Source organism: Toxorhynchites rutilus, chromosome 3 (assembly GCF_029784135.1).
Source record: "Toxorhynchites rutilus septentrionalis strain SRP chromosome 3, ASM2978413v1, whole genome shotgun sequence".
Lineage (NCBI taxonomy): Eukaryota > Metazoa > Arthropoda > Insecta > Diptera > Culicidae > Toxorhynchites > Toxorhynchites rutilus.
Window position 1 is genome coordinate 36,416,817 of NC_073746.1, and position 69,518 is coordinate 36,486,334.

General features: G+C 37.9%; 1 protein-coding gene across 6 annotated transcripts; it reads right to left on the minus strand.

Moving 5' to 3' along the window:
* Positions 1-1,117: 1,117 nt before the first annotated feature.
* On the minus strand, positions 1,118-56,334 carry LOC129779835 (synaptotagmin 1). Of its 6 annotated transcripts, none has more exons than XM_055787569.1 (9): positions 56,000-56,334; positions 55,521-55,704; positions 38,951-39,234; positions 38,554-38,652; positions 38,291-38,485; positions 37,624-37,800; positions 14,052-14,169; positions 13,751-13,884; positions 1,118-5,195 (listed from the first exon to the last, which is right to left on the minus strand). In XM_055787569.1, exons 2-9 carry the CDS (start codon positions 55,672-55,674, stop codon positions 5,004-5,006), a joined length of 1,353 nt encoding a protein of 450 aa, XP_055643544.1. In that variant the 5' UTR covers positions 55,675-55,704; positions 56,000-56,334; the 3' UTR covers positions 1,118-5,003. The 6 variants fall into 6 exon arrangements, with proteins under 6 accessions (XP_055643544.1, XP_055643547.1, XP_055643543.1 ...); XM_055787572.1 differs by having other exon boundaries at positions 14,052-14,160; positions 55,521-55,688; positions 56,000-56,333; XM_055787568.1 differs by having other exon boundaries at positions 55,521-55,688; positions 56,000-56,333.
* Between the last annotated feature and the right edge of the window lie 13,184 nt (positions 56,335-69,518).

A 69,518-nucleotide genomic window follows, 5' to 3' on the forward strand; every position in this document is an offset into this window, starting at 1 on the left:
ATTCGATTGGCATCCACTTCCAAATCCATGCTGAACTATGTCGTGCAGAAATCCAGCCGCTCAGAAAATTTGGGTTACAGAAGAAGTTGTTGCGCTTTATACCCGTGGCTTGTACTTCGGTGCTATTGCACTTGATGTTTGATGACTCTGAAACCGTCAAAAATCTCCTGTGTTCGTAAAAAGACAGAAGCCATCATCTCCGGAGTGATTTCACCGCAATAAATAAATACATTTCACGTGTTTTTATTTATTTATATCTCAAAGAATCACAATGGTTTGGGCACAATCGTAACTGTGACAGGTGTCCTAATTTTCAACTCCTACCAGATGTTATCCCTATGGAGGCGGCATTGAAAATAGATTAATGTCAGGGTAGTTGCAGTACTCCAACTTGTCACCTACTGCACATAACCTCTGCGAGGTTACCTAACCTGTTTATAGAACATCTGCGTACCATTGGCTTGAAAGGGCCGTGGGTAGCGCCAATCCTAGTTGCTGCGTATAGTCCTCCATAGTTTGAAGATACTGTAATTGTTTAGTGTTGTTTCGTGGTGTTCGGATCTGTTACGTCCATTATACGGTCCACTGAATTGTGTCTGCTTTTGGGGAGGTGCGTAAGTTGATTATTTCTGAGAAAAACAGACATTTTGTCAATTTTGTTCCAATGTGGCCACGTGAATTGTGAAAATTGCGTAGAAATATATTGCCACTTATAGATTTTTTGTAAAGCTCCTCCAACACCAAATCGAACTTTTAGCCGCAAAATCAAATTCCAAGTAAAGCTCAACTGGAGTACTCTTACTACAATGAGTGTTGCGTCATTACCAAGAACTGCATTATGAGCAGTAATTGCCACTTCAAATAAAACTCTCGTCCCATGTAGTTATTATTTTCACCAGAGTTTTTATTATTATAATACTTTATTATTTATTTTTGGTTTTGATTTACAATAGCTTAAATATACATATTCTTATTATTTCACAATATTTTTTTACTTGTTTGATGATTAAAGGTCATTCCTTTGTATATGTCTAATTATTGTAATATTTTGTTTTTTTTTTATATTTCATTTAACTGTAACTGTTTTTTTCTCCATTTCAATATTTATAAATTACAATTAAATGTTTGCCTTTTTTCTGGTTTCCGCATGAAAGCATGGTAAGAAGTCTCCGGTCGGGTTTCTTGGTCTTCCTTTCTAGTATTCAGTCCGTTCAGTTCTCACTATCGCTAGTTATTTGCTGTCCGAAAGGGTTTATTGTTGTCACCGTCGTTTGCCTATTGCAAATTAAAAGTATCTCTCGGCCGTTCTGTACAAACAATTACGTTGAGATGTTTTTTGTTTGTGTTACAGCTTTAAAATCGCTTTGCCTCTGCCATATGTATTCAGGATTGCAATTCGTTAGGGTTCCATTTGTTTTATTCATATCTCGCGGAAGGGTAAAACACTCTGGGAGAGGTTATGAATCATCTACCTTTTTACTTATTGTTAAAAGCAGCTGAACGCTTTTCATTTCACCACAAAGTGAGGAATGTAGATTACTTCCCAAATGCTACCAATTAGATTTCGAATAGCAGTCGTTATCATACTTGCGTTTCTTCGCTAGAGGTGCAGTTCAGAACTAACTCGTCTACGAGGTGCATTGCGCTATAACAAGAATCGCTGTTCTCTTATTTATTGCCTGATTAACCCTTACGTTTTGCTGTTGCTGATTCGTTCGTTCGCTATCAAATGGAAGGATCAAAATAAGTTGCTTTCGTTTGGATTAGATTATTTTCAATTATATACAGAGCAACTACTTTTGTTTCTAGTTTGCCTTTTCCCAGCTTGCAGTAATTCATCTGCCACAGATATAAGTATAGCAAACGGTGACCAGCGTCTCGTCGTTCAGCTGAAGAATGTTATAGTAGATTTTCCTGGATCAGATCCCGTTGGCAGACTCCAACAAAGCGTAATACAACAACATAAAGAGTGTTTGGTTTTAGTGGCTTAGAACAGGCTTACATTGAAAGGTTGAGTCTTAACAGTGAAAGTACTTGATATACTACTTCAAGTAGGTATGATATTAAGTTGATCACTAGTAAATCGCGTTTATATTTGTGTCTTAAAAAGAGATAGTTTAGGACGTTGGGGGCCTCCGGGGCATTGTTTCGTGACGTTTTCTGTACTGGAAAAAAAAGCTTCATTTTCGACGGTACAAAACCGATCCAACACCCGGAGGTCCCAGATAAACAGCTCCTTCTCGACATGTCTATAAATACAAATTTCTTTCAGTTTCTGTTGTGAGATTTTCATACAGATTTTTCATCGCTGCTAATCTTATTAGAATTTCTGAACTGATATAGCTGAGTGTACAAATACTGTATCTTATGGGGATATTCGTATTTAAATTTGATCAACTTTATAATATGTATATATAATTCAATAGATAGATCATCTTATTTAACGGTAAATAGCATTTTTTATAACTTTTTTCGTTTTCTTTTTTGTTTCAACAAGAAGTACAGTTTTTAATAATATTCCTCAAACTGATTAATAGTAATCTATGGAATTTGTGAACCTATTTACTTCCGACGGAAAAAATACCTCAATAACAGTGGTTTCGTTCTTCACTTATGTCTGTTTTGTGTGGGTGTTTCTTGAATGCTATTATCGTGATAAACAACAAAACGGCTACTCGTGAAAATCTGTCTATATGTGAGCCTTATCATGTTCGTTCGGTGAGGTGTCAAAAAAGTCTAAAGCTCCTGTTTTTTTATCGTATTCTATGTTTACATTAATATGCCTGTGGTCGCTTAGGAAGCAGAGCTCAGCAATTCTGACGATCCAATGTAGACCTGGGGTCTCAATGAGGATTGAATTTATGTCCGAAGGCTTCATTTTCGATATTAACATCTAGGAATCATCCCTTCTATCGATACACATAGGCTGCAAAAAGTAAAAACATGCGCTAAAAGTATTTGAATGCCCTTTTTACCTAACTTCCACCATATTGTCCGAATTGGAAAAACGTTCATAGTAAGTAATAAATGCAACTTTTAAAAACGGCTAACGAGATCGCGGTCCAGCTCTTTGCCATTGCCATTCACGATATTCACTCGAAACCGACCACGGAAGCCAATCTCACCTAGTTACGATTTTCTAATACACACCTATTTACTGTGTTACATTGGTAAGAATGCCAAATCATCCACTAATATAACCTACGAGGCGTTGTCGCGCTAAGCCGAACACTGCGTGCTCTTTCATGCCGTCACGCTGTGATACTTTTACCTCTGCAATGGTTAATATTGTTCTCCCTAACTTATCGAAATGCTACGCACAAGTAAACTGAGCCGATGGTGCTCCTCAGACCGCCATTATATGACAAATGCTCGTGTACTCTGAGTATACCAGTTGATACGTTGGATCATACTGCATTTCTGACCAAAATTTGCAAGAAAAAACCCGTAGGAACCTTTTTTTGAGTTACGCCATTTTGAAATCTTAAATGCTAGAATTTTTAGAAAATAATAGTGAAATCCATAGCAAAGGATTGTCCTACGCCAACAAAGTTCTGGAATAATGTTTACGATAAGACATTCTAAATAAGTTTCAATTCTAATGGAAACCACGGAACGGAATTAAAAATAATTAAAGGCTAAAATTTGAAGCGAATTAAAATAGAAACCTTCAAGGCTTCAACGCTACCCTCAGCAGGCGACACTTTTCTCTTAGTTAGCAAAGTAGGCGCCGATTTTTTCAGTGCTTTAAACCAGCCGGGTGCTATGATTGATGCTTAGATCGCTAGGAAAATTTCAAGCAGAACTGTCAAAGGGGAACCCAATTCAAAGCAAAACAAAGGGAAAATGTCAGTGGGGAACCCGATATGTTGGCTTCTGTCAGTTGAATAGAGGTTCAATTTGGACGTCACCGACGTGCTTTAAACCATGAAATTTTCTCATGTGAGTTGCAAGATGTTTTACTTTATGCTTCAAGCCATGTAAGATTTATTCGCGGATATACTCGGAAAAAGTGTTCATATTTTACCTTTCGAATAGAAAAAGGCAGAAGACTAATCTCTGTTACAATACGGAAAGTGACAAGAGATCATTATTGAATGTTCGCCAGTGATTTTACGTGCCGTATTTCCTGTTCCACTACTACAGACACAAGCAGTAAAACGGTATTTCCGCGTTCGTACGCCGATATTATTTTAAAATAAGTACGAAGACGAATGCAAAAACATTCCTGAAGTGTCTGGGAAAGCTCAGACATTATTTGGAAAGAAACCTACCTGCTAATGGAAGAGAAGGTAGGTTATTCCAAAACAAACCACTTCTGGAATTTAAACTTTTTTTTTAAATTTTCAACATGTAGTATTCCAACCGAGCGTAGCTCAATAATGGTTCTTACGTTGTATTTCAAATTTCGGCCAGAGAATCACAATGATCCATCGAATGGACCGGTACACTTAAATTTCATCAATATTTTTTAAAGAAACATTCTGGGAAGCACCGTGAAATTATTTATGGAAATTCAATCAAAATCTGTTTGCACAATAAAGAGCTCATAACATATTCCCGAGAAATAAACCGAGCACATAATGGCCATTCCGACATATATATATCCCTGTGTTTGTTTGTCTGCTTGCCTTTATTATGCTCAAATTACTTTCCGTCAAACGATTCGGTAAAAAAAACAAACCACCTACTTCGTATTTTTTTAACCGTATGGTTTCAATCCTCGAAAAGCTTGGTTTTATATCTTGTGTTTTATGCTAATTCTCGTTTTTCTTCTTTTTCTTTGCTCTATTATATTTTTCAATGTTTTCACCTTTCGAGAGTTCATTCGATCCCCATTTTCCGTCTACATTAGCTCTGTTTTTTTTTTGCTTTACTTGACTTAAATTGTGTCTAGTCTCACGGGTTTTCGATTTTCGTTATTTTTTTTCTTCTTATTTTGTCACTCCTCATCGTCCACATGCCTCATGCTGTGGTCCGTTGGTCGTCACACCCCAACCACCTTAATCCTTCTTGTCATCCTCCGGATCCTTTAGCGTGTGCCATTGTGCGATCGGGCGCCTAGGCGAGGCGAGCATATCGGACCAGTGGCGCAACTCGGTGCCGCTTGCATTGTAGCCGAGGACGACCTTGCCAATGGGTTCCGACGTGCCGATGCGATCGTAATCCACCACGGTAACCACTAGATTCACTTTCTGCGAATTGGAGTTGTTTTTGTTTGGTAAATGACGAAATAGAAAAATAACACGTATGAAACGAAAGAAAGGAAATGGGGTTAGTTAGGGCACTTGGACGCTTCCGGCGTCGGGTTGATGGTAGAACACATTCAGCAGTGATGTTATTGCTTTCTTATACATATACGGCCAACAACGATTACACCATTGAAGAAAAAGAAACTACGCTACAGGCATCGGTTTTTTAGTCCACACGCGGTGGAAGATTCTCTCTTTGTACTAAGTTACGGTTATTGACAATATTAGATCAATTTAATAGCGAATTCGTTTTTGTTCAGTTTCAACCCCAGTGCCGCACTAACTGCTGTCAAAACGTTTTTTTATTCACTCAGTTTCGCACTCAGTGTCGCACTAGTTCGCCCCGAAAACTGTTAGTTTCGCACTGAGATGTTTAACGGGTTGGCACTCGGGTTCACCAATACAACTATACTGAACTGTCAAGTTCCGAATATTATTTTGGAAAATCTAAAAATAAAGACTATGAAAATGGAAAACCTGCTGCTTTTGCTTTTGTATTATTGGAAGCGTAATCCAATTCGGATTCTGATTTTGAAGAGTATATTCGAGTAGACGGCATTAAGCTACGTGTGCTTTCATTGGGAGGTGAAAATAATGATGGATATTCAGGTGGAATAAATTTCAAAATCAAAATTATGAATGAAAATTTACTTTAACGTATCGAATATTTATTTTATGTGATATCGCAGAAACATATTGAATGAAAACTGTGTCTAATGATGATTTTATATTATAATAGTAATTATTTGTGGAACAAACAGGAAATGCATCGACAAATGGTTAAGTGAGTGTCAGAACTACATGTGTTAGGTAATCGAACAATATGAAGTACAAATTTTCATTCAAACTTTTATATGTTTACACTGCACTTGGCCCTTCTGATCTGATGGAGAACAATTTACCTCCCAAGCACTAATATCACCACCAGACGTCGACACTGTACATTTGCCGTCGTAAATATAAACAAATCAGACTATATAACGTACACCAACAAACCAACGCATTCGTGAAACTGAAAACGTTTTTTTATTACAGAGTCAGTTTGGCACTGACTCAGTTTTAAAAACGAATTCGCTATAACTTAATAATCACTAGCAGCACAGATTATAGTTTCGAATAACACCCGTAACATATCTGTAACTGTTGAATAATGCGAAAGATTAAAAAGATGTACAGAATTTTGAAACAGAAATTTAGAAGTTCATCTACATGTTAAACATCATTTTTCTTCAAACTATTAGAGTCTATGTAATGTACCATCAATTAACGTATGAGGAAAAAAATCCGAACAATTATCCAAATTGTTCTGTGCTTGGTTGTCTCTAAACTGGCAACACTTCTAGTCAAAGCCAGTGTCAAGTGACAATTGGTTTGGAGAATATTATTGTCGAAAGAATATCGTCATAAAAAAAGTTACTATTACAATGACTATTTCAGAAGTGTCCAACAGTTCTGAGTTAGTCTGCGCCTTACATACATTCCGTGTCTTGAAAATGTCCATGTGCGAAACAATATACGCTACGGAGTGACTGTCAAAAAATAAATGATGTACCGCGAATATATGTAGATCGCGTACAGAAGAATAATTTCTGTTGAAACTTGAGTGTTCGAAATTATATCAAGCGGATTTCCCGCTTAACACGTTCGTTGCCCAAATCGACTTTTCTTAGTTTCTTGCGAAGCCCAACTTGCGGATAAATTATTAAATGAAGATCAAACCTAGTTTGTAGACAACTTTTACACAATCTAGCCATATTTTATTTAATTTGAAGATGCATTGACAACAATAACACATGTCAAAGTAATGTTATATTGGTTTTGCAAAAAGCTACAGTACAAACCATCCGCACTATAAATTAATAAAAAGTATAGTATAAACATTATAATAATATGGTTACAATTTTATTATATGTCTACATATCCTATAGTTACACTTAGGTGCCTATTATATCAAATTCCTTTTTTAATCCTATGATTTTTGAAAGACGAAAGTGTCACCCATATCTGGGTGACGGGGCGACGAAAATGTTAAGGAATGAAAACGGTGGTGAATACTGTAGAAAGCGTTTTAGGCGATATTGCAGGTCAAAAGGGATCCAGCAAGAATTCACTGTGCTGTATACTCCGAAGCAAAAAGGCGTGAGGGAGCGAATGAACCGAATTCTTATTGAGAAAGCGAGAGCGATGCTCCATGATTCGGGGATAAGTAAGACATTCTGGGGTCAGGTGGTTCAGACGGCCGCGTATTTGATTACAAAAGTCCGGCTAGTGCGTTAGATTCGAATAAAACTCCGTTTGAATTATGGGAGTCGCGAGGGCCGGATATTTCAAAAATTCGAGTTTTTGTGTGCCGAGTGTTTACTCACATTCCAAAGGAACTGCGAAAGAAATTAGATCCCGTGACAAGGCGTGGTTGTTGGCTACTCTCGGAATGGCTATAGGATATGGGATTCGAAGAAAGCAGAAATCATCGTTACTCGTGACGCGGTGTTTGTGGAAATCGAAGCACCATAGAATATTGTTGATAGAGCAAACTGTGAGGATAATTTCCAATCTATACCCAGAAACTCACATGGATCGGATCGGATGACCGGTATGCTGAACCGCAGGAGGATAATTCTGATGAAGAATATGGAAGCTTTTTGGAAGATTTGGCCGTGGAAGATCCGATCGTTGGTGGTATCGGCCAGAATCGTATGCAGCAGACTAGCTGAGAATGGATTCAAAAGCAGATTCACAAAAAAGTCCGTTTATCAGCAAGAAAAATAAATTGAAACGGTTTTGTCCGGAAACATGTTAACAAACACAAAGACTTTTGGAAAAAAGCCCTTTGGACTGACGAATCGAGATTTGAGCTTTACAATAAGAAGCGGCGCGAAAGAGTGTGGCGGAAGGATGATGAAGGATTGCAGGAATCTCATCTGCAGGCTACAGTCAAGCACAGAGGAGGCAATGTAATGGTGTAGGATGCTTTTCCTGGGCTGGTGTCGGTTCGAATTCTCGGAATTATGACAGCAGATGCCTACATTGACATCCTTAAGGACAACCTGAAGGAATCGCTTCGAAAAACTGGCCTACGAAACAGCATCGAAATCGACCCTCAGTACCTCCACATGATTGATAGTATGCGTCTTCAATAGGTCACTGAAGCTTCAGGGGGCCACATTAAATAATGATCCATTAAATTTCTTTGCTTTTATTGTGTGATTCGTTATTTCTCGAACTCGGGCTTTCATACTTGTTTTGGTTCAAGTTTTATTAATTGAATCCAACTAAATATGATGTAAATGCAAAGAAATATGTTGTTTTTATAATGAACACTCATGAAATTGCTATTTTTATTCAACAAAATTGTTCAAAAATATTCAAAATATGATTCAAAAATAATTGATTCAAAAATAATTGAGAAAATCGTTATCTAATGCTGTTTTTGATACAATGTAAACAACACTTTGTTTATATTGTTTCAGTACCGAATGCTAACAATACCGCACAGCTCTTACTACCATAACATGAAGAAACGAGGGGATACTCAGAGGTTTTGAATGATTTTAATATTATTTTTGGGAGTGAGCTTTCATTTTTGTCAACGCATATTTGCACACATTAAAGAAGTCATGTAAGCGAGTTGTTAATTATTTAAAAGTGTAATAATTAACAAACAATTCTATAAAATAACGATAGTAGTTTTGATAAAATAGTCCAGAAATTGAGAAAAGTTTCTAAACATCCAAGGTGGGATTTTTCATGCCTATCACTGTAGAACAATGATCAATCCATCACCGATCATATGCTGGACATTTTCAAAGCATATGTTCGATTTTCGAACAGCTTGCCGGTAATAAGTCAAGTAGTTGTTGACTTTGCATTTCTGTTTCAAAAAGTATTTGTGTCAGGAAGCTGATGATTTTGACAATTGACAATTTTCTTTTCGAACTATACGAGGTCTGTTCAACAAGGATCGCGAGATTAGAATTTTCAGCGGATTACGTATATTCGAATTTTAATGTTTTTTAAGGTGTCAGGTTGGTCTTATACTTGTGCTGATAAGTCCGGCCATCTTCAATGTTCAGTTGATTTTTCTCAACTGCTTTGCATACACTTGTTTTGGCTCGTCTTCGATTTTTGCCTAATCCATTTTAGAAGCTTCCATAGGGACGATTGAGTATTGGTTTCCAAGTCATAACCATAAACACATAGCTCGTCACCATTATGACCCTCTAAAAAAAGCAATGTTAATGCTATGCTGTTTTAAGCCGAAATTGATCAATTTTGGTCCGTTTTTTATTTTTTTTAATCTATTTTTTGGAATAGGCAAAACTCGAAAACGAACAGGACTTTCCTGAAAGTAGCACATTATGGTGACGCGATCGATTGATGACAATAAAATTTCTAAAGAATTAGAAGTCAAAGTATTTCAACATTAGTGACAATATATTCGCTGCTACAATGCGAAAACGAATGTAACGAATGTTTTCCGAAGCTGGTTGTTGTCCTAAAATAATGGCCAACACAAAATTTGCAATCAAAGTTCGATTGCTGCAATTGAATTTCTGCAATTGTACAGGGTTTCGCCTTTAATTGGACATCTAGCTAATTGGACAAACCTACAGTGCGACTCGAACAATTGGTCATTTGATCATCTAATTTGACATTTTTGTAAACATCCTTTGTGCTAGTTTCTACAACATGATAGATTTTTAGGAATAGTATTAACCTACATTATGTATTTTGCAAACTTTTCAAATGTTTATTTGTTATATTTTCGATGGTTTTTCCTGTTCTAACTTGTTTTTCTCATTGTGTTTGTTGATATGTCCAATTACAGGAAACAATCGCCGCTAATGCGACACTTAGTGGTGCCTCGGTGTGTTTGCAATTTAGTGGAATTGAATTTCGGCAAACTGCAATCGACTTCAACTGAATATTATCATAACTAGATGGTAACCTGAGTTTTCAGTACATAATTCGCAGCGGTTCGAATATATTGGATATATATTGGTCTCCGATACAGTGATATGTCAATATCGGTTCCCGGAATAAATCGCCACAGAAAACGACTGCAACAGAAACCACCGCTTATAAAATGTGTAGTAGGCTATAAATATTGTGGCGCGGTATTGTATTTCAAAACAAGAATTAACCGGGCAAACGTATCGCCCCAGGCAAACGTAACGCCCCGGGCAGACGTATACCGTCCGACGCTCGCTAGAGCTCGGTCGGACATTGCTAAAGGATCGTATCCTATGTTTCAAACTAACCGGGCAATCAGTGGATCCCAGGTTTGCGTGCGAGACACCGCCGCTTCCGACGGCGGGTCGGCGGTGGACTCGGATTGCGTCATCTTGGCGGCATGGGCCGCCTCGATTCCTTATCCTCGCCAAATGGGGACTTCGTCCCCATTACATTGTCCTCAGAATAAATTTCGAAAAACGAGAACAAGAGAATAAATTTATAATAGAAATGTGAGGCACATGATGTTTTTCCCGCGCCAAATATTTCTAGCCTACTACACTTTTTCTAAGCGGTTGTTTCTGTTGCAGTTGTTTACTGTGGCGATTTATTCCGGTCACCGTCAATATCATCGGTCTGTTTTATCAAGGCCATATGCCCTTCATTCCCCTACCGATTGGCGGAAAAACAAATGATGGATTCTACAGATGGCGATAATGCATCATCTCATATTGCACTTTTTCTGAGTAAGTTCAATGCCAAACATATTGCGAACACCATTAAATACTTTTTTTTTCTAATAAAAAATGTATATTTTTCATTTTGGAAAAGTCCTGTTTAACTTGGAACAAACTTTGAAACATATATATTTATATCAAATGAAAACTCTATTCGAAGATTATTTTCAGTAAGAGAGAAAAGAAATAATAGATATTGTTAGAGTCTTAAAACTAATGATCATGCTGAACATGTAAGGTATTACTATATATTCACAGTGTCCAAAGCGATCGACAATGAGCGGTACACACATAGAAAACATTCGTTCCGACAATACCTAGACATTCATGCAAGTAACACTTCGCGTACGCGACAAAGTCCAAGGTCCAAGTTCTACTTAAAGCATGCCGTTTTGTTCAACCTGCGCACTACCGAATCAATCGAGAGTGAATCTTCCACCGCGCAAAACGTACGAGAACCAATCAGGCGGCTACAAATCTGTGTAGTGCCTACTTGGATTGGTATAGTTCTATTGTTTTTTAAAATTATTTTTAGTTGGGGGACAATAGAAAGTCGAATAGAGAGATAGAGAGATAGAGAGATAGAGAGAGAGGTTACCTTTGGTGAGAAGGAATTTTATGGTCTATTACATGTGCATGTGAAAAGTGTTTTCATCAACGTGTTATCTTTTGCTTGTTTATGTTGTTGTTTCTTGTTGGGAAGGGGAAGATATTTGTTAATGGAAACACTTTTGACGTTCGATTAATAATTTTTCGCACTAATCGTGTAAAGTATTTCTCTTCTCAGTGTTATCAGTTTAGTACATCGTTTTCTTTTGTTTTTCGGTTGTTTCTAGAAATACTTGTAAACGGAAATGTATTGATACTCGATCAAAACTGTGTTATTTGATAGTTGTTGGAAAAAAATACTGGATATATATTTTTCTTGTATATTTCTGGCTAGTTTGATACTTCTCGGTGATAGTTTTGGTATATTGTTTCCAGTCCAAATGACGAAATATTCAAATATTTTGCGTCGTAAGTTCTACTTCAGGATGATCGACACAACAAGAGAGATGGAACGGTAGGATTCGGACGTTTGTTGAATTAGTAAAAAAACACTTTAGGGTAGAAATGGAGGTAAATGAAGCGACAAAACGAACAAGGTAGTACAAATTACGTTACACTGCTAGAGAGAGAGGTAGAGTATATATGTGGAGTGAAATGATAGGAACAACAAAACTTTCGATGCAACAACACACTCTCCGGTAACGCTGTAAACGTTCTCTGTGGTTAGACATGAAGCTTGTTTGAATATTTTAGTAAAAAAGAGAGGAAGAAAATGCATATGAAAAGGTTGTTTTTTTTCTTAGTGTAAGAAAAAATATATGTAAGAGATACTTAGTCGGTTACGCTATATATTTTAATATTTGCCAAAGGATTGGAATGTGCTCACTCTCCTGTGTCCACACGAGATCTCCTGGATTTTGCGGTTTGGTTGTGTGATCCTTCGAGTTTGTTTGTCTTTTTATTGTGTGAATTTTTGTTGTTGATGGTGTTGTCTTTTCTATTGCTTGGTTTGAACTAGATAAAAGAAGTGTCGAAAAAATGTCACGCTTCTTTAAAGGGGGTTGGGAAAACGGGGAGGTGCATGGGTAGAAGCTGATCTCTGAACGTTACTGTCTGCTTCCTGGATGTTGCTTGAAGTGTCAGTTTGGTGGGTTCCTGAGCCCAGGTAAACGAAACAAGTGTTTCTGTTGTGAAGTGAAGAGCTATCTGAAGTATGCATTTGCGTTTTCATTGCGTTGGTAGGTCATCATAGGGTGGGGAGGAAAGTTTTAGAAGTTTCGAAAATTGTAGGAGGTAGAGAAACACAGATCGTCTCTAACATTCACGAACATCTTGGGACGGCACTTCCACAACTGGTCTGCAATGGCATATTATATACAGTTATACATAAAACTACAATACACGAGAATGGCTGTGCTGGGCTTGATTTTATTCGTCACTTGTAGCGTATTTTAAGTTACATAATTCAACAACAAAGCATTTCCAGAATATTTCATGAAATAACACACATAGAATTACACCAAAACTACAGCAAGACGCAAACATAAACACGGAAGGTTGAGACGACACAACAAAGCTGTGTCGTGGCAACACATCCACATAGTTTTGATGTCACCCGAACAAACCAAAAAACATAACCTCAAAATGCGAAAATAATAAACATGAACTACATGACAGATGGTTACGATGCTAACACAACTACAAAAGGAACTTTGAACCACAGACAAACGTACACAACGCTAGTGACATTTTTTGCGTTTTGGAACACAATGCGTCCCATCTGTTTGTCTGTGGATTTATCGATAAGTCGCAACACTTTATCGATGATGTATCCAATCGGGTACTGCAAATGCTCCGCTGTCCAAAATCAAAGCCAGCACAACGGACGTTATTGGAGCTTTCGCGGGTGTCAGCCTTGTAATTTGTTTCTACTAGTTTGCAGAAGGTAGCATGCTTTTTTTATGGTAAAGTTTAAATTTGATCGTATACGTATCGATACTGGGACCGCTCCGGGCCGAGAACGGGAACATAATGCATCCGATCTCAGCCGCCAGAGGGCAAAGCAAGTGTGGCGTGTTCCAAATATATCCTTTTGTATCAACACATCATATTCAACGTCGGTTTACTTTTTTTCGTTCATACATTTACAGAAAACTATATGCAGGAGAAAACGCTCAAGATATATACAGTACGATATGTATAGAAAAATGCAACACAACACAGAATTTTTATATGATAGTATAATACATTCTCGCATACTTGTATTTGTTCGAAAGGAACTTCGAATGAGAACGACTCATTGTAGTAGGGGTTTAGTGTACATTTTTTGATACTAGTCTTTTTCTTTTTCAAACGCTTTCCATTCTGCATCAGTGCAATCTTAACGTAGGGATCTATAATTGAAAAAAAGCAAGAGGAAATTCCATTAGTATTGTTAGTGACAAGTTTAATTTCGATTCCTAGCGCCAAAGCAATTATCGTTAACACACGTTGAAAATTATTATGTTTTTTAACATTTCAAACAAAAAGCTGTCCTCTGGCCAAGAACGGATAAGCCCACCTGATAATCCACCGACGTCCATCTTCTTCAGGTTCTTCGCCTCCAGGATCACGACGGTTAATTTACCTGCAGTGGGTACGTAACGCAGCGAGAAGCAGATGTCTCCGAGCTTGTTTTCCTACAGATTTGCGTATTTGTTTGGATAGAAAACAGAAGAGGAAACAGATAAGAACAATTATTGTAGAACACTTCGAAGTTTTCTCTTGACAGCGAGCAGCTTTGGACAAGAAGCTAATAAGAGGGGGGAGGGGGACTCATATCGTTCAATTAAATATATATTGGTCTAGCAGCACAGTTAAATATATAAAAAAGATAATAAAAAACCAAAAAAGACATCTTCGGGATATCATGCTTTTTTGATTCTCTAAAACCAGCAGCGAAAATACAATATATGTATATATGTTTATATAGGTTGTTTGTTTGTTTGTCTGTTATATCACTACGTGCTTCTAAAAGACAGCATTTACAGTTGTTTTGGTTTAGATATTTAATGAACGGTTAGTGGGAGATAGGTTGGAGTTTGCTTGTCGGACATTTTTTCCACTCTCGGAAGTACACTACTCGAAAGAAGGAGGTGGGCTTGGAAAGGTGTTCGTATAGCTTGTCATGAAACTCCCCACTTCCGAAATCGCAATTGCGCAAGAGATAGAATGCTTGACCCAAGGCTTTTTATTGTTCTTTTTAGACGATATAGATAGCACAGATACAGGAAGTTGTGAGGCTTGTGTATAACTTCTGACGGTTGTTCATATGTACAAGTTTCGTTAGTGTTCGTGGGGAAGGGTTATCATATCAATGAGTGATCACACGCACACACGCACATGAAAAAGTGTAAGTCCTTCTTGCAGTGTAATGGTAATCATGCGTCTCATCAGAATATGTTTGAAATTCCTACGAAACAATGAATTAGGACCATTCATTAGCTAAATATTGCACACATATCTTGCTTGAGGCCGAATCTGACCGTATATAAACTCTGGGAAGATAATTTGTTCGTCTTTCCACGTTGATGGTTAGAACACACAACGCAAATGATTTCAAGAAGTAATAGGAAACATCGTAGTATTTCGACTTTCGGGTTTATTATAAAACTCCGAATCTAAAAGCACTTTATAGCGAAAGGCGCTGATTCATGCAGTGGCGACTCAGCAAAAAATCTTCGAAGTGTACTATCCACCCAAGCTCATGCTGCAATATTGTTTTCCTTGATCCGGACAGGAGTTATTCTATGGAGTACAAATCGAATGATTTCCCCACACTACTAACACTTTCTTTTTTTACCCGTGAAAACACTGATGGATGCGAAAAAATCCACTCCCATTTGAAATCAAAGTATACCAATATTTAACGTTTTTTTTCAAACTTCGTAAAAGTAGGTAATTAGTGGGCCATTTTTTCATTTCCGTATCGTTGATTCATTTTTTAGAAAAACAAAAAAAATGTTTTTGTTCTCAAATGGGTATTTTTACGGTGAAAATCCACTTGCGTAATTTTTTTTTACTGTGTTTTTTCGTAGCTTTTTAGTCAACTTTTCGTGCATAATGACGGGTTTTGACACTGAGGAAGCTTCCGGAAAATGGGTGGTAAGCAAATATCAACACAGGTCCGAAATTTAATTGTGCGTGACTTCCAGCGTAAGGAGTTTCAACAAAACTTTGCTGAGAAGTATGGGGTAAACCGTTGTGCGGTCCAGCTGGATATTCGGAAGCATCTGATGCTCGGCAGCGTGACCGATCGACCGAGAAGAGGACCGAATCGTAAGACTGATGCAAGAACGGACACGCTAATCATCCGGGATGTAAAGAAAAACCCACAAACGACCATTTGGGCGATTAAAGAAATATCTGTATCTGGACCTTTCCAAGCGCATCATTCGACGACGCTTGGTGGAACGGAATCTGAAGAACTACTTCGCCAAAAAGCAACCGATGATCAGCAACATCAACAAAAAAGCGACTTCAGTTTGCAATAAGCCGCTGGAGTTCAAGAAGTGCGTTATTTGGTCGGTTGATTCCAAGATCGAGCAGTTTAACAGAAAAGGCAACTCCCGGTGTTGCGGAAGAGCGACGAAGGCCTGCAGGACCGGCATCTACAACCAATTATAAAGCACGGTGGTGGAAGCACCATGGTGTGGGGCTAGTACTCGTGGACTGGGGTGAGAAATTTAGCTATTTTGTTGCGTTGAAGAAAACTTGAGACGAGCTCGACCCCAACACCTCCGGAACCTATTAGAGAGTATGCAAAAGCGTTGGTTATCGAGGTTAAAGCGGTCATTTATTAATTATTTGTTTTTAAGTAAACCATGAAGTGGATTTTTCTGTGTCATACCCTAAGAGTACTCATTTAAGAACAAAAGTATTTTTTTTGGTTTTTCTAAAAAAAAATCAACTATTTTGAACTGGTCTACTAATAATTTACTTTTATGCAGTGTTGATTGGAATACATAGAAGCTTGAACAAAATTGATTATTGGAACACTTTGATTTCAAATGGAGGTGAATTTTTTTTGCCCTCAACAGCATATGTCTGCAGTTATGGCTACTCAATAAAGTGCAGAAACTTGATTCTTAATTTGATTATTTTGCCATATTGTGAAGAAAACTCATTTAAACGCAGGCTCCTTTTTTGGGACAATATGCTCGATTAAGCGATACAATTTATGCTTAAAATGATTTGATTCAAAATATTAATCTGTTTTTGATAATCAACGATTCTTTTTATTCAGCGATGGGAAATTCGTTGAAACTCGATTCGTCTCACCAATAAACATAGACATTGAAACACCTTCGATGATGACATCTTGTCAACCCATCATACCATAGTTGTGTGAGTAAAGGTCGAATACGAAGAAAAAATCTGACAAACGGAAAATGCTTCCATTTATTTCCATTTGTTGTCAGGAAAAGTTTATTTGTTTATATTCTGGAGCCACCGGAACAAAAACTGATCCTGCACGCTCGCAACGATAACTCCGAACTGTCACTTCGTAATTTGACTCGACCGTCGACTTACCTCGAATCCATCATCTAACCGAAGGTGTTGGCCTCTTTTCAAACAGAACCATAAGTTGTTACTGGGAGACGCAAATGGTATGAGATACACTTAGAAAGCAAAGAAGAGATATGTTTTAGAAAATTTCGAGGCACAAGTATCGGACCGTAACGCAAACTAAAAACTGGAGACAGAGAAACACTGAGGAAAGTCTTAAGAAAATACAATGATTTCGATATCGATGATGAAACGTACTACAAGTTAATATTCGTGGCCTTCATACCTCGTTTGATCGGAAGAGTTCTCCGGAAGACTGTAAAATGAAAGGAGAAGTTGCATTCTGTGTTAGAGACTCACAGGGGACAAGGTGATGGACTTTCCTGTCTGCTCTTCAACGTAGCACTGGAATGTGTGATACGGAGAGCGGGTTTCAATATGCACGATTTTCAACAATTTCAGTCAATTTATCTGCTTCGCTGACGACGTGGACATAATCGAAAGAACACATGCGATGGTTGTGGACTTGTATACCCAACTGAAACACGAAAGGTTGATTGGGCTTAGGATCAATGCGTCTAAGACTAAAAAAGTCGGTTGAGTAATTGGCCGGTTCTTCATAGTTTCCGCAGCATCTCTAGTTGCCGTGCCAAGAGGCTATTGACAGCGTTTTGATCTGGAAAGATCAAGAGACGTGGTCGTGGTCAGGAGGAATGATCACCAAGGCTCTCAAAGTTGCCAGGAATCATGGACGATGGATCGCGCAAAGGAAACCAAACGTAGATCTCCGGAGGTGATTTTGCGAAAAGGTTCACCGCGACACACATTACAGTTCGGCGAATCTGTATGCAAGAAGGATTTCGGGCGTACCATGCCAGCAATAATCCCAACAGGACGATGAAATGGAACCTGGTTGCCAAAAACCGTGCAAGAAAACCGTACGACCAAGTACAACGGATGGTTTTTGATGGACGATAGAACATAAGTTTGGATAAATCCCGACAAACCAAAAATATTATCAACTATTAGTGTCTTCAGATGATGATTTTCCTGTTCATTCGATCACACGAAAGTCCTATGAAGTACTGGCCTGACATAGCCAGTTGCCATTTTAGCCGGGATGTCGTAGAATGGTATAAACAGAATAAGCATCAAATTGTCCAGATTTTCGCCCCATCGTAAAATATTGGGCAATTATCAAGCGTAAATTGGAGAATTGTGACAAAACAATCAAACCCCCATCTGATAGAAAAAATGGTGGGAAAAGATAGGTTGACAATGTCACGGCGCAAAGAGTGAAATTCAGTATTCAACGAAAAGATCGAAAGTTCACCAGAAATTTTTCCTTGTAGCTATAAAAACCTACAAACATATAGTTTTACCGATTTTGTATTTCATTTTCTCATGGAGAAATTTGATACTTTGGGCGACCAAATTCTAAATGGAACATACTTCACACGCTAGCGGAAAAAGTTGATGGCAACCAGGGATGTCCATATCCTCTGTGTAGCGAAGAGAAACTTAAATTCACTCACCTTCTCCGTCATTCTCAACGAGAGCGCTCCTCTTTGTTCTATAATCACCATAATTCTAGACATGTCTAGACACGTAAGAAGATGGAAGAGCAGTTTATTTTTTCACTAGAGTTATGTGCGCTCTGACGAGTGCGCAAGGTAAAATAACAGAAGTGGTATAGCGCTGTGGTTCACTGATAAAGTGAACCGAGGTGAAACACAGGTTTTCACACACTCGAACTCCCAACGATAAAGAGAGTGTAAGAGAGTGTGGCTCACTCGCACCAAGTTTTCTCCAAACTAGCGCACACTGGCTCTTTATATGTTCGCCGGTGAAAGGGAAAAGCGCATGGTTTCTTTTTGGTGAGTGATGATTGTATCCTTAGAAACACGCGCGAGGGTGTAAATGCCACTGATCACTGATGGCAACAAAATTCCTCTGGATAGTGACGTTTTAATCGACGATGACGAGCTTGGGTGGTCAATGAGTTTGTTCATCTAGACTCGTTGATAACAACCGACAACAATAACAGCCGTAGTTTACGGCTGAAGACGCATGGTCAACGAAAATCGATTTTCGATCGTCAAATGCTTAGAAAATATTCAACGATGTGCAAACAAAAGGTGGATGGGGAGGGGCAATGAACCAAGAACTGACGAACCCAGCATTCGGAGAGTCGCCAAGGCTGGACTAGTACGGCGGCTAAGGAGTTCACATCGAATCCGGCATATCCGCATATCGCCACGATTTCGACTGCTAGAGGATATTCTGGTTCTTTCCCGGAGATGCCGTGTATGCTGTCCGGATCTAAACCCGAGGTAGAGCCTTTGGAGTATTCTAGTGCCTACGAGACCTTGATGCTGCTGTGATCAAGTCCTAAACAAGATTTAAAAAATTATTTGATTTGGACGAAAGGAAAGCTAACAAAATTGCAACTACTATTAGCTGTTGAAATTTGTCAGAACACCAAAATATGCGTTTAAATGAATTTTCTTCACTGTACAGTATCCATATATCATTCAACTCGATTGATCATAAATGTTTTCTTGAAGCGGAAAGCTAGTCCAAGAAAGTATCAATACAATTCTGTATCGAACAGTTAATTCTTATTTGTGGTCGACTATTCGTGCGCAAGAGACAGCAAGAGACGTTAAAATTCGTTAGCTCATAATACAACAAATTGAGCCAAAGCTGGAAGATCGGATATAATTAATTTTTTCTCGCTGGAAGATCGGATATAATTAATTTTTTTTCGCTTTACATGATTACCAAGATAACGTTTCTCAGATATCAGAAAAAACGTTTTTCATATTGCAAAGTACTAAAGAGAACTGTTATGTTCAACAACAAATTTTGTATGTTGAGGAGTGTTGAAGCAATCGCAATCGCTATTAGGACAATGCAATTAATGATGTGAAGCTAATAGTTCATTGGAATCGGGCTTCACCTGAAAAATTATATTGACATCGTTTTCAACATTTTTAAATCTATCGGATGTTGGAAAAAATATAATATGATATATTTCTTCAATATTATGTCTCGACTTCACTGGTTCAGAAACAGTGATCGAATTAGTCGTTTGAGCTATCGGCGGCGTTCCGAGAACCACCAGTCAAACTTTATCGAAAAATAATTCGGAGCGATAACAACCCTCGACGGAAAACCAAACAGAAGAGGGAGTACTCTGAGCGAAACTGTCCGAGTGTGTCGTGATACTTTGGTTTTGTCAGCTTTTACTTAATTTCACATGAGAATATAGTGTGGCTTTAGTGGTACTTGACCTAATATCTTTTTTTTGCGTAAATTTTCTGCGGGGTTTTATTTGCTCGATTTTGATTTGGCTCTAACGGTGGTGATTAGAATAAATACAGTCTATAGTTGTTAAGCTATCCGGCTTTCGGAAATTTTGTTTCAGGAAAACACCCAGCTCAAATAAAATCTTTTAAAAACGATGGTCTAAAATCAAACAACGTCTTCAAACAAAGGATGAGAAACGCATGAGTGTTATGAAGATTGAGAAACGTATCTAAAATGTATACAGTAAACTTTTTTGTTGCCGTAGAAATCATACCTAAGATCATGTTTTGCACCCAAGAAATGCTTTGACATTCGTCCATTTTATAACCCTTTCTCTCCTTCGGAAATACACCTTTGATTATCGTCCTGAGTTTTTTTTGGTTTTCAGTTTGGCAGAGCATCTGCAGTACCCTGCCATGAAGTTATTTGAATAATGTAGCCTCACATGTATAACCATTAATTGTATTGATAATGCCGAAAACCCGAAACAAAATAATTTTCATTTGTGAGAAGATAAATACCAAAATCATAGGAAAAGGAATTGTAAGATACACTTTTGGTTAAGTCAAAATTCTGCTCCGATTCTTTGAATCAATCTCATTTAAATGAATCCTCGAAGCAACAAAAGAGCTAGTTGTATGTTGGGCACTCAGTATCTAATAATTTTAAACCAGAAGCTTCAACATAAGCTTTGGAATCGATTTATATTTGCATCATGAAGATTGAAAGAGTGAGTTTGGTGAATAAATAATTTAGGAAAAGTTTATTTTTTTCTTCAATATAAAGGAATCAGAGTTTCAATCGAAGAAATTCTTGAAAAAGAATATTTTGAAGTGTTAAACCAAGTGAAACTATCATAAGCGTTTAGCTCCGATGGAAGTGGAAGCATTGAGAGACTAGGCTCAATAATACAGCATGAGACACGATGGAAAGATTCTGTCACATGACAATTCCTTGCTCTGAGAATTATGAAATCATACTTGGAAATGTTGGGCCCTTATATCCCTAACGACGTTATAATACAACGCTACGACGCCATTGGTATGAAAAATAGGACAACCGTTTCGAATTTCTACGGAATACACGTGTGTTTGTTAAGGCAGTAAGCTAGTCTAGATTTTGTATCTAATCTAGTACGACCTTGACATAAAACTTCAAATGCGTTTTTCGAAACTGGCGTACACGATAGTTTTGGTGCGAAGGAATTTTTGTACATCTCTCTATCGCATGAACCAATAAAAAACACATTTTTTTGATCTTACTATTTAGAAAAAAAATAGAATTGTCATAAAAAACGCAAACGGACGCCATATTGTCGAAACAATTTTTTTTGAGTTTTCCGAATTTCATGCGGTAGTGGCATCTTTACTGACCCAGAATCTTTTAATTTTTTTTGGTTTCAGATAATCAGAAGGGCTCGAGTCGGGTACGCCATGGTACATTTTTTTTGAATCCCCTCACTTCTCCATCTTGTAACTATCTAATTTCGTATATTTTTTTCCGTTTAGCTCTTGTTGTATTGTCAAGAACATCTAAACAAATAATGAAATGAGAGACAGTAAAAATATTTTTTGTTTCATTTTTTCAAAAAAAAACGCCCGAAATTCGTGCCACTACACTAGAATATCCTCTGAGTAACTTACATAGTAACCAAGGGTACCAACTATATGTTGATACTTCCCTCGTTGATAACTTTATAAGATATACAATTAGTCTTTTTTATTATTAGATAACAAAGATAACAATATTTTTTTCGGAAGACAAGATGGATTGATGTTCAACGCGAAATTGAGTGAATGACTCAAATTCACCAAATTCAACCATATTTCGTATTCTAAGAAATTAAAGCAGTTTCACGCCAAATCGCCCGAAAAACAGCAAATCTTGTCCCGATCCTCTCCTATTTTGTTTTGTTTTTAAATTTGATATTTATTATGGAAGCTACCCAAAATTACAATTTTGATTATAATATAACCAATTGAAATTACGGCTGATTTTCTAAAAGGGCGCATTCAGAATCATTGACCTTTCTTCAAGAAAGTTGTAACTCAAAATCCAGATGTCTGATTAAAATATGACGTTTGACAAAGTTGTTGGAAAATCAATGAACTATTCAGGAAAAATAACAATTTAAATGCTTTTTTAAAAAGTCTTACTCTAAAATTAAATTTAAAATTAAAAACTTTTACATCTCAAAATGCGCCTCTTTCGATATTTTTTTTTTAATTAATTGGAAAACCCTTCTATTTTAATAAGTTTGATGTGTAGTGGTGCCGTGTCGAACGCAACAAAATTAAGATATGAATCTCGAGAACAGTTAGTCCTAGGATTAAACGTTATATATAGTTTTTTTATGTTGAATCGCAAGTAGATTCTATTTTTCATGTTGCTTTTCTTAAATAATTACGATTTCACTAAGTATTGATGATTCATATCTCCATTTTGACAAGTCCGACACGGCACCACTATACGTAAAACTTTTTGGAGTTTTCCAATAAAAATATACGAAGAAATTTCGAAGAGTGGGAGTTTTGAGATTTTCTTTTAACCCAACAGTTTATTTTATAAGGCTCATTTAGCAATTCAGCTGTAACAGAGCCGAATTCATTCGTGTACATTTTTTATCTTAAGATAACTTTTGTTGTAGATTACACTGTTACCATTTTGAGGAGTAAGAGTATCGCTATCTATCGATAAACATTTGTTTTATCTATTACACAGTAGTCGTTTAGGCTAAGGCGAATTCCAATTCTATCGATGCACAACACATGTCGCCTTTTTTTTCGGCGTAAGAATATTGCTATTGTTCGAATGTTCACAGTTGGGCTGTTTCACAGCGGGACTGTTGATATGAGACATCCTTTGTTGCGTTACTAATAGTGCCAATTACCGATGCAGCAGACCGAAAATGTGAGCGGTAAGAGACTGGGATTACCGACACATGATGATTGTTGCGTGGACATAGTAGCTAGAATAACACACAGAGATGGTCAGTTGAGGGGGCCCTGAGTTATGAGCTCATGATCGTTCGCTTAGTAGCGGACACGCAACCAATTAGGCTTCGAAGACCCCCTAGAGTTTTGAGATATAATAGTGGCCATGTTTGATAGTGGCAATAGTTTTGAGATATAATAGTTTAATTTCATTTTTTTTAAATTCAATGTTTGTGTAAGATTTTTCAACAGTGTACTTGAAGTGTTATTTTTCCTAAATAGTTCATTGATTTTTGAACAACTATGTCAAATACAAGATTTTAATCAGACATCTGGATTTTGAGTGTCCATTTTTTGAAAAAAAAAAGGTTTTGAATACGCTTTTGTTCAACATCAGTCATAATTGAATTTGGTCATATGATTGTGATAATTGTGATTTTAGGTAATTTTCATTGAAGGGTGTGTCACATCAAATTGCATCACGGAAAAAACGCTGTAGAAATTTTATTTTTAGGAGTTATATCTTCAGCTTTCGCTTATAATCAGATAAGAGTGTATAGATCACGTTGGCCATGCTTCACTGTCAATTTTTCGTAAATTTGGAAAAATGTCGTCGAACGAAAAAGAGCGTCGTGAATTAATCCTGCGCACTCATTTCGAGAATCCGGAGTTGTCACATCGGGACATCGGTAAGATGCTGGGAATCGTCCAATCCACGGTCAGCAGAGTACTAAAACGATACTTCGAGAACCTAACCATCGACCGGAAGGTGAAGAACGGCAAAAATGGATGCTCCGTCAGTGAAAAAGATCACAAGCGCGTAGTTAAGCAGTTTAGACGTGATCCGAGAAGTTCGGTCCGGGATGTCGCCAATAAGCTGAATTTGTCAAGTTCATTCGTCCAGCGGACCAAGCAGCGGGAGGGCCTGCGTACATACAAGGTTCAGAAGGCTCCTAACCGCGACGAAAGGCAAAACATGGTGGGGAAGACGCGAGCCCGGAAGCTGTACACCGAAATGCTGACGAAGCCGCATTGCCTGGTAATGGACGACGAAACCTACGTCAAAGCGGACTTTCGTCAGCTGCCGGGCCTGTTGTTCTTCTCCGCAGAGGACAAATTCAGCGTTTCGGAGGAGATTCGCTAGCAGAAACTATCCAAGTTTGCCAAAAAGTACATGGTGTGGCAAGCGATCTGCTCTTGCGGAAAGCGGAGCGCCCCCTTCGTGATGACCGGCACGGTAAACGGGCAGGTTTACCTTAAGGAGTGCCTACAGAAGCGCTTACTACCACTATTGAAGCAGCACGAAGGCCCGACCACCTTCTGGCCGGATCTCGCTTCGTGCCACTATTCAAAGGACGTGTTGGAGTGGTACGAAGCCAACGGGGTCACCTTCGTGCCAAAGGAAATGAACCCGCCCAACGCGCCGGAGCTTCGCCCAATAGAGAAATATTGGGCGATTATGAAGCAGGCTCTCCGGAAGAACCCAAAAGTTGTCAAATCGGAGGCGGACTTCAAGAGAAAATGGATTTCTGTTAAAAAAAACTACAACCTGACGTTGTACAGAACCTTATGGACGGGGTAAAGAGGAAGGTGCGAGCATACGGGCTTGGGCTCGAAGTATGAGTAAAAAGAAAATGCCAAAAGTTGTTTAATAGTTTTTATTTTACTGTCTAAAATTTTCAAAAGGATCGGTCTACTGGGCGAATTTCTACAGCGTTTTTTCCGTGATGCAATTTGATGTGACACACCCTTTAGCATGTTTCAAAAAATCGGAGAAGTTTTCGGCCGATGGAAAGTCTGCAGTCTTCGGTGGCTCTTAGTGTACCCTATGATCAGAAAGTACAGGGAATTTTTATTAAAACAAAATAGAGTTAAATTTCAGGCAAATTTATTTTATCTCCTTCAAAATGTGATCCATTTGAAGCAACTCACATGTGCCAACGCTTGACCCAGTCCTCCATGCGTCCCTGGTAGGCCAACGAAGGGATAGTTCCCTCGTCGCATTCTTTTCGATCTTCTCGAACGACTGAAATCTCTTTCCACGAATTGGCAACTTCCACTTGGGGAATAACAAAAGTCGCACAGGGCCAATCAGATGAGTATGGTGCTTGCTCGATGGTATTTACATGATGTTTGGTCAAATAATTCAGTACAAATCGGGCATGTTCAACAAAATTATCCACGGTTTGATTTGACTCCTGTTGACCGATTGATCTGAAACTTGGAACAAGGCTTTATCTCTGCAGTCATTATAAAACTGCGTATTCCATGACCTTGAAAGTCCAAGATGGCGGCCAAAATGGCATATTACATATTTTCTCAAAACCCTATCAATATGGGTATCAAGCGAAAGGACTTGACTAGTAGAATACTGTTATTTATGAAAATTTAAATACAAAATGGTGGCCACTACAAAATAGCCGATAACACATTTTCTCGGAACCCCATCAACATGGAATCAACATGGGTATTAAATGAATGGGCTCGACTAGTAGAATACAGTTATTTATGAAAATGTACGTCGGCACGTTGGATTTCCATTATTAGTTGTTTCATCATATACCTCACGATTTTATTTTACTTTCCTCGATGCGCTAGCTTAATAAAGGAAGGAACTGCTGCTTGCATAATTATTTGCTAGCTTTTAGTACATTATCTGTATTATTATTGTCTATTTTTAATAATAATGTAACCGTTTAACATAGAAGACGATTTTTACCTATTTTATTTATGAAGCTCTTCAGGCTGACATGTGAGCCAGCTTTACTATCATTTCGGCGGGAAGGGTGCACCGAGATATTGGTTACAGATGGTGTTTTCGTATACACTAATGCAATCGAATCATAAAGTGAATCAATTTGTCTCCAAATTAAGTTATTCCACCCTTCGTTGTTGGGCAAATTTCTTATTTGTATAAAACCAACTTCAGTTTCTATCGATCTCATGCTGTCGAAGATGAACGAGCATATCTAATCTGATTCAATCCAAAATTGTAATTCGAGGAATATGAAAACGAGAAACGGCTTCGGGAAACGTCTGAAGTTCGTAAAGAAGGTTGAATTCCAAAACATACATGTTTTAAAGGATCATGGATTTGTACGAGAATATATCGAACAAGTTGTATTGAACAACCGTAGTTACTTTTTTAAACGTTCTGGAATCTGCCTAGAAACTACGAATTAGGCTCAACTTAGTGTTGCCAGCGACTTTAACTGCTTTAACTGGAGCAAAATGATCCTTAATTGCATTTAAATCAAGATCTGCTAACGATTCATTTTCGATCGAAAAAATAGCCAAGCCATTGAGTCGGCCTTGGTTCATTTTAGAACGCAGATAATTTTCAATCAATTTACGATTGCTGATGCTGTGTTCGCACGATGCTTTAGTGTAACCAGACCAGCATGCTTTTTCATTCCAGCACAAAAATTGCCTTTCAATAACACATACATTATTTAGAAGTATGCGTTCTTATAATGCAGCTTAAGAAATCAAGTGTTTCAGTTAGAATTTGGTCGCTTATTTTCATTCACTTCAGCGCCCCTAGTTGTCACATCGAGAAACTTTTGACCGCGTTTTGATCCGGGTGGTTTGTTTATCCAGTAGTACAGAATTCGTCAAGATTGAAGGATACATTTAAAAATTATCGACGATGGAACGCGAAAGGCGAAAAAAAAATTCGCTCAATCACATTGAGAAAGCGACGTGGTCAGAAGGAAAGATTGCAAAATTCTTCAAATTTCCAAAATCGACTGTGAATACCGTACTCAAACGTTACCGGGACGTGTCGAACACCGATGAAAACTTGAACAAAGTGAAATAAATGGTGCTTGAAAATCATCATACCAGCTTAAGAAAGATGTCTAGTGAATTTGGCATTGCATATGGAACGGCACAGTATATTGTTTGGGTATGAGACGCGAGAGGGCCAGGCTCGTTCCGAAGGACCTGAATTTCGTGCAAAAACACCATCAACAGACAGTTGTTGAAGAGATGATTTCTCGAGCCCAAAGTGATCCACCCTTCGTGAAACGGATAATTACGGGCGACGACACATGGGTCTATGAATTTGACATAGAAACAAAGCAAGAATCGTCCGAGAAGTAATGCTGACTGTTTTCTTCGATTGTCAACGCGTAGTGTACTATGAGTACCTTCCACCGGGCTAGACAGTCAACAAAGAATATTATTTATCCGCTATATATTTGAGAGATGCTGTACGTCGCCAACGACCAGAAATGTGGGCCCACATTTCTTGGATTTTGCATGATGATAACGCGCCATCGCACCGAATTGTACTGAATTATTTGACCAAACATCAAGTAAAAACCACCGAGTAAGCCTGGTGGCCCCGTGCTACTTTTTTTTGTTTCCCTAGTTGAAGTTGCCACTTCGTGGAAAAGGTTTTCAGTCGATCGATGAGATCAAAGAGAATGTTACGAGGGAACTAAAAACCATCCTTTCGCTGGCCTACCAGGGATGCATGGAGGACTGGGTCAAGCGTTGACACATGTGTGTTGCTTCAGATGAATAGTATTTCGAAAAAGATAAAATAAATTTGCCTGAAATTGAACTCTATTTTATTTTATTTAAAAAACTCCGGTACTTTTTGATCATAGGGTACGTAAAAATGGATTTTTAGACAAAAAGTCGGTAACAAATTTTAGTTTGTCAAGCGTAGGGTAGGTTCAAATTCGTTTACGCAGATAAATTTGCCCGTAAGTTGATTATTTGACAAGGGATCTGTAGTTGTGGAACGACGACAATGGTTGTCATCACTGGGGCAACAATTACAAGGAGGAGTGTCTTCAGAACAGGATTTTGCCATTCATTCTATCAGACAATGGTCCAGTGAATTTCTGGTCTGACTGGGCAAGCTGCCATTACAGACGAGGTGGCATCAAGTGGTATAAGGAGAACAAAATCGACTTCATTGAAAAAACGATCTATCTACCAAATTGTTTGGATTTTCTAGAGATATTGGACAATATCAAAGGCAAATTGAAGAAATGTGGCTGAACCATCAAAAATACAATTCAAATGCATCACTTTTTCAAGAACACACGAAATCATACGGAAAGTTCGAGAATTCATCCGAACAGATAACGAATAATTTTCATATTTTTTAACCTTAAAGTTGATAAACCTACAAAATAACATCCTTCCCTTTTTTGTACCTTATTTCTATGCTGAGAAATGTCCTACTTTATGCGACCGAATTCTAACTGAAACAGGCTTTAACTGTAAAACATCGTTCGGCCATTCACGGCCTATTTCGGCGCCCCTCCGCCCCCTATATTGGCTCCATGCATCTGTTTTGCATTGCATGGAGAGCATGATGGATGTTTTTTCCTCAATTGAAAGATGAAATATAATAATTGAGAAATATAATTGTAGGAAAAAATGCTATTCAAAATTCCTGGATTTTGGCGTCCCAAAGGGCCAGCGCTCCTGGCAAATGTCGGGTTTGACGCCCGCACACTACGCCACTGAGTGTTGCTACTAAAAAAAAGTCCTGTCAAAAGCTGATTTTATATTTTACTTTGAACACAAATTCATGTTGACAGGAACCAAGAATTGTCACATTCTTTTCATCTTGAATTGGTAAAATTTTTTGTAAGCTATAAACTAAATTACTTGACTGATTACTAAAATTCAGTAGTAATTAAATGTCGGAAGAAGAAAATACCACAGATCAGTGCAAGAGCATTGATTCACATTTGAATCTTTTCATAGTTGTAAGTTTAGCAAATAAATGGAATGAGTGTGTCGGAAATATAATGGAGAAGATCTAACCCGCAGGCTTGATCATTCTGATCATATCTTCTAGTTATCTTCTGATTCCCACATATGATTACCTAAACGGATCCAAATGAATATAACTCTCATGACTCTTGAAAATTTACATCTGAGGTAATTTATCGATAAATCAATAAGTCATGTGATTAATTCGGTGCGTTGAAGTATGTCAGTTTAGGGGGGGGAAGGTTAGAAAAAGTCGGGGACATCAATCGATGTGTTTGTATTGTTAGTTATCCAGTATAATAGATATATTGAATTTTTGCTGGTAGTCAGTGTTTAGAGAGGTACAGAACAACACACGGAAGCATCAACGGGTCGAAGCCGTAGTAATGTATATTTCGTAAACGTCTATACTGTTTTCTCGCACGATCTAACTCCAACATTTAGAGGGAGGGGATTGTTAAGTGGTTAATTTGTTGTTGCTGTTTTTAGGTAAATCACAAACACATAGCACTTTACAAAATTTGCTAATCAAACAATATGCTAGTATTGTACACGTGGATAAACTCTACATTCATCTAATGTCAGCAAATAATAAGAAGTAACTCTAAAACTCAGGGTTGTTCGGTTTGATTTCTGGATTATTAGCGCTACTATTTGGTGGGGTGTAGGTTATTTGCTATGAATATAGTTATATAAATGGCGTACAAAGGTTCACAAGGATTAGCGTACATTTCGGGCAAGGGGATTCAACAGCCCCACAGCATTTCCCTAATTTTTCCACTACAAACTCAATCAATGGTTGTACAACGGCTAAACCAAGAAGTACCAGCTTGGTGCGAGCTAATCCACCCAATACTTTTTTTTTGTTTGAACCATTTCTCGAAAATTCATCACTCCGCAAATATCTATAGCTGGCTTTCCATTTTTTTTGTTAAAATTTCTCTGCACAGAACTAATGCAGCATGCGGCTGATGAGGCATTGATTATATGAGCAATTGTCACAAAATAACAAAATCTCTGGTAATGAGCGAAACCATCGGTCCCAAAAATAACACATCACTAAAACAGCTACGGATTATATATATGTAATAATACATAAGATATGTGGTATATATGTATGATTTTGGTGGTACTTTTTTGTCAATACGCTGAAGCTAAACTCAGGTCAGAATCAAAACAACGTAAACGTATACAGCTACCTCCAGGAGGGAAAGGGTTATTTGCGTGTTGCTACTGTTGAGGACGACTAATTCCAATTCGTTGAGATCGGTGGACAATAACTGTTTCATACGGCACAATTATTTGCTCAAAACATTGCTCTTAGGTATAATTCATATTTAGGCCACATTTCATTGGATGTCACAATCGACTTCAATTTACAAGGATACCAAACAAAACAAAAAGGTATACATATATTGCAAAAACAGAAGAAAATATGGTTGATTCAATTTATTTGACTCGTTACTTCTACCAAATTCCAAGTGCGAGAATTGAGAGAACACTACGAACTCTGTCTCAACTTCTAGGTAAGGAAGAAAAAGCGTTTTGTGGAGAAAAAAGCATTTTTTTACAACTCTAACTACACTATATCAAATGAACGAACTGTGCAAAACCTTTTGTACACACTAAAAAACAACTCGGGGTGATTCGTGATTTAATGTCTGCTTTAATTGTTGAACACAAAACTTTTAAAATCAATGGCACGAACTTAAGGTGATCTGTTTTTTCATACATCACGAAGCTAATGGAATTGAACCCGAACAACGGCTTGTTTTTAATGAAAGCCAAATCATACAACTATACACAAAAGAAATCAGCAAACTCGGATGTAAACATGATGGGCGTTCTACATCTAATAAGCGCTAGTAAGAACGTATTTTCTACGACTATAGAATGTGGGAACTCGATCAACTGAATGAGAGTAAAAATTCGTAATAGTTTATTATTGTTATTGTACTGTTGAAATTATTCAAAATGTGAGATGTGGAAATTTTCGCTTAAAGAATTCACCTCTTGAACAGGGTTTTGTGTTAAAAAAAATAATTAGAATTCACCGACTCGATTAGCACAAACAAAGCGTAAAATTAGGATATGCATGTCTGTGTGCCAAACAATACTTTAAAAAATTCTAAATTTGGATAGTTTAAATCTTTGGGAAAACAATAAATTTATCCAATGTAATTTTTTAGAGTTTTCATTAACTCAACTACGAAAAAGTTACGCATCTACTCTACATAACAAAACAGTAAAGTAGTAAAGAAGTAAAACAAAAACCAATACGTTTCGTTGTGTGTATTGCTATTTTGTAAATAAACATAACAGAATTAATTCTGCCAACAAAAATTGTAAAAAAATTACGATAATATCATTAGTCGAATGTCTATAAACAATAGCAAAAGTAGTGTTAAAAAATCGGAACACATAAAATGGTTGATGTCGATCGCACTTGTTTGCTGTTGTTGTAAAAAGAAGTAGAAAAACTTTACGCTTTAGAAAAATAAATACATATTGCAGTGGCAAGCTAACCTTCGTCTCAAAATTTGAATCATTTCACGACCTTTAAGGAAGTGTGTGGGTGTGTGCGAGGTTGGGAGTCCGCTCATATGTGTTTGTTTTGGTAAAAAAGCTCTCTTCGCCATCGACAAGAAACAAAACTCTGGATGTGTGTTATTACCTTCTTTTGTCTTTTTTACCCTTTTCTGTTTTAGTCATTGTTTTGTGAATTTGTTATCGATATTGTTTGTTTTGTATTTGGTGAAAATAAGTCAAAAGTGTAACCAAAAGTTTACATCGGTTGGTAAGGCAATCCACAACAATTCCTTTATAGTCAGTTGCAGTGAATACACTTGTACAAAACCAAAAAGGTACACAAAAGCTATACAAAAAGCCAATACAGTCAAACAATATACAGCGGCACTTTTACGTGGGTAAAGTAGACTTTAAAATAGGTTTTTTTCCTTATGAAAACGATACTTACGTGTAATGGTTTAATCGATTTTATAGTTTGTTTTGAAGCAGTTACATGCATATAAAATATTGTTTAGATATATTGTATTGATGAAGACACAACCATTCACAGGCGTAAGCACAGCAGAGAAAAATTTGAGGAAAAAGAAAAAAATAACTTATGTCAATTAAATTAGTTTTTGAAAATAAAGTAATGTCGGACCACGAAGAAAGAACTAAACGTTAATTGTTACAGAAAAAAATTGTAGTTTCTTTCTGTTTTGTATATTTACTAGGTTTTGAAGGTTTCTTCTTCGATTAATTGCAAATGGGAAATGCATCCATTGTATTGTAATGTGAATGTTAATAGACTTTTTTGCTGTTCGAGCCACGTTTGTTCACCTTACGAATCCAAGCATATTTGTCAAACATAATTTTATCCTCAGTAACGAAACCCTCTATCTTGGGGTTATTGGTTATGCTGATAGTCAAGTCGATATAAGTGAGGTTTTTCCCTCCGGGGTTACATGACAATTCTCACCCAATTCTAAAAGTCCGTTGACTCGGAAGTACAATAACAAATGAACAGAGTTCACTGCACCTGCTATTTTTTATTTACATCGATTCTCAGAATACCAACACGTGCGCGAATTGACTGTCACGTCGTGAAGCGACTCTCGGAATAATCCCCCTTGTGTATGTAATTGTGGCATTCCAGATTTAGTAGTCCTAGAGTGCTCACACAACGTTTGGTCGAAACTAAATATTTGACACTTTTTTCAGATAACGAGATCATCGAGTACTAATATATATTCGACACAAAATCTTTTTCTGCATCGAAAAACACGGGCAATTTTGCTACCATACCTTAGCCACAAAAAAAACAGCAAATAACATTCACTCAGCAAACCAAGTGCCCAGTGAACGGAAGTTTGTAACAACTTGAATCAACGGTCATGCTGTGAAACTTCAGCTCGACTGTGGCTCTGATAACACTATCATTTCCAGCCAAACATGGAAAAAATTAAGAACACGCAACACGAACACAAAGCATTTGAGTGAGCTCAGGTCATTCCTTTCAGCAACAAAGTTTTGCAGGATGTTCCGCCCTGGAATTCATAAAATTCGACAAGCGCTCGATGATCTCCAGAAAAGTCACGTCAGAAAGTTGCAGGTGCAGTGCACAATGCAAAGATGCTCTTCGCACTACAATCCATAACCAGAGTTGATAGCAGCAGGCGACACTTCAGCTTAGAACAAAACTACACTCAGGTTGAAAGCTCTGGTCTTTGCAGTAACGAAGTTGCGTCGCATGCTGATTGGACGAAAGTTTACGTTGCAGATGGATCATCAACCGTTGCTCAGTGTTTGGATCGAAGAAAGACATTCCATTACATACCGCCAATCGACTCCAGCGGTGGGCTCTATTGCTGCTGGATGTTGATTCCAACGTGGAATACATCTCTATTGACAAGTTTGGATACACGGTTGTGCTCACTCGGCTGATCAATACTTATCAAAAGCCCGTAAAAGAATATGTAATCGCCGCCGTCCGTCTGAAAGAGGATGTAAACGCGAGTCTTGAAGAAATATTCTTGCCAGTGAATTTCAAGATAGTCAGTGCCGCTACCAAAAAAGACACAATCCTCCAACAAGTTACACAGTTCATCTTTCCATTCTCGCCGTTAGTCTATATAAGTGCTCAATTGATGGATCATGATGATGGACCGCAGTGTTGTACCGTATTTCAGCAATCAGCGAATTCTGGTGTAGCTTCACTGAGGTCATTAGGGCACGGACCGATTCAAAAGTCCCGCTCGCAGTGTTGTTATACTGGCTGAACATCGACCACGATATACAAGACCTTGTTCTCGGTATGTCGCCGCAAGGATAACGAATTTAGAGCGTGATTCATTGCATAGCCATAGAGCGTGTGATTTAACGCGCCCTATCATAAACGAATCTAGACAGGATGAAAAATAAACAAAGCAGAATGCATAGATCACTCATCCCACCGTATGCGATGAGTGCAATAAATCGGAGCTTATATCCGATCGTGAATCACGAAGGATGGGAGAAATCCCAAATAGCTCGCCTAAGTGATAAAATTGAGCTGCCTTAGGGTGCAATAAAAAAGTTCGCTCGTCTGGCTGAGAAATTATAATTGTTTTTCATTACTTATGCTACGCCCTTCTGGCGTAGATAAGACCTCACAAGGAGGCAATGTAGGGAAAATTCATGTATAAAAAAAAAACAAAATAGTTACTGAATAAGGCTAAGGTTACTTTGGATAGGAGTACGCACGAAAATTTGATTGTACGAATAGAAACAAACAATTTTGTTCGATAGAAACAGACGAATTCGAACGAAGCAAGGGGGAAGCAATGTAACCACACCAATACAACTCAATGTGGTTGTTTACTTTCACTATTGCATACAATTCGTACGATCACTTCTCTGCATCCAGTGTCACCGCCGCCTAAAGCAAGTGGAAGTATGGTCCGGGACGCCGCATCTTCGAAGCCATTATTGCAGTCAACTTTTCCGTTATCCTCGATTATCACTTAGATCGGAGAAAACTAATTCGCTCGCACGTGAACCATCTAGAAGAAACAACAACAATTCAACGAAACAGTTAAGCCGTCAGTAATACCAACCCCGTTTGATATATTGGTGGATGATTTTGAACTAAAGCAGCGGTCGTCAGTGCAACAGATTCTCTCTAGAATTTTCCATCGATCGAACCTGAACGAGTTCCTGTAGATCAGCATCAGTGTGAGAGTTCGGACAACGACGAGTTCTTCGGAGAAGAAGCTGGCTCAGCAGATTCCAGTCAAGCAACAGTTTAGTTAGCAATACCAGCGAAGTGTCCTAGACCAGCCAGGACCATTCGCCTTCCGAAGAATTCGGAGGACTACATTGTGGGTTAATCTTAAAGGGGGAGATGCTACCATCCCTGGGTAACAATGGTGACAAACACGTATGTATGTATACAACGAATTAATATTTTTTGGATGTTCTGGCTTCTAGAATTACTATCGATGCTAATGAGACGTACAAAGTAGATTATTTCCGTGATTAAATCCGTATAGCCGATCATTAAATTCAATATTACTGGAGACGGATCTCATTCGTTTCGTGCATAATTAATTTTCATCAGAAGATCAGACAATTATCGAGGAGCATTATTTGGCGTTACGAGTCAACCACTTTTCATTGCATGGATGAAAATTGATGAAATTTTGGGTAAAACTAGTTTAGAGTGTAATGTTTACATGTGGTTATCAGGATGGCTTCCAAGCAAGAAGTGCATGAACAAAAATTTATGGGCGCAGTTGTGGAAAATCCAGGGCCAGTCCCACATGTGGATCGCGAAACAGTTGGGAATCAACCATTCGACCATGTGAAGACAAGGAAGATGAGGGTTTACTTCAAGCGATATTAAAAACCTTCCGGTTCGGAACGTGGCCAATAAAGTCAATGATTCCGTCTGGATCGTCCAGCAGACAATGAAGTGGGTCGGACTTTTTATCTTCAAGGTAATAAATGTGTCTAGCCGAGAATAGAAGAGAGTACGCATATAGATAGAGAATACGATAATCAAATCCAGCGCCAGAAAGCTGTACCGCGAGTGGTTGGTGCAGCCAAAATGCATCGTAATGGACGACGAGACGTACATTACATTTTTCAACAGATGGCGTCATTAAAAAATAAACAAGATTCATTTCGAGAGGTTAATCTGTCACTAGCTTATGTGTAAAGTTTCATGACATTTCGTTGATTTGATCACAAACTAAAATTGTTTCAGTGTCACTATTTGAGCATTCGTATAAAAAATGAAAAAAGAGGAATATCGTATTTTGATCAAACATTGTTTTTTGATGGGAGGAAACAAACACCGACAAGGTGGTTTAGTGAATTTTAAATCGGCCGTACAAACACCGCAGATACACCTCGCTCTGGAAGGCCAAAAGAGGTTTCGAATCCAGAAATCGTAAAACAAATGCATCGGCTCGTTATGAACTATCGTAAAGTGAAGTTACGCGAGTTAGCTGAGGCCTTAGGCATTCCAAAAGAACGAATGGGATACATTTTGCACGACATTTTGGACATGAAAAAGCTATCCGCGCAATGGGTGCCGCGTTTGCTGACCGTCGAACGAATACAGCGACGCGTTGATGATTCAACAGCCGGTTTGGTGTTTTTGAAGCGTAATCGAGTGGACTTCTTTCGACGTTTTGTGACAATGAAAAAACGTGAAACGTGGATCCATTACCACCGATTTTTTTCGAGTACTGTATTTAATGGAATTTGTACCATGGGCAAACATCACCGCACAAACCAAAAATGGAATAAATTCAATTCTACAATCATTGAAATGAAATAACATGTCTCTCTGCGACTTCTATTTGTTCGATAGGAAAAAAACGTCATATTTAATGCATTCCTTTATAGAAGAGAGACCGAAAATGATTCTGTTGGTCCTAACGAAAATCGGGTAGTGTGATGAAGAAACGGGTCGTGATTTTGATTTGAAAAATGAATGAATCTATTGTAGAATTCAACGACGAGATTAATTTGTTTGCTTGGGAATAACAAATAAAAGAATCGATGTAATCTAAAGTTTAGTTTTCCATGTTTCCACATGGAAAACAGTCACAGTTTAAGATTGTAGATTAAAACGCAGAAAAATTCAAAAGTAAAGTAATTCAGAAAAGGTATTTCTTCTTCATTTGTGGATTTCTCCCAATAACAGCCCTCTGTGGACCTGTCACCCATGAGATTCGTAGGGCAATTTTCATCACAACTTAAATATTGGAACGTGAACAAACGTGGCATCCGAGTACAGATCGTATGGATAAACATATCCAAATCAGTGGGCTTGCAATTAATCGAAACTAGCGGATTGGAATGATTCTTATGACTTACTTAACTAATGTTATTTTTTTCTATTTGCAATGAGTCTTAACACAACCGGTTATTATAGTTTACTTCCAATTAAAAGAATGAATGCATTAGTTTTGAAACAAAACAACCGAAGACTATTGATTTTCTAGTGGATCAAAATCAAAACAACGTAAAAAATGTGAATGGATATATTAGAGATTAATTCCTCTGAATAATTCAAAGACTATACTTCCACGTCAAAAAGAAAAGGAAAATATACTAACATGTAAGCAAATATATGAATTATGAAATGTTATAAGATATTGAAAAAAGTAACAAATCTCCTCAAAACTAGTGTTATTGCCTATAATAAAATACCATGGAAAATCATTACTGTTTTTACTTAAATAGTATTAAAAATTAAACTGGATTTGAACTGGGTGTAGATTACTGTAATAAATCACTTCCTCGTATATATTTTCGTACAGAGTCAGTTTTCCGATTCTTTCTTTTTCTCCTGACCGGATTCTAATTTGAGATCACGCGCGCCTTGTCAAACCACTTTTCCGATCGAGACTTCTGGTTTCAGAAAAAGTTTGCTAAACACATTTCGGTCGCGAACTTGAAATTGTTGTGTTTGTGGTTGGAGTAATAGTAACGGTAGTAACAGTGGTAGTAGTAATAGTAATAATAGTAATAATAATAATAATAATAATAGTTTTTTGTGTATTGTTCTGTCCGGTGTGCGAGGAACCGTTTACGTACCTGACCGCCTTCGCCTTCGACGCTTTGTAGTTCTCGCCATTCCTCGATCGTTTGGGCCAAATCGATCTGACAGAGGGGAACCTTCACTTCACCGATTTGGTCGTGCTTCGAGAATCGATCGAAATCGAATATAGCGAAGACCAGCGTCTTGTTCATTGCCTCGGCATACGGAAGGCTCTGGGGATGAGGGTCGCGAAAACAGGATCAAGAAAAAAAAAGAGATCACACACGAGTGTTAGTTCGAATCGGGCGAAACACATAATGGGGCGCTTAAATGTAACAATTTGATTACCACATATACAGATAGACGTAGTATTTGTACCCTAGAAACTTGGGGCTGTTGCAAGAATTATTGAGTTATTAAATGTACTTTTGTTAGAATATCTGAATATCTGAAAAAGTGTACCTAGCAGTAAGAGTTAAAAGTTGTATCAACGATCAAACTATTGAAATCATGGAATGAGCATGAAGTCATGAAAATGCTCACAGAGAATGATTAAGATAGATAGTAACTTGATAAGTGCGAACTGAGACAGTGGAAGTGGCGAATATAACCCTCTGAAGAAATACATAAAGCTATGAGAGAGTAATAACCCCTAAGGAAGGAAAAATGTGACGAAGAACACAAACCTGCCAGATATAGGATCCGTTTGATTATTTCAATTACCTTGAACGTGAACGATTCGTTAAATACCGGATTTAGAGTTTTCCTGTGGACTTTAGTTTCAAACTTTTTCTTTTTATCGGGCAATAGATATACTTTAACGTAGGGATCGGATGTGCCTCCCATGTCGAGAGCTGGCAATTCTTCCGCCTGGATTACGGTTACGGTCAGGGCGTTTGCGTTGAAATCGTACTCAAGCTGTAACGAAAAAAGATGTTATATTTCCTCATGTGTTTAAAATATATAGGTCGTGGAGAACCACCAACCTTATACTGCAATTTTCCCAGTTTTTGCTCGCTCTGCTTGCTCTCCCCCTCGTCGTTCTCTTCGGCATTTTCGGTCAGTTCTTCCATATCGGGTTGAACCTAAAAACGCGACCGTTGTTTTTTTTCGTGCGTTGCGAGAAGAAAAAAACCGAAATGTAGTGAAAATGATTCTATCGGCAATCACGCTCAGCGATTGAACATCTACTAACATCGAAAGAACAATACTCTAATAGTATTGAAAAATAAATAGCATCTAGATTGGTTCAGCTTTAAAAGAGGGTTTACAACAAGTACAACAGATTGATTTTTGTTTTGCTTTATGGTTAGTTTAGTGAACGCACATATTACAATGCACCTGTACACTGACACATTTAATGAATGAGATTCTACTGAATACCTTTTCTTTGTATGCTGAACCTAATAATTGTACCGATTTCAGATCGACTCCTTTCATGCCCTTCTTTCCGTCTTTGGAGCGCCTCTTGCGGAAGCAGCGCCGAATGCAGAAGCCGCAGATGCCAAGGATGATCAGGACGACGACCACGATGATGGACACGAGGCCCCACGTCGGAATGCCCATCCCGTGCGCTATCGCCTCGGTCATCTTCACCGCCTTATCGCCGATCGGTTCTGCCTCGTCCTTGGTCGGCGACGCGGTGCTCAGGAAATCTTCATTCTCCACTGTAAAATTGGTGAGATGGTTAGTGTTCAGTACGGGGCACTGTTTATATGTGGCGTATTTCTCTTCGCTTGCTAGATAATGGGTGTTTTACAGTCATATAAAGTCAAGTTGACAGCACTTTTGATATGTGTGTTATTTGTTCTGTTTTTAGTTTGACTTGCCATTTCATCATGAATAGATTGACACCAGACTAACGCTTGCAAATAGTGAAGATTTTTCAACGAGAAACAAATTCAAAACTAATTCCGGTTTTCTTTCACTGTTACTCCTCTGGGATCGCCGCCAAGAACCCCAAGAACCGACATTAATAGACGATAGTCAGTGCCTAGTACAGGTTGGACTTGACTATATACAGCCTCGATTATATGTGATTCGATAATATACAGGGTTTTCCAACTTCAAATTCCGAAAGTAAATTGAAATAAAACACACTTAGAATTCGAATTTCGATGAAACTTTCATTTCAAATTAAAGTTTGGTTTATGCCATTAGGTGTGAAATACAACATCATTCAAATGTCCACCTAGGGCTTCCTCGCACACCTTGATCCGGAACAGATATATTTTGATGACTTTTCGGCACATATGGGGCGGTATCTCGGTCATAACTTCACGAATGTTGTCTTTCAAATGTTCAAGAGTTTGCGGAGAGTTGGCATAGACACGGTCTTTCACATAATCCCACAAAAAAAAGCCTAGCGGGTTCAAATCGCATGATCTGGACGGCCAATTGGCATCAACAAAACGCGAAATTATGCGTTTTGAAGATATGGATACGGATGGCCACATGTCATCCGTATCCATATCTTCAATTTGTGGCAAAACAAATCGGTTAACATGCGGCCATAGCGCTCACCATTCACAGTTACCGTCTCGCCGTCCTCATTTTCAAAGAAATACGGCCCGATGACTCCACCAGACCATAATGCGCACCAAACAGTCACTTTTGGCGGATGGAATGGCCTCTCAACAATCACGTGTGGATTTTCTGAGCCCCATATACGTAAATTTTGGGTGTTCACATAGCCACCGAGCTCGAAATGTGCCTCATCGCTGAAGAAAATTTGATGCGAAAATTCAGCATTTTGCTGCTGTTGTTCGTTCACCCAAACATTCGGGTCATCCTCCACACTGGAGGCAACAGCAGTAATATTTTCGGCCGAACGCACATTACGATGATGCACAGGCTTCACAATATCCGCTACGGATCCAGTTTGTTCGAATTTACGCACTACATTAGCGATTGTGTGCTCTGTAGGCCGTCCATGACGACCAAAATCCGTCCGTAATGCTCTAAAAACATTTGCCGGTTTTTCATCATTTTTATAGTATAATTTAACAAAATTAACACGTTGTGCGATGCTAAAACGATCCATATTGTAAAATGGCAGACATTCAACTAACGATATGACGCTTTGGTTGACAGCTATGTCAAACGGTTGTCAGCGCAGGGCTGTATACTTTCGGAAGCCCGAAATGGAAAACCCTGTACAATTTTGGACTCGATTATATACAGTTTGAAATATTTTTTTTTCACATTTCAAATATAACTTATTTCGTGAGAAAATGTAACCTTTCAACGTTAAAGTGAAATTTAAGTCGTGAGGTAAAAACGTTATTTTTAAATTTTTGCTTGAATTTTCACCAGCGAAATTAAGAAAGATAGAAGTTGGGTGTCAAAGAACAAATTGTAGAGCGAAAAGAGAGCTTTAATTTGATTGAAATAAACAATCAAGTTTAGTATGAATTTTTAGGATAAAATTAATAATAACACATTAAAAATTCCTAGCATTCAAGTTTTCACTTCCAAATGGATTTTATCCACTAATTTAGATGATCCACAATTATATCCTGTACAAAATTTTCTCATCTTTTAAATGGAAGCAACATAATCGTCTTCCGTAGCGTAGTTTTGAATGTAGAGCTAATTCTAGGCAACAGAGTCCGAAACAAAACAAAGTTCTATAACTCTGTCATTGTTGGAATTCATATGTTCGTTGAAGGGTTTTTTCATCAAATCCTGAGAGATTCTGGATAAATTTATTTCTTTCATGTGAGAAAGGTGTTTTCTGGGGATGAATCAAAAATTAAATTCTTTTTTTATATTCAAATAACGAAAAATATATGCATAAAAAATGTTTTTTGACTCGATTATATACAGTAAAAAAATCCTGGACTGTATATAATCGAGCCCGCGCTATATCGTATGAAATCTTTCGTCATCCTTCACGCAACTTGAATATTCCATCATCGCAGAGCTTCTTTGTTTTATTTTCGTCAAACGACTGAGCAACGTGCTGTTTTTGACATACAATGAATCGAAACCCTTGTTCTTTAGTTGTCGTTTCCACCGGCCCGAACAAATGATAATCTGAAGATGCAATATCTAAAACAAAGAAAGACTTCTCCAGGTGGAGACAGCCTTCGAGGATAGCTAACGGAGATTATTTGGTTGGCTCAAAGGTTTTTTTTCACTCAATATTGTTATTAATGCTTAGATTTTGTATCACCAGTCACGATTTGCTTCAAAACTGTGAGTTTGGAAATACGAGATGACGGAAATACGATCCATTAAATGTTTTCTGTTGAAATCAGCGTCTCGATTTGATTATCATTAGCAGTGCTTTACAATTTCACAATAGTGCTATTCTCTCTTCACGCACAATCAAGAGAATATCACTTCAGCTTCGTACAGTCTCATTTCATTTCACGTTTATTTCCTTCATCCATCCATCGAAATTATAAAATCGTCAAATGAAAATGAAAGGTATAAGGAAATGAAAAATGTATTATTTCGAATGAAAAATTTCATTGGAGCTCGAACCGTATTCAATAAAACAGCAATTCCAGATGGAATCGTCCTAAAAATGCAGATTTTAAAAACTTGTATTTTTGATTCCAATGAAAGTGTGTATTCCGTTTGGGTTGGAGGAAATATGAGTTTTTCACAGCAATTGGGAATTTTTTGACTCAAGCGTAACTTTTGAAAAGGGCGTATCGATTTCAGTAAGAGAAATCTTTGATAATTTATATCTCAAAAACTATGAGTCGTACCGAAATAGTGTCCTAGAAAGAGTTATAGAGTATTGATGGTTGAATATAAAAAAAAGTACACTGAGAAAAAAATTAGTACTCTTTTTTTTTATTTACAAAATAAAAATTCAATTTGCAATATCCAAAATACATATTTTTTATTTTTTTTTATTTTTTTCATACAAAATAAAAGTCATGCAGAAAATTTAAAAAAAGGGCCCAAGATGGTAAAACTATTTTTGACGAACATCGAATCTTTAGGAATTTTCGAAACTTCGAATTTTTGTATGTTAACAATCATTTTTTGCCACAAATTATGAATCTTGATGTGATTTTAAACAAAAACGGTTATTATCAATCTCCTTCTAAATGTAGCCATTCTCGAAATACTTAAAAAAATATTTCTAATTTATTGTCTTTTTTATAGTAAATAATCCCTTTTAATATGTTTGTCGTGTTATACCGTCATGTTCATGAAATTTTATGAATTTGCTAATAATTTCCAACAACTTTTCCAAATACATCATCATGATTAATTTTTTGACTCAAGCGTAACTTTTGAAAAGGGCGTATCGATTTGAGTAAGAGAAATCTTTGATAATTTATACCTCAAAAAATATGAGTCGTACCGAAATAGTGTGTTAGAAAGAGTTATAGAGTATTGTTGGCTTAATTTGAAAAAATATACACTGAGAAGAAAAATAAGTACTCTTTTTTTATTTACAAAATAAAATTTTAATTTGCGATATCAAAAAATATGTATTTTTTTATATTTTTTTCAATTTATTCATATAAAATAGAAGTCATGTAGAAAATTTAAAAAAATGGGCCCAAGATGGTAAAACTATTTTTGACGAACTTTGTAGAATATCGAATTTTTAGGAATTTTCGAAACTTCGAGTTTTTGTATGTTAGCAGTCATTTTTAATCACAAATTATGAATCCTGATGTTATTTAAAACAAAAAAGTTTATTATCAATCTCCATCTAAACGTAGGCATTCTCGAGATATTTAAAAAAATATTTGTAATTTATTGTCTTTTTAATAGTAAATAGGCCCTTTAAATATGTTTGTCGTGTATACCATCATGTTCATGAGATGTTATGAATTCGCTTATAATTTCCAACAATTTTTCCAAATACATCGTTATGGTAAAGACATATGTTTAGGAGTTACGTTACGAAACGTTCGAAGACATGTGGGTTAATACAAAACGTAGCGAAACTAAAAAAATCTTTTTTATCTTAATACAAACTTCAATCAATCAAAAAAATTGTTGGAAATTATAAAAAAATTCATAAAATTTCATGAACATGATGGTATAACACGACAAACATATTTAAAGGGCCTATTTACTATTAAAAAAACAATAAATTACAAATATTTTTTTAATTATCTCGAGAATGGCTACATTTGAAAGGAGATTGATAAAAATATCGTTGCAATATCCAGCAAATTGAATTTTTATTTTGTAAATAAAAAAAAGAGTACTAATTTTTTTTCTCAGTATACATTTTTTTCATATTCAACCATCAATACTCTATAACTCTTTCTAAGACACTATTATGGTACGACTCATAGTTTTTGAGATATAAATTATCAAAGATTTCTCTTACTCAAATCGATACGCCCTTTTCAAAAGTTACGCTTGAGTCAAAAAATTCACAATTGCTGGAAAACTCATATTTCCTCTAACCCGAACGAAATCCACACTTTCATTCGAATTAAAAATACTCATGTTTTGTCATTTGTCGATTTCATTTGGAATTACTCAAAAGTATATGATAGAATATGCAGTATGCCAGCAGGCGTAATTATTTATCGGATCTGGTTGTAAAACTAATATATTCTCATATGTCCCTTCTAATTCCACTTTTTTTGAAAGACGGTCCGGCAAAATCTAATTTTGAGAAATGAAATCGAATGATACTTTCAATTGAAAGCAATGATCCTTCTTTTACACGTGAAACTGAAAGTGACGAATGGCTCATTCAAATGATAGTAAATAGGGCAGTTTCAATCGTCGTGTAAAAGCGTCTTCTTCAAAGGAAACGACAGCAAAACGAATACGAAATAGAAGCATTGATGTTTCAGTATGCGTAGTGAATACACACAATCGGAATTGAAATTGGCTGAAGAGAAAGGAAGAAGTAAAAAAATCATTTTCATCTTTTAGTTTCGAAATTGTCGAGCCCTCATGCCGTCACTAATGATTCATTAGTGACGGCATGAGCTTTCTGGGCAACGCAATAAAGCGTATTCCAGAACGGAGTAGAGCATCACTGCTAACAACACTTCTCGAGAGATACATTGCATGTATCCATAAAATAATTTGTTGTTTGTATTCCATTTTCGCGAAGCCTTGGCAATTTTCAAACAAATAAAGCGAAACGGATTTTTCATCAAGAGCGGAAGTTGAACCGAAAACCCCATCTAGGAGAACAATGTAATATTTTCAATATTACATCATTCTAACATGCTTTTACGGTGTCTCCATCCTATCATTTCGTCGTTATCCTCTTAAACTAATGAAAATAAATCGGTCTCTTTCGGTTGATGTACGTTACTATCAGAATACACATTTTAACAAAGAAGTTCAACGATATGAAAAAATATGGATTTTCGAACGGGAAGCAGACAGCTCAACCTTGATAAATATCGATAAATTTCTCGGAAATGTAGAATAAATTTTATTTATTGTTGAATACAGATATGATTTTTTTACAAAATATGTATTTAACGTGTCCACGTGGACATTGTCCCTCACCGTGGACAAGTGTGGACATTTTCGAAAACCCTTTATCCATCATCCCCCCCACCCTGAACTTGTCCACGTGGTATGTGGTAGCCCCCAAGCCGCAGGCAAAGCGAAAGGCACGGCTCTGAACAGGCGTGCCAAAGCAATGGTCTAATTGATTATTTTTTTAACGTCTTCTTTAAGTTCCGCTTGACGATGGCCCAAAATCTCTATGGGGCGAACCTCTTGGATGTTGGGACCGTTGCGATCTGTTCGCATCACCATCACGTGCTCTTGGCAAATAATTCCATCACTTTGTTTTTATAATAGCAGGATGCTAATTCCGGCCAAAACAGAACGGGGTTGTCCTGTTTGTTGATGAAAGAAGGACGACGTTCCTCCAAACATTTCTAGACGAACATGTTCTGATTGTTGGTCCCTATGGCGATTAAAATATTGTTTCCCCAGACGCAGGTGCAGGTGCACCCAACCAAATAGTTTCGGGGAGCTTAGATAGTTTTATGATCTTGACGATGTCTGTTCCGGGAGCAGCTAGAAGCCCGAGTTTGCTAACTTCGCGAGCGAGAAGTTTGCATTTTCACGTTGCGCGATAAAAATAAAATACCAGGTGTTGCTTTTCTTTCATGAACGCTCCTTTTTTCTTAAGAATTGTAAATCAAATGTCAAAATAAAAATTGAAGAATCCTTCTATAGGAGCACATCTACAAAATAAGATATGTTCATATTTTTTTGAACCAGAGGGTCAATGAAAACGGCCATCTCGTATTTTAAAACGGACACCAACTGAACAATCTTTTACAATCCGCGGGATTTAAATTGCATATATAGGCATCCAACAGCGCGACTATTCTTCAAAATATTCCGGTGGAGCTTCGCGAAGAAAGAAATTTATTGGAGCTCAATTCATCGAGTACACAAGTAAAAACTGGTGGTTTACTGTGGCAGCCAGTCGACGACGTTTTCCGTTTTAAGATACCTGTTTGGTCCTACGAAGCGCCGATTACCAAACGCTTGGTATTGTCCGAAGCAGCACATTTATTCGACCCTCTTGGTCTATTTGGGCCAATCGTTCTACGCTCCAAGCTCTTTATGAAAGAGTTGTGGAAAGCGAAAGTTTCCTGGGATGACCCTTTGAAGGAAAATCATCAACAATTCTGGAAAGAGTTCCGGAAAGATCTTAAAATTCTCTACACATTTATTGTTTTCCACGGTGGGCGGCACCAATCACAGATTCTGTCAGTACAGAACTGCATGGGTTTAGCGATGCTTCGGAAAGCGCATACGGCGCGTGTATATTTCTTAGAACTATTTCTGCAACTGGAGTAGTTTCTGTACATTTGCTCGCAGCAAAATCGAAAGTCGCCCCTAAGGTAACTGAAAAACTCGAGCTCACTATTCGCTTGCCACGGCTTGAGCTCTGTGGAGCGTTCTATTAAGTCACTTATTCGAGAAGGTGGAAAGTAGTCTGCAAGTTGCAGCCCGTCCGTTCTTGTGGACGGACTCGATGATTGTTAGATATGGGGCCGATGTGGTGCTGTAAGTGACCGTCAGCAATTCTAAGGTTTGAATAGGTTCCGACGGAGAAGATCAGATGACGATGCGCTGGAGCAAACGATCGCTGGGATATACCAGGAGTTGTCGGTACATTTTCTCCAAACCACTCACAATTACGAAACGAGGTATGCGAAATCGTAACATGATGCTATACAGTTCGTCTTGAACTACCGGTCCCACCATTAAAGCGTCGTTCAGCGAGATGCCGGAATCGGAATTGTCAAATGTCTTAGAATTTCATGAAACGTCGAGATTGACTGTTATTTCGGAAAAAAAATTTTTGGTCAAAAATTTACTTTTTGGCAATTGGTCGTTATTTGTCTCAAAAAAATCGATTTTTGGCGAAAAAAATGTTTTTGAGATAACAGTATATATCGACGTTTCATGTAATTCTAAGACATTTGGCATAAAAAATTTTTTTTTTGAAAACCCACATTTTATGTCTTTCTATTTGGGTGATTTTATGATTTTCAGAAAACTTAAATTTTGACATCTGCGACAATGAAGTTCGAATGAGCTTATACATTGCATAGAGTATTTTATTGTGCATATCAACATTTCGCAGGATGTCCCGTATGAAAAACAATATGATCGATGGCACCCTAAACCACACGTTCTACCTTGTATTCCGAAAAACGACTATGTCCAAGAGTGTCGATTTTTGGCAAAAAAAATCGCGATGAATAAATCTCGACGTTTTATGCAATTAAAAGACATTTGGCAACAACATTTTTTTCAAAACCCCGATTTCTTGGGTGATTTTGCGATTTTCACAAACTCATACTTTGACGGCTGCGACACTAGTAAATGAAGCCCGATTGAGCTGATATATTGCATAGGGTAGTTTTTCGTGGGAATCGACATTTTTAATCAAGTCTTCTGGGGCCTCCGACCTAAAGTCAACCGAATTGGCAGGATATCTGGGCTTGGACCACCCTACCCAATAAGAGGAGATGTCAACCTATCTGGCCACCCCCGCTGAAGATACCTGCAGATACCTCGAGATCCGATCTACCACCCTACCACGTTGTTCGAGAAGATGCAGTATTGATGAATTTCTTGAAATGTATCCTAAACGGTATATGTAGTTAAAGGGTGTGTCACATCAAATTGCATCACGGAAAAAACGCTGTAGAAATTTAAGTTTTAGGAATTATATTATCAGCTTTGGTTTTATAATCAGATAAGAGTGTATAGATCACGTTGGCCATGCTTCACTGTCAATTTTACGTAAATTTGGAAAAATGTCGTCGAACGAAAAAGAGCGTCGTGAATTAATCTTGTACACTCATTTCGAGAATCCGGAGTTGTCACATCGGGACATCGGTAAGATGCTGGGAATCGTCCAATCCACGGTCAGCAGAGTACTAAAACGATACTTCGAGAACCTAACCATCGACCGGAAGGTGAAGAACGGCAAAAATGGATGCTCCGTCAGTGAAAAAGATCACAAGCGCGTAGTTAAGCAGTTTAGACGTGATCCGAGAAGTTCGGTCCGGGATCTCGCCAATAAGCTGAATTTGTCAAGTTCATTCGTCCAGCGGACCAAGCAGCGGGAGGGCCTGCGTACATACAAGGTTCAGAAGGCTCCTAACCGCGACGAAAGGCAAAATATGGTAGGGAAGACGCGAGCCCGGAAGCTGTACACCGAAATGCTGACGAAGCCGCATTGCCTGGTAATGGACGACGAAACCTACGTCAAAGCGGACTTTCGTCAGCTGCCGGGCCTGTTGTTCTTCTCCGCAGAGGACAAATTCAGCGTTCCGGAGGAGATTCGCAAGCAGAAACTATCCAAGTTTGCCAAAAAGTACATGGTGTGGCAAGCGATCTGCTCTTGCGGAAAGCGGAGCGCCCCCTTCGTGATGACCGGCACGGTAAACGGGCAGGTTTACCTTAAGGAGTGCCTACAGAAGCGCTTACTACCACTATTGAAGCAGCACGAGGGCCCGACCATCTTCTGGCCGGATCTCGCTTCGTGCCACTATTCAAAGGACGTGTTGGAGTGGTACGAAGCCAACGGGGTCACCTTCGTGCCAAGGGAAATGAACCCGCCCAACGCGCCGGAGCTTCGGCCAATAGAGAAATATTGGGCGATTATGAAGCAGGCCCTCCGGAAGAACCCAAAAGTTGTCAAATCGGAGGCGGACTTCAAGAAAAAATGGATTTCTGTTCAAAAAAAACTACAACCTGACGTTGTACAGAACCTTATGGACGGGGTAAAGAGGAAGGTGCGAGCATACGGGCTTGGGCTCGAAGTATGAATAAAAAGAAAATGCCAAAAGTTGTTTAATAGTTTTTATTTTACTGTCTAAAATTTTCAAAAGGATCGGTCTACTGGGCGAATTTCTACAGCGTTTTTTCCGTGATGCAACTTGATGTGACACACCCTTTAGAAGAGCGAATTATTTGTAGATAGAGATTATGATTGAAATCAAGATTTCAATGGTGGGCGGAATGTTTGGGCGCTTGTCACAATTAACAAGCAGATTCTAATTGTATTTAGTCACTCACTCTGTTTTACATGACGCGCAGCGGAGGAGAGTAGTAATAGGAGATAGGATTCTCTCGCATCTCGTTATCAAGATGAAACACTCGACCCGATAACCACTATCATTTTATCGAGCAGATCAGTCAGATAAGAAGATAGTTCTATTTCCATTTCGCTACGAATAAAATTTCAATAGTGTACCACGTGTTACCGTTCGCGCTTTTTTATTACGGTAAACTCCTACCGTCCAACGGACCAGATTCCGCCGTGAAAAGATCACCAAACCGGAGAACCAGCGCCCCTACAATATGCGTAGAGGGATTTTTTCATAAAATATAATCGTCTATCATCTCCAGAGAGATTCTGGATAATTTTTTTTTTCATGTGAGAAAGGTGTTTTCTGACTTTAAGGGGATGAATGAAAAATTAAAATCTTCTTTTATATTCAATAAACAAAAATATATATATAAAAAACGAAAAAAAAAATTTTTTTTTGACTCGATTATGTAGAGTGAAAAGAAATCCGAGACTGTATATAATCGAGTCCGCCCTGTATTTCAAATGTGGCTTGTTTAAAAATTTAACACTTTTATTTTGAATATATATATATATATATATATATATATATATATATATATATATATATATATATATATATATATATATATATGCAAAAATGTCGTGGTTTTGGTATGACATTGAATGTAACGAAAAGTGTCCGGATTAACCCCTTAGCATATTTAATACGTCACACATGAAGTGATTTCACTACTCTGCTGAGCGTTCTAGCGCCCCATGTTATGCAAGTACACCACGAGTGAGACTCAATGTTGTACGTGAAGGGGTTAAAAAGCGTCCGGATTCAGAAGCATTACTGTGAAGGAAAACGAAACGTTTGCAACGTAAAATGTCGTATTGAATAGAGCTTGAGCTTGAGCTTGGGTAGACTGTATGATATTCGCCGCACGAAGGCCAGAAGAATCGCCTCTATAGCGTGGTTCCCTAGTGAACATCATGGGAAAGATAAGTGTTAGTGGTAAGGGTAAAAAAAATATGGATTCACTGCAGTAAGTGATGTGATTTCCCAAACGAGTCTCAGCCATATGGCGGAAACCTGAAAAGGTAATCCAGAGCTAATTCAATAATTTCGCTATCTTGAAAACATGTCTATGATTATCACGTGGAAGTGTGTGTAAAACATCATTCGATGACCTAACAAGGTCATCTAGAGAACGCCTGTATTTTCGATATTCTAATCATTTATGATTTTTTCCTTGACACAAACGCACCTAACATATAATACTGCATTATCAAAGGTATTAATAAAACTCTGGTCTCCTAGACTGCTGGACTCTGGACTTATGAGATTGAACGCAAATTGTCGTATTGAATAGAGCTCACAAACCGTACACAATCGTATTGTGTTTTCTGTGTTTTTAAGATTGCTGCAGAGGGTTTTGACACATGGGCCCATCTTTTAGTATATTTCTAAGATTCTTGATTCACACCAGTTTGAGACAACAGTTCTCGCGACTACAGCAAATATCTAAAAGGTCGATGTACACATCCTTAACCCATACAAGAAACAACGAGTACATGGTTTGACAGCGCATCAAATTCAAGCAAGGGTCGAAATATCATTTGATCTCGCTTATATTGCGAGAGGTAAACTTGCTGTAGAACGCTTTCAGATCGTGCCAAAACACATGGTTTTGTTGCGTTACTTAATGTGACATAGGAGGAGGGGGATAACCGAGTTATCTATATATATAAAAATGGATTTCTGTCTGTCTGTCTGTCTGATTCTTATGGACTCGGAAATTACTGAACCGATCGACATGAAAATTGGTATGTAGGGGTTTTTGGGGCCGGGGAAGATTTTCATGATTGTTTGAGACCCCTCCCTCTTCTCTACGGGGTGCCATACAAATGAAACACAAATTTCTGCATTACTCGAGAATTAATCAAGCAAACGAAACCAAATTTGGAATGTCGAGGTTTCAGGATGCAATAAATGATTCTATGGTGGTTAGATACTCCTCCTCCCTCTCTAAGGGCTGCCATACAAATGAAACACGAATTTCAGCATTTCTCGAGAATTAATCAAGCAAACGAAACCAAATTTGGGATGTGGAGGTTTTAGGGTGCAATAAATGATTCTATGGTGGTTAGACACTCCTTCTCCCTCTCTAAGGGAGGGCTGCCATACAAATGAAACACAAATTTCTGCATTACTCGAGAATCAATCAAGCAAATGAAAGCAAAATAGGCATATGGGGGTTTTAGGATGCAATAAATGTTTATATGGTGGTTAGACACTCCAAACTCCTCTCTTAGGGGGGGCTGCCATGCAAATGGAACACAATGTTTTGTATTACTCAAGAACTAATCAAGTAAATGAAACGAAATTTGGTGTGTGGAGATTTTAGGGTGCAATAAATGATTCTATGATGGATAAATACTCCTCCCCCTCTCTTAGGGGGGCTGCCATACAAATGAAACACAAATTCTGCATTACTCGAGAATTAATCAAGCAAATGAAACCAAATTAGGTATATGGAGGTTTTAGGGTGCAATAAATGTTTTCACGGTGGTTAGACACTCCACCCCTCTCTCTAAGAGGGGGCTGCCATACAAATGAAACACAAATTTCTGCATTACTCAAGAATTAATCAAGCAAATGAGACCAAACTAAGCATATGGAGGTTTTAGGGTGCAATAAATATTTCTATGATGGTTAAATACTCCTCCCCCCTCTCTTAGGGGGGTTGCCATACAAATGAAAAACTAATTTCTACATAACTCGAAAACTAATCAAGCAAATGGAGCCAAATTTGGCATGTGAAGATTTTAGGGGGCACGAAACGTTCTATGGTGAATAGACACTTTTTCCCCCTCTCTAAGGGGAGAAGAGGGGAGGGGTCTCTCTTTATTGTATCAAATCTTCAGTAACAAACATTTATTCCATGTAACGGAGAAACATGTTATTTGCAAGTGGTTGAAAAATCTTGTACGAGAATTATGTCTGAAAAGAATCTGATATTATAATGATGAGTTTTGGTAGAAGTACTAAGAATTTTATAGTAAAAGGTAAATTCAACGGGGTCGATTAGAAGATCGAAGAATCGTTTAGTAAGAAAACGTGAATGTTTGAAGGTATTGATATCTAAGAAAGAATTTTGGGCGGGACGAAGTTTGCAGGGTCAGCTAGTTCCTAAATAAATTCACTCGCCCCTATATTCTTGAGCAGCTGGTTCGATTCTGGGACCGAATGTGGTGTGTTTCCTGACCCAATATTATAAAGCACGTGTCGTAATGAGCTTAACAGCAGCCAATGAGCAGGCACCGAATAATGCATCTCGAATATCGTATTAATCCACCGGATTATGGCTGGCTGCTAAACACGAGATTATTCCGTTTGGTTTCGCAGCATGCAGAATAAAACTAAGGTACTTTGATCATGCTGAAGTAGTTGAATAAAGGGGTCCAATGTACGTTGCAGTTCGTTCGGGAAGGCACTGTTCTTCGAACGCATTTTCCCATGGGCTCGATTTTAAAAGGGTGCGCGAGCTGCCTGAATTCAGAGTTAAGGAATAATCAAGCCAGTTCATAATTCATAAATGTGGATGGAGGACTAGACATTCGTCTAGTTATCCTCGTTATAAAACGGGATTTTTCAACAAATGGTGCCACCTAAAATGAACAAGATTAATTTCGAGAGGTTCATCTGTCACTAGCTTAGAAGTTTCATGAGATTTCGTTTATTTGTTCAGAAACTACAGTTGTTTAAGTCACTACCTGAGCATTACCTGCAGTGCTTTAATTAATGCAGTGGTTGACGAAATCTTATTCCACTTCTGCTCCTTCGAGTACAACAGCTAATCGGTGGTTTAATGAATTTAAGTGGGCCGTACAAGCACCGCAGACGCACATCGCTCCGGAAGGCCAAAAAAGACTACGTATCCAGAAATCGTAAAACAAGTACGTCGACTCGTTTTGAACGTTACGCGAGTTAGCTGAGGCCGTAGGCATTTCAAAAGAACGAGTGGGATACATTCTGCACATCATGTCCGAAAGAAAAAGTTATCCACGCGATGGGTGCCGCGTGTGCTGACCGTCGACCAAAAACAGTGGTGCAATGATGATCCAACAGCCGGTTTGACGTTGTTGAAGCGTAATTGAGTATATTTGTATAGTGTATAGCCCATAGATATTTTCGATTGTATTTCGATGCAATATTCGTTGCTACAAATGCTCCAGGACGCCATACTTTAAACCGAGTTGCTCGTCGGATGGCTATTCTTTACCGGGACTTAGCATTTTCAATACTTCCTCATGAGCATGATGGATCTCACTTAGATTAAAAAATCGAAACAAGGGACCCGGAACTGGAAATGAAACATTTTGAGTATGCAGGGGAATCGTTAGTTGATATGTGGAGCAACCTAGCGATCCCGTCAAAGCAGAATATATTGAGTCCGCAAACTCCCAAAATCGATGAAGCGGATCCCAGTACCTTTTACAAGTAGTGAAATGTAACGACAGGAACTGCTGGATTGAAAGAAGGAGTAGTTACTTTTGTATAAATCAACATCAATTTATACCAGCTTATGTTCCTCACTGAGAGCACAATGTGAACATTAATTTTTCGTCTCTATTTATTCGAAATTATATGAACTTGTCGAAAGTTTTTCCGGATCCACTTCCGTATAAACACTTGATTTCGATTTGGGCAGATGTCTGATTTTTTACGTTGATATTTTCGTTTCTGACCGAAAGCTTAAATATTATGATTTTTTCCAAACAACTTTGAATATTTGCACAGATTAGGTTATCGTTACGTAATTTAGGAGGAAGGGGTCTGTCTTGGGTTACTTATTGTTGAATAGGGGGGAGAGGGTCCAAAAACCGCATTTTCAGCGTTACTTATTTTGTGTATCACGCCTAATACTGATGCGCTATTTTATTAAAGCCAATTCGAAACATTTGTTATTGATAATTCTCCTTGGAAGTGTAATGAAAACCTCCCAATTTGACACATAACCAAAAACCCCAAGTTATTTCACCAAAGATATTCCGATATAGAGATAATTCCATCCGTTTAGGTTTTAACTTAATCGGCTCCAATGAAATTTAAAATAAAAGGGTGCATTGGATTCAGTTGCATGCGAAAAAAAATACATCTTTATTCTAAGTAATCATCCATTGCAGTGAAATTGTAGTAGTATTACGTATAATCACGATAAAATGTCCTCTCGAGATGCCCCTGACGTTATCGGACGAAGTTGAGCGGTATCCAATTTCATAAGCGATCTTCATGCTACGCGCTACCCACATCATTTTTCCACTGCCAGTACAGCAAATCATGTTCGGTATCCTCCTAAATGTGCATTTATCACAACGATGCCCCGAGCAAGAATATGAAACCAGCGATTGGTCACAAATGGAAATGCTTTGGAACAGAAAGGAAAAACATTTATAGCCGCTGTTCGGCTTTTTTTTCTTGTTTCGAACTAAAGCAAAGCCAGTGGCATGTGCCTGGCCCGGATCAATTTATCGATGCTCGTCCATATCACCCACTACTGTCTCGCGTCCTTTCCGTTTCGCATGGGAACAACAGTACAAAAAGCTCTGATGTCATCGGTGATAATGCAAATTTTTGACGCTTCTTGACGCTCAGTGCAACGCATTCGAACTTTCGCTTTTCGATTTGCACAGTGCTAAAAACGCCCATTTTATGGAAGCTGATTTCAATTGATTTTACGAGGAAAAGAAAAAAGATGAGATGCAATAAACTCCTTTTTTTTTGATAATGATGATTTCGCAGGTCTTTACGGGGTGTTTTGTGTAGGCAGTGATGGGTAGCAATTTTCTGTCGCTTCAGAGAGAACTGTGTGCACGGGAAAAATCCGTGGGTTTGGCGTTTATCATTCCATCTCTCTGAATCACCGTCACGTGGGGGTACCGAAGCTTGTATCGCTTACTCGTTGCCTTGGGGTAGTGGCTAATATTCCTTCCGCTCGTCGCGCGTTATTCTTTCGATTTGCTCATTCTTCTCACTTTACCTAACGAAATCTCTCGCACTCGAAGCAAGTGGAACAGCCAAGAAGGAAAATTACATAACTGTGTCGATAGTATTTGATAGTATAACTATCAACAATAAGTATAAATATAGAAAAGAGGTTGAATAACGTTAGCTCGCAGTGAAGCTCAGCTTGAAATCCTTTCGTTTCAATATAATTAGCTCGTGCTCATGTAAACGAGAAAATCCTACCCCAAATGAACATCGCGAGAGATTGGTATGCCCCCCCTGAAACGCATGTATCAGTTGATTGTGTATGTGAAGAAGGAGCTCACTATCTTTCATTCGATAAAAGGTCACTTTCTAGCAAGGCGAAGTAGAAATGTATCCAATTGGTTTCTCCGTTTTTAATTTCAATGTCCCCATCTTACCTGTATCCACTTCCGTTTGTGCCGTCGTCGTCAAATGTTTATGACGGAAATTGTTACTGAAGTGCTTCGCCGCACTGGTTGTAGACTCTTCCAATTCCGCTACATCAGTTTCAGGCTCAGCCTCTCTCTTCCATTTTTTAATGCCTGGAGCCATCTTGGTTTTTTTCGCTGCAGAAGGCACGCACTACATTGATTAGTTAAAAACGAGATGTGTTTCTTTTTCTCCCTAACAAACGAATCGATTTCTCTAAACCAAAGACATTTCTTGCGATACTTTTTTTCACTCCCGCTTACCTAATTAACGAGCTTTTCCCCCCTCTAATCTTACACCGAATAGCTCGGGTTGACCCACATGAACCAGATTTAATTGCGATTCGCCAAAGGAAGGAAAAAAAACTGAAAACTACCGAATCACGACCCCACGAAATGGATTTTGCACGAATTTTTCAAACTCAAGACAAGGAATAAATGTCGCGTACCAAATTCGCTGCCGCTGCCCTTCGGAGAACTTTAGCTAATTGCAGGACAAAAGTGGTCGCCCACCACTATTATTTTCGTGCTATTTGCTCGGCTCTGAATCTGCTTGGAACGCGGAAATCCTCCTCAACAGCAACTATCGGAACAATTCATTTTCTCTTCCGGCGAAAAAACTAGCACCACACTGTTGTGCGAATTTTAGTGTCGTTCATTCGACCGGAGCCACCAAATTCGCCGACTTTTTCCTGTGTTCGATGGGGAACTGCACAATTTTCACACCATGCCAAGATGGTAGCTTTTTCAAGTGTGTAAGAAAATCGATTGAGGAGTGAGCGGAAAAACTGCCACAGCCAGAGCTCGAAAGTTTCCTCGAATAGCACACGGCAAATCGGGAACGAGGCATGCGCCGAGTACGAAGGGATCTCACGGGAGCTTTTCCGTGATTATGGTGATGATGCGTACGCAAGCTGAAGCTGACAATGTTTTTCTTTTTCCACCAAATGTTGTTCTGTTTTTTAACGGTGAGTGGCTGGGCTTCTCTGTGTTCCAAGCCAAGTGTTGTCAAACTGCCCAACGAAGCTCTGTTTCTCCCCTGGTTGGCGGAAACGAAAGCACTTCCAAAATATGCGTGAATGAAAGCTTGTGGCTCAAGGGTTCGATGCCAAGAATGGATGACATTACTTGAGGTTATTTCAATGTGACAGTTTCCTCAGGCGAAATAGGGTTATAAAGAGTTATGACAGGGAAATTGACCGTCAATAATAAGTGGAATAACTGTATTACGCTAAGAGAAACGAAACCAAGCGTCTCCATCAAGCTCAATGTTTCTCTGCCGTGGCATATTTTCTCGTTCTGGTATGTACATAATAGCGACGATGATATCTACAGGATCATATCATCAAAGTTACACCTTCAGCAATGCAATACTAAACAATTCATTCTCATCATAACGCATAACCATACCCCGATTTCCGCAGGCATTTAAATTAGCAGCTCTACAGCTGCTACTCAAAAAGCGCAGTCAACTCTCCCTCACTCAATATCCAAGGGGACCGAGTTAGGGAGGTATCGAAATACAGAACATTTTTTTCAATTTTTTTTATGTAATAAATTGTAGATATATTATATTAGGGAAAGTGCCCCAATAATGGTATGGAAAAAAGCCTTCCACGCATATGTTCGAATTTCAACGATGACAGAGTTATAGAAATTGCTTTCGGACTCTGTTGTCTCAAACTGGCTTTACATTGAAAAGTACGCAACGTAAGTCGATTCTGTTGCTTTCATATGAAGACTTGGACAAAATAGTATAGGATATAGTAGCTGCAATATCGATATAAACAATTCCTGGTAAAAATTGAAAAAAATATCTTCAAAAATCGCGATTTTTAACACAATGTACTTATGAAAGCCACCTCAAATTCGCATTAACGTAGAAATGTTACATTTTTTTTTAAATAAGTCATATTTGAATTATAAAAAACTTTTTTTTCCAAACTGTATATAATCGAGTCCAAAATTATACACTCTGTCCAACTTCTATAAGGCCAGGTGATGATCTTGCTGCTTTGTGTAATTGTAAACAGACAACGCTTCATATTCCAGTGTATTTGTATTGGTAACTATCATACGCTGCATGATTTTCATATGTATGTCTGCAAGCGTTGAGCATCAACAAATGTTTTTTTTTGTATTTTTCAAGTGTCAAGTTTATATAAGACCAGTTACATTTTCCCTTGTTTTAATCAATTAAATCTGGAAAATGCCAAAGGGAAAAGTGCTCACGGAGAGAGAAGAAAGACAAATCGATGCATTTCACCGAGAAAATGTTGGTATCAGAAAAATTTCTCGTCGGATTGGACGATTCCATCAAGTAATGCTCAATTACTTGGCGAATCCATTTTGCTATATACCATAACGAAAAGTTCTTCAATTATTTTTAACTTTGAACTTTGCTAGGTTATCTTCAGTGACGAAAAAAAGTTCATCTTGGATGGTCCTGATGGTTTCAACGGGTACTGGGGTGATTTAAGGAAGAAGAAACAGTATTTTTCAATCAGGAATTTTGATGGAGACTCGTGCATGCTTTGGGCGGGATTCTCTGCAACCGGAAAGCTCAATATAGCTTTCGCATCATTCAAGGATTACATACATGTTCTGGAATCCTCTTTCCTACCGTTTTTGCGCGGATATCGTCACAAAAAATTCACATTCCAGCAAAACAATACTACCATTCATACCAGCAAGAAAATTAAGCAATAGATTAAGGACCAAAAACTTATTTTTTTGGACTGATTGGTTCGCTCTCCAGACATGTATCCTGTTGAAATTCTTAGGGGGATCCTTGTACGCAGAGTCTACATTGAGGGAAACCGGTATACCATGATTGAAGAGCTCAAGGTCGCAATTTTGGTAAAATGGAAAAATATCAAGAAATACGTTCAGAAAAATTTGGTAAATAGTATTCCAACACGAATTTCCCAGGTTATTGACCCAAAATGGCAAGGTTGCCAATTATTGACATGCAAATCAGGCAATAGTTTTGAATGTTTCGTTAATAACACATATGAATTTTGAAATAGTCTTATAGAAACTTGACAGAAATTATCATATTTAAGCACAATAAATGAACAAGCAATTCTTTTCAACGAAATTGAAGGTAAATATACTTTATTCTAAGCATTCTATAATGTATGAATGTATCTTGTTGAAATTTTAACTGTTTGTGTTGCAACCAAATATAATCAGGATGGTCTTATAGAAGTAGGACATAGTGTATATGATTGAGTTTGTATTAGGCTGTCAAAAAAGTCCTGCGGTATTTCCGCGAGGTGTCGTTGTAAGCGCATAGTTCTAGTTGTATTCATTGTATCGAGTCATACTATAGCTTGTTGGAAAGGTATTTTTGCGCACTATAATATAGTGCTTGACAGTGTTTTGTTTGGTTAAGTCGTTCGTGAGTTATAGTGTCGCAAATATGGAGCAAAATAAAGAGAAAATCCGACATATTTTACAGTACTACTATGACAAAGGCAAAAATGCATCTCAAGCTGCCAATAAAATTTGTGCAGTTTATGGACCTGATACAGTTTCCATTTCCACCGCACAACGAAGGTTTCAACAGTTTCGTTCTGGTGTAGAGTTCGTCGAAGATGCGCCACGCTCCGGAAGGCCTGTCGTCGAAAATCGCGACAAAATCGCTGAATTAGCCGAGAAGACCGGCATATTAGCAGCCGAAGCATAGGCCAAGAGCTGGGGATAAGTCATCAAACCATTATTAAGCATTTGAAGAAGCTTGGATTCACAAAGAAGCTCGATGTATGGGTGCCACACACGTTGACGCAAAAAAACATCTTTGACCGTTTCGACGCATGTGAATCGCTGCTGAATCGCAACAAAATCGACCCGTTTCTGAAGCGGATGGTGACTGGCGATGAAAAGTGGGTCACTTACGACAACGTGAAGCGCAAACGGTCGTGGTCGAAGCCCGCTGAAGCGGCTCAGATGGTGGCCAAGCCCTCATTAACGGCCAGGAAGGTTCTGCTGTGTGTTTGGTGGGATTGTCAAGGAATAATCTATTATGAGCTGCTTCCCTATGGCCAAACGCTTAATTCGGACCTGTACTGCCAACAACTGGACCGCTTGAAGGTAGCACTCATGAAGAAGAGGCCATATTTGAAAAACAGAGGCCGCATTGTCTTCCATCAGGACAACGCCAGGCCACACACTTCTTTGGTGACGCGCCAGAAGCTCCGGGAGCTCGGATGGGAGGTTCTTTTGCATCCGCCGTCTAGTCCGGACCTTGCACCAAGTGACTACCACCTGTTTTTGTCCATGGCGAACGAGCAAGGTAGTCAGAAGTTAGCCACAAAAGAGGCCTGTGAAAATTGGCTATCCGAGTTTTTTTTTGCCAATAAGGAAGCGAGCTTCTATAACAGGGGTATTATTAAATTGGCATCTCGTTGGGAACAAGTCATCGAACAAAACGGCGCATATTTGACTTTAAACAGATGATTGTAACTAATTTTATGAACAAATGAAAATTCAAAAAAAATACCGCAGGACTTTTTTGACAGCTTAAATATATACTTGTAACAATACAGATAGGAGTTTGGCTCCTTTAAACTTATGTGACTGAGCCTGTAAAAATGAACTATTTATTTTAAAAAAAAAGAGAGAGAATATCGAGTTACAGAACATCGAGTAGAGAGAGTTGCCTGTATATACGGCAGTTCTACTGCTAGCTATCTGAGTGTCGTAATGATTCTCTCTCTTCATTCAATATTATCCTCACAACAATCCCACAACGTTTACGGTTTTTCTGCAAGGAATCTAAAGGGTTGTAGGTTGCGAACCATCTTTAGGTATGGAGGTTACGTATGAATGAGCGCCCACGTAGTGGGCCCAATTAACAACAGATCATGTTGAAGCGAGTCGATGCTGAGACGTAACCTTCTCAGTCCAAAACCACAGTCCCGTGGAACACCAGACCACCTATCTGGATGTGTATATCAACTAGGGTCACTATTTAGTGACGGTTTGCGCTTAAAACTGCCGACACAAACGACATAGCAGTACTCAGCAGTTCGACATCAAGTAGCCACGGACCCCAAGCAATCGAGAGCTACACACAGTGGCTCGAAGAGACGCTTGCCACAACAGAGGAGTTAGGATCAGCACCTCTCGAGGATGTCTAATCGAGGATGAACCCGCATAGCCATCAGGAAATCTGCGATGATGACACTAGGAGTAAAGTCACCGATGGGTAAAAACGACTGATATGATGCGATATAGCGGTGGCTGAAAAAACTCATCACTATGTTCTACGAGAAAGTTTACCCATTAACGACCAAGCTGTAAAAAATATTTTTTTGACGAAAGCCATTGGTGTAATTTCGATTACTGACGCTAAAGAAACTCCAATGTTTAAGAATTATTTTTTTCCCATCTTCCATTTTCCGGGAAATGACTGTTCGAAAAGGTGCGAGAGAGAGAGTGAGAGAGAGAATTGAATCATAGAGGTTTTAAACTTTTGCAGTTCATTCGTCTTTAGCCTAAACTCTTAGTCTTAAAAAAGCTGCATGACTGGCGAATCTTAATAGCTGCAAAAAAATGAAAACCAATTTACAATTACCTTTCGTTCGATGCAACGTGACTTGTGCGGAATCGACTTCGAAACCAGCAAAGAGAAACAGTAGGGTAACACGGGGTGAGTTGGACATACGGGGTGATTTGGACCACCTCTTTATCTCAAAAAGTACGGCTCAACTTGGATTTTTTATAATGTCATCTCCTTTTATTGTACCTAAAGTAAAAAAAAAAATTTGGTAAAATTCGCCAGGTGCAAGGAAACGGTAGCATGAACACAGCAAGCACTTTGATTGTCAAAGAATGTGAGTTTTCCGATCGTGGTTTTGAGGTTTTTCCCGCTGACTAAACAAACTTTTCGTGTATTGTACAGTAAAGTTCTGTTCGCCTAAAGAAAAGGACAAATTCCATGCAGTGAAACTGTAAGTTTGATAACTATAAATTAAATTAATTGCATTTTAATTTTTGCATGATGTGTGGGGTGACATGGACACGTTTCTATGGGGTGAATTGGTCCTACAGGTTTGAAGCTTTTCTTTGGTCTAACCAAGCAAACCATTTATCATGACAATGTCATGCGAAAATGCGAAAACAGAATAGCAACTGAGAGAGGTTGGCGTCGACATCATGCCTCATACCGTATGACTCGACGTCAACCTCTCTCAGTTTATATTCTGTTTTCGCATTTTCGCATGACATTGTCATGATAAATGATTTGCTTGGGTCTAACTGATTCAAGATGCCGCTGAATTACAAGGAGAGGATGGGTAGACAACGTTGGAAGAAGGAGGAGCTTGAAAGAGCAATGCAGGCCATCAAGAACGGATTTTCCTTTGACTAAGCATCGAAAGTGTTTGAAAATGCTCGAACAACAGTGAAAAGATCCATGCGGAATTCAAGATGGTCTAAATTCAATTTTTCTGGTCTGGAATCTGGCCAAGACACCTAGTATCGATTCCAGAATACTGTTACTGATTGTATCATTATCCCAAAATACTTTACATACATATAAGTATGTTATTTTCGATGAAACACACACTGGACCAAATCACCCCACAGATGGTCCAAATCACCAAATGTCCAAAAATCATCTCTTTTATTTTATGATATATTTGGTAATTTGAAGCTTGATATGATGATTCAAAATTATTGATTGAGAGAAAACAAGTGTAGTTCAGTATACAATGTGACATTTTTTATTCAGACCGTATTTGTATGACATTTTTAAGTTATATTTATTTCATTGACTTCAATTTGATATATCGATCATTTAAATTGGTGCAGTAGTTCAAAAGTTATTAATTTAACTAATTAAAAATGTGAAAATATGATTTTTGGACTATCGGTTACTTTTAAAAAAATCATGACTTCAAAACGAAAAGGCACCTCTTTGATTTCTGGCTATGTTATGTAAGAATCCTCAGCTTTAAAAAAAAATATAAAAATATAAAATATTTTATAAATATATATATATATCGCCCTTGGTTCCGAGACCATGAAAAACAAATACAATCAATAATTATGAAAACAAGAACCAATTTATTGTGAGTGTGATACTTTTTCAAAAATCATCGAAATCGGTATAGTACTTCAAATGCTATGCACTTTTGAAAAAAGTCATTTTTGGAAAAAGAGGAAAAAGTTGATAAAAAATAATAATAATAAAACAATAATAATAAAAAAAGGGTCTAATGTTTTGCGATAAAGAACAAAATTACCACTTTTCACGAAAATCTGAGAACAGCTATTGGTTTGGCATGGAATGGCTGTGTAGATGGATAGATAAATTTTGAATCATTTTGAAACACAATTTCAGTTCATTTTCTCTGTCTTCAATCAAAGTATTCTTTATCTTTCCAAAAATGAGGTTGGCTGCTGCTGCCTCCGAGAGAGTTGGTTTGTGCGTTCTAAGCGTTTCAAGAACTTTTTTTCTCGCCAACACCATTTGCTGCTACTGGTGCTGGTGCTACTTTTACGCTTATGGAATAGGGTCAGCTCCGAAGCGAGATGAGACCTTTACTGGATAAAATTTTTCGATCAAGATCATGTGGCTGGTTGGGTGGAGGAATAGAACGAGCTGAATTTGGGGTTGCTAGGGGAGATGGGGGTAAGACGGACATGTTAAGGAAAACTTCAATTGTATCTTTGGAAACTCATGTTTTCAAAAATTTAAAAGCAGTTTCTTACAGTTCAATATACTGGTTTTCGAAATAACTATATATATAAATGGATTTCTGTCTGTCTGTCTGTCTGTCTGTTTCTTATAGACTCGGAAACTACTGAACCGATCGACATGAAAATTTGTATGTAGGGGTTTTTGGGGACGGGGAAGGTTTTCAAGATAGTTTGAGACCCCTTCCCTCTCTTTAAGTAGTGGCTGCCATACAAATGAAACACAAATTTCTACATCACTCGAGAATTAATCAAGCAAATGCAACCAAATAAGGCATCTGGAGGTTTTAGGGTGCAATAAATGTTTCTATGGTGGTTAGACTTTCCACCCCTCTCTCTAAAGGGGCGGTGCTGCCATACAAATGATACACAAATTTCTGCATTACTCGAGAATTAATTAAGCAAATGAAACGAAATTTGGAATTTGGAGGTTTTAGGGTGCAATAAATGTTTCTATGGTGGTTAGATACTCTACCCTCCTTCCTAAGAGGGTGCTGCTCACAAATGAAACACAAATTTCTACATTACTCGAGAATGATTCAAGCAAATGCAACCAAATTAGGCATCTGGAGGTTTTATGGTGCAATAAATGTTTCTATGGTGTATAACCACCACCTCCCTTTCTAAAGGGGGGGCTGCCATTCAAATGAGAAACAAGTTTCTGCATTACTCGAAAACTAATTAAGCAAATAGAGCCAAATTTGGAATGTGAGGATTTTAGGGGGCACGATATGTTTCTATGGTGAATAGATACTCTTCCCCCCTCTCTAAGGGGAGAAGAGGAGAAGGGTCTGTCATTATTATGTCATATTTTCTGTATCAAACATATATTCCATGTAACGGTGAAACATGTTATTTGCAAGTGGTTGAAAAATCTTGAACGAGAGTTGTGTCTGAAAATAATCTGATATTATAATGATGAGTTTTGGTAGAAGTACTAGGATTTTTTAGTGAAAGGTATACTCAACGGGGTCGATTAGAAGATCAATCAATGAACAGTTCTGCGATTGGACTTATGAACTTGCGCTTAGTAGGAAAACGTGAATGTTTGAAGGTATTGATAACAAAAAAACAAATTTTGGGCGGGACGAAGTTTGCCGGGTCAGCTAGTGTTTTATAAAAATGTGTTTTTCCATGTTTTTTACTGAAATTAAAACAAGCCGAAAAGTAGACAATTTTTATCGGTTCGGGTATAATGTGCATGTAGTGGAGGGAATATAGACAGGTTCATAATATACGAAGCGTAGAGGTTTATCGCTCGCGAGAGGAATGATTTCACTCTCTCTCAGTGTTTATGCGTCCAGTAACTGAAATAGAACAAAAAGAGAAAGCAATATAAAAAAGAGTTCAATATTATTCCCTTCACTTTCCATCATGCATTGGATGTGATTATGGATGTGACTGTCAATTTCACCCCCCAGTGCAATTATTTCAATAATTTAAATTTACCACTTACGAATGAATTTACTTTTTTGTACATACATAATATCGCTTCTCTGTCAACTCACAAACCGAAATATAACCATTAGCGAATTCAATTTAGCAATTAAACCACTTAAAATGTTTAATATTGGAGCCGCAAAAGTTACATCCACACGCGGAATCATGTTCGATTTTCGGTTTTTGTTTCTCTATTCCACTTTTGATCAGTATTCACCGTCATAGCATGGATTAAATATTATAGAATAGCATGTAGAAGGGTTTCCCGTCAACAGAAATTCGAAATTCAAATATCTTCCGCAAAGTTGTTTTTGGCGCTTATATATTTCAAATTCTACATCAACACTGCCTTCGTACGACTTTTAGAGCTCACTAATACAAACATTTTGCGATGCAGAGCTTGTCAATATCTTAATCCTACTCAAAGCTATTGATTTTTTTTACCCAAAACTCATGATCTCAATTTTAATTTACTCAAACACAAAAAATAACATATTTTTGAGAATCACATATTATATAGAATGAAATTTGTTCTTTCAAATTCCGTCAACAATTTTTTTTTATGTTTGCCCCAGACAGAATGATAAACAAATGAAAAGAACGTGTTTTTTTTTGGGGAAAATATTGACAATTTCTGCATCGTTAGTAAGTTCTAAAAGTCTTCTGAAAACAGTTTGTATGTAGAATTTGAAATATAATAGTTAGAGCAAAAGAATAGTTTTTTTCATGGTGACCCTAACGTAACTTAGAAAAAGGCGCTATATCGGTTAATTCAAGAGGTAGAAAAAAAACTTTGTTCTATAAAGATTTCTCAAATAACTGGGACTACAACATTGTCGAACTATATTTACCTCTATATATAAAGATAAGAAAGTTAGATTTTTTATTTCATCGACAATTTTTGTCATCTTATTTATGATAACATAAAAATGAGCGCTCTATCATGAGCGCTTTGTCGAATACAGTTTTTTGTCCAGAGAACTGGCGCGCTCTCAATGCTAATTTCCACTTTAATACATCTCCTGGACCATTGTGCACTGTTGTATTCTTTGATATTTTTTTTTTTTATTTTCTTTTTCAATTACTGAATACTGGAAAAAAATATTTAAAGAAAAAAAACAATTTGTTTTGAACAAAAAAGTGACAAAAAACGTGTACAGTTCATTTTAGTTTCAGAAAAGATAAATAAAAAAAAAAGAAAAGCAATTTAATAATTATTGTGTTCTCCTGTAACCTTCAGGACCGGATGCAGTCGTTTCCCCAACTAACAATTCCCCATAATGTTACCGTGTGACGTTTTTATGATAGTTTTGGTTAACGTGAACGAATCTTGTTCACGCAAATAAGGAGAAATTATTAAACTATAGCCAATATCGTTCATTAAATGCAGTCTAAAGTTAATAAGAAAACGTTTATCCAACTCCAAGACCTGGTGGAAATGTTTATTCGATCATATTTTGATTTGTTTAGCAATAGATAGACTGCGCTGCATATCGTTCTATTGTTCAGATTTGATGCATATCGTTCCACTGAGAATGCTATTGCTATGGAAATATATCGAAAAAAATCCTCATGAATTTTGGGAGAAATTTGACGTGAACCATGCATATAAAAATATATTTAATTAAAATTATGTGCAAATTCAATGGGCATTGTGAAGTGTGAAGTACCATGTCAAGATCAAAACCCGTTCCAGTGGAAAGACTCGGCCATAACTCGGTTTACTGGAAATAAAAAATCGTCCAATACTTTCAAACCGTCTTCGATGTTTCAATGTTTGTTATTTTTCTAGGTCAGGGTGACCAGGGCTTATCATTTCGAAACTAGAAGGTGAAAATGATTTCTTGCTTCTTTCACTTCAACCAGAGCCATATTCGTTTGATACCGATATATTCTCTACGCATACTGAAACATCTGTTTTTACTGTTCCTTTCAGTTATGCTTTCGTTCGGAAAACTTTTTTGCAATTAATTGACAATTGAAACTGCTCGAATACGCTCTATTCATTATCATCGCCAAAGAGTTTAATTTCGCATGCGACAGGACGCTCGCATCTTTCACTTGTAAATTCTATCCGTTTTAGGTCACCAAAATGAATTGTACTAGACCATAAACCGAAAAAAAAAAGTAGTATCGAAAGAGGCATAGACGGGAATAGCAGTCACGTTTACCATCAAACCACAGCCGCGCGCAACTGATTACCCAAGATTACATTCATAAGCTTTGGTGAGTACGTTTCGAATACAACAACGAAACTTTCATTTGAATACAAGCTCGAATAAGAGGGAGACAGAGAGAGAGAGAGAGAGAGAGAGAGAGAGAATGATCAGAGAAAGCAATTGATTGGGCCAGCGTTAGTAAGCTACAACTGGGAATGCGAAATGTTAATTATTGAGTTACGGTTTGTTAATGAGAGTGAATTTTTAATGCTTTTGTCTTGATTTAAAATAGAGTTTAAATTCCGCTCACTCAAATATTCGTGGAAACAAAGTATCATTTTGGGAAGCTTCGATTTTCTTCCAATGGAAGAAAAATGCAACTCAAGCGCATCAAATGGTTGTGGAAATTTTTGGTGATTCTGCACCAATTGATACATTTTGTAGAAAAATATTTGGATGGTGTAAATGTGGTAATCACCAGTGTAAAAGACAAAAAGCGATCGGGTCAACCGAAAAAGTTTGAAGAAGAAAAATTTGTCATTGGGAGTAACTCAACAAACTATTTGTAAACGACTCAAAGCCGCAGGATACTTCCAAAAGCAAGGAAATTAGTACCATACGAGTTGAGAACGAGAAATGTCGAACTATGATTTAGCATACCCGAAATGTTGCTTGAGCGGCACAAAAATTTTTTTTTTGCACCAAATCGTTACCGGGGACGAAAAATGGATTCACTACGACAATCCAAAACGCAAAAAATTATATGTAAAGTACGTATTCAGTATTTGGTGGGATTAAGGTGAAGGTGGAAGCTAGCCATTGTAGTAGTATAGGTAAACCCACGTGTAACAATGGGGTAATAGTGTTTGTGAGAGGAGAGCAAAGCACATGTAAATAGATCAATTCACTTATCAGACTGTGTGGCGCTTCATTGACACGAGTCTTTGAATACATTTGAAAAAATAACAATTCAATACTGAAGTCAAATGTATGAACGATATGTTCTGATGAACAATTGCAAACATAAATATATATAGAAGGTGCATTTGCATATGAAGTAAAATTCTGATTATACGCGAGCGTAACATGAGCAAATTTATAACACATGCGAATTTGGGGCTCTTTTGATATTAACAAGTTCTTCCGCATAGTAACTCGATGCTGATAATTCCTCAATATTTGCCTTCGTTGGTCGTATTGTTTTCACATATTCACGTTGGAGAGCCTTAACCCTTCTCTTCGTTGGTCGAGACATTTTGATTGAATGTAATACTTTTCCGTTTATTGTTTTTGAAAGCATAGGCAGCCGTGGCAATGCAATACAATTTTCTTACCCAATGTTAAAGTTGCTAAAACTTACATTATAGACCCATTAAACGTAAAAATAATGTATTGATATCAACACAATTTTATTCTATTGATTTTCATGACATGAAACGCTATGACTCAGGAATAACATTTTATTGAGTGGTTTTGATCGCTGTTTCGATGATGTTGTCTGGCATCAGTGTCGAAAAAATAACGATGCTTTCACCAACACAAACAAAACCGTTGCCGAAGATTGAAAAAGGAAAATTTAACTTTCAGAGCACTTGCTCGAGTTTTTCGACGTTTTTTCACTATACAGTGCGACAGCAGAGAAATTGTAATATCTTGTGAGTAATTGATTAGAGTTTGGTTGATATTACTTCATGGGAAGTGTGCGAAAACGATCATTCACTTCACACTGTTTCGCAAAATTATTGATTTTCGGTCGAGGGGTGAAGGAGGGAGATGGAAGAAATGAGCACCATTGTGGCAGCCATTTCTGGCTAGCTTCCACCTTCACCTTAAAAGTGTGTGATTCACTATTAGGTGCTAAAATCTGGTCAAACGATCAATGGAGACTTCTTTTTCTTCTTTCTAAATGGCACTAACGTTCCTAGAGGAACTTCGACGTCTCAACGTAGTATTATTTGCGTCATTTTTTATTAGTACTTAGTTGAGATTTCTATGCCAAATAACACGCCTTCAATGTATTCTGAGTAGCAAACTCTAGAGAATACGCGTGATCACAGTGCAAGTCGGAGGAAATTTCTTTGACGAAAAAATCCCCTGACCAGAACGGGAATCGAACCCGAACCCCCGACATGTTAGGTGTGACGCTTACCACTCGGCCACGGGAGCACTTCTACAGACAACAATTGATCCGTATAAAACGAGCGTTTGCCGAAAATTGTCCAAAATAAGCGACCAGACACGGGTCGATAATATTCCATCATGACAACGTTCGACCTAGCTGCTCGAGTTGAAAACAATTTGGAAGAAAGCAGTTGGTAAATTCTGGTTCACCCGCCTTATAGCCCAAACCTTGTCCCTTCTGACTACCATTTACCTCAATCGATGCAGAACGCTTTGAAGGGAATGAAGGTATCAAGCATTGACTGGATTCAGTTTGTGTTTCAAAATATGAACACTTCTTTCTCGACGGAATCCTTAAATTGCCAGCATCTTTCGATCGGAAGAAGTAGTGGCTATCGATGGCCAATATTTTGAATAACCTATTAATTCATTTTATTTTTCAAATGAATGTGAATGAATTAAGTTGCACACCCAATACTTTCTATGTTAGAAAGATCTGATTTGGAACTAATAGGTGATTTACTCAGGGTTCTCGAACTAT

Coding starts and splice junctions, on each gene's coding strand:
- LOC129779835 (XM_055787569.1), bottom strand. CDS start 55,674: ATGGCTCCAGGCATTAAAAAATGGAAGAGAGAGGCTGAGCCTGAAACT. Junction 39,235..55,520: donor ACAAACGGAAGTGGATACAG/GTAAGATGGGGA, acceptor CCAATTTTACAG/TGGAGAATGAAGATTTCCTG. Junction 37,801..38,290: donor ACGAATCGTTCACGTTCAAG/GTAATTGAAATA, acceptor CCTCATCCCCAG/AGCCTTCCGTATGCCGAGGC.